Here is a 61,290-nt window from a genome sequence, read left to right on the forward strand (position 1 = left end):
TTCCATTTTTTCTAGAATAACCTGTTGTTTTATCCACCGTATTTTACTTTAAGCAATGAGGGGGGCCCATCCTTGTTTACTTTTTGTGTTAGAAACTTGTGTGATAATGTAGTAGTAAGTAGTAGATATAAGTAGTACAATATGCTCGGTTAGAGAAGGTAGCTTGAACAACAGCGTTACGAACACAACACAAAAAGATGGTGTGTTGTTTTATATCCACCGGTTTCCAAAGAAGCAGAACTGCTTCTGTGGTTAAAGGTGCTAAATTTAAAACATCCGCCCAAACGTCCACACATCTGCTTTTACCATTTCGTGGAGGGGAAACAAACACCAGAACATCCTTACCCCGAGAAACGGCTCGGTCATGAAGCTCTGGTCAAGCAGGATGCTTGTGAGGCTCTTAGGCTAACGTGTTACCAGATAGCTTCACAAGCACTCGATGCATCCGCTTCACTGGAGCTTCATAACCAAGTTTACCCTCCATAAACGGTAAGAGCAGACCTATGGATGTTTGGGTGGATGTTTTAAATTTAGCGCCTTCAACCACAGGCGTAGGTCCTCTTCTTCTTTGGATATGGTGCCCCACAACACTCCGACCTTTTTGTGCTGTGTTGGAAAGCTAGTTAGCTAAGCTCTAAATAACCTGCTAGAATGTTGGGGAAGCATAGCTAGCTAGTTTATGATCAGTGTCCCCAGCAGCAGCCTACTTCAGACTGCATCCACTTTGAATATGATGCCACCATAAACCATTTGATACTAAATGATCGGAAATTCTAACACAAAGGTGGATGGTGAAACTCTTGACAGTGGGCATGGTGAAATAGGGAGCATAATCCCAGTTAATCCCAGACAAAACGGATGCGTTATGATGAAGGTGAACAATTCAGCAAGTTACTGTAACTGACAAAACTATATAAACTATATCAACTCCAGGTCCAGATACTGACTTCTAATAGTAGCATAATGTAAAGTTCGTCCTTCTTTTACTCTAGTGGAAGCTAACCAGGCTTTCTTCTTTGTTACAAAGATATTGGAACAAATCCCAGTAGATACCATAGACACTGCTGCTCTTTGTGGGTCAGGTACAGTATGAGGCAGCGAAGGATTTTATAGGAGCATGATATTGATAGAAGTAGCTTATTTTTTAATAACACCAGCTGATGCTTGGGCCTGATAAGACACCACTGTGTATTTTCATACTAACACAACGAACAAAATGTCACTTAGGCCTATCTGTACAGGAAAAAGGCTGCTGGGATCAGTGACTATCATCACTGAAACACCATGTGTGGAAAAGGCACTGTTCTAGTTACTGATAGAAGCAACTTACATGACAACTGAATGCACTTGAAGAGTTGGAGAATCATTCTCTTGGGCCTGTAATGGCGTATGTGAACAGTTCTGCTGCTAGACCAGCTAACGGAGCGAGACACACACACATGGCAAACAAACATCCTACCAAACCAAACTGGGGCAGCAGGAGTTCCAGTCCCTGCTGTGATGGGGAATTTGAGGAATGAGTAAACTCCAGGAGAGGAACTGATGAAGAATTGTGAAAGTAAGTAGCCTGCTGTGTTTGATTTGCTAGCATGTCTATTCATTGTTCTGTGTGCTGATGGGCTGAGGGTAGTGCAGGAGCGTCAGCTCATCTAGCCAAAGTCGATACGGGGCCGATATTCAAGTACCATTGGGTAGGCCTGGGGAAAGATCAGAAGACACATAGAACAGTTCATTAGAAATGAATGCAGGTGAAATATTGCTCACTTTGAGGTGCGAAAAGGAATATTCCAGGATTTCAGTTTTGTACTTTAACATCTACCTGCTGCATCTGTAGCATTCAGTAGCTTACCATACACAGGAAAAGCAATGCTGCAACTACATTTATTTGTAATATTGAAAAATAAAAAGCACATCCTGCTTATGTGGGAGTAAATGTCTCTACTGTCCAGGGAAGGCTCCCCTCCCCACCACATCGCAATTTCTCCAACTCATCCCAGACGTATTCGATTAAGTACCATAATTCCAAAGAAAACCCGTTCCACTGCTCCACAGCTCAATGCTTGGGGGGGTGGGGGGGCTTTACACTCACGTCTGGCGTTACACATGGTGCCAATAGGCTCATGTTTATCTGCTCCAGGGGGTCCTATTCTATTGGCAAGGTGTTCTTTAAAACAAGCCAGTCGCCTACTCAGAACTTTACGGTCAGATAGGTTCACATTGTGTTTTTTACGGGACAGTGTGGTGGTTATACATCACTTATGACACATGTAAATGATGGCGATAAGTATACATAAGACAAATATGGATGGCAGTATTTTAAGGTGCTCCCATGTCTGTGTTACCTTCTGGCTCTCTTTTTTCAATTTGCCTGTTACAGTCAAGAGTCATTAGCCACACTCCAATTAGAAATAATTCTCTTTTTATTACCTTCTCAGATTTAATGACTGCCCACTTGTTCAGCCTGACACAGATGGAGGACTGACTACTGGGCTGCCCTACAGCCCGTGTCAGACCAGCTGCCCACTTACTTGCTACTGCTATCTGCCTACAGACAAGCTTGAGGTTTACATGGACTCGAACTATTTGCTACTATTATTATTACTATTGCCACCATTAACCATTGTTAATTAGCTTATTCTGATCCTCTCTATTATGATTCCATATCCTCTAACTGCGTCAGACCAGCTGCCACCTATCAGTTCAATGACCAGGCCCCCCCACCCATGCCAGACCAGCTGCACACCCTCCTACCACTGCTACCAGCCTAATGACCATGTTAAAACCTAAATGGACTCTTAACTATCTGCCACTATTAATATCACCACTTTTAACCATCATTACTCTGAGCATCACTGCCATGACTATATTAAGTTATACCACACCATGATTATTATATTATGATTATGATCAGAGCAGTACAACAGTATAGATGGTTTGGTAATTTTTATCAATAATGTTTCAATAGTTCTGACCAGAGGAGGATGGGCCGGGTCCCCCTTGTGAGTCTTGGTTCCTCCCAAGGTTTCTTCCTCCAGCTGAGGGTTTTTTTTCTTTGCCACTGTTGCTGTTGGCTGCTCACTGAGGCTCTTTGATCCTTCATGTCTTTTGACATTTGACATATATAAATTATGACTATAGCAGCAGAAGTAAGCAGAAGAAATAGTTCTGATTAGAGGAGGATGTGAGTCTTGGTTCCTCCCAAGGTTTTTTCTTCTCCAGCTCTGAGGGTTTTTTTTTTCCTTAAGGAATCGCCTTTGGCTTGCTCACCAGGGGGGTTATGCTTTGTTGATCTTCTGTCCTATCACTGATTCCTGTAAATCGTCAGTTAGAAAAAGCGCTAGACAAATACATTTTATCAACAATTAAAAAAAAACAAAACAAAAACAACAATACTTTCAACTACAACTTGGTCATAAAGCTTTGTTAGACACTTTATGTAACACAGCCTTGAAGTGATTAGGGGTGTTTAACCAGGGGGAGGGAGGAACATGTGGGAGAAAATGTGTGTACACTGCACTGATGAAATTGAGAGGGTTTGTTGGCTCCTCGGTAGAGTAAGAGCATCTGGACAGCAGTTAGTGCAGGTGAGTCATTCACTCACACACACACACACACACACGCTCATACATATGCACACACTAATACATTATGCTCAGCCCTGGCAGAGTACTATTTTTAGAGAGAGAGCAGGAGAAGGGGTGTGTGTGGGGTGGGCAATGAAGTGTGGGTCTACACTGACCCACTTCTGAGTCTTTAGGCCCCAATGGGAATTTCCACAGAGCTTCAGGTAGCTGTCACACCTTCTTACATGTACATGAAAAATGAGACTTTCCTGATCACACTGGTTTGTCCGTGATCCCAGTGCTTATTATGTGGAACCATCTGGCCATTCCAATATTGATTTTTCTACATCATGTGATGAGTATGCGCTGCAGATATGAGTGTAACTTCTATAGGATATATGATACAGTATTTGTTTTTATCACACAGGCTGAACATCATGGTGCTTTCTATCAGCTCCACTTACCATATAGGAGCACTTTGTAGGTCTAATTACAGACTGTAGTTCATTTGTTTCTCTGCATACTTTGTTAGCCTCCTTTCACCCTGTTCCTCAATGGTCAGGATCCCACAGGACCACCACAGAGCAGGTATTATTTGGGTGGTGGGTCATTCTCAGCACTGCAGTGACACTGACATGGTGGTGGTGTGTTAGTGTGTGTTGCGCTGGTACGAGTGGATCAGACACAGCAGTGCTGTGGGCTCCTAACCACTGAAGAACAAGATGCAAACAGGGTTACAAAGTATGCAGAGAAACAGATGGACTACAGTCTGAAAATATAGAACTATAGAGAGCCCCTGTATGGTGAGGGAAGAAGATAAAGTGGACAATAAGAGTAGAAATAAGGAAGGGGTGTTAAAGTAATGGCGAATCAGTGTAGCATTTTCAAGGAGGCTCAAATCTGATCTACAATAGGGGTGCACAATACATTGACAGTCAATATATAGTGATGATAAATGGAAAAATGTAAATATGGTCCAATATTGGAATTAAGGCTCTGCAATATGAGGATATTTCACTGTTACTGAGATAAATTACATTTACAGTACAGTACAATATACTTTGTATATTGACATTACGTCTAGAACGCTCTGCAGTCACTGCATATTTAATAAATAGCATAATTCATCCTGTTTATTTGGATTTACTGTAAAAAACAACAACAAAACTGTTAAAACATTGCTCTTATTTCATCACACCTGTTCAGTGGTCTCTTCACTTAGGCTCCTCAACTGCGGCTCCCAGAAAGCCAATCCCTACCATTTGTTTTGGGTCTGTTCTGCTTTTGGAGCAGGAATGTTATACAGAATTAGTGACTACATTTAGGACAGAATCTCCTTTTCATTGACAAACGGGCCCCATCATTACAGCCCACCTTAATCTCACATGGGTCCCATCTAGGCCCCATATGCAGTGTACAACCCACACATGGTCCAGGCTTAACCTCTCTTGGTGCCATCACTGACTCTGAAAGTATCCATATGTGGGGCCAACATGCATCCTGAGGGGGTACCCATACAGGCCCCACATGGGCATATTATCTAGGAAATTACACTTCTTGCACCTGGCAGTAGGGGCAGCTCAGGAGCAAGAAATATCAATTCTCATATAATTTTACATCCGCAAGCACCTGGCTTGTTACTCCAGCGATGCTCTGGCTGTACTTTACATGTGTCTGAACTTATCAAACTAAACACTATGTATGTATCGGTAATTGCAGAAATCTCTTCAAGTATCACAATGTAATATTCTTTCTATATTGCCCACCCCTAACTAAAATGATTATTAGGCATGCACATGTATTAGCTCTTGTATGCCCTGGTGGTGGGTATTTCTGCTATTTTTCAAATCACATTTTCTTTAGTGAGTGTGAGATCTGATATGTGCATACAGTGTATACACTGGGCAAATCCTATGCATGTGAGTTGTGTCAGTATTGGCAACGATAATCTCAATAATCTCTATTGGCCCAGAAATACAATATCAGTGCATCCTAAAGGCGGAGTTTTACAAAAGAAAAACACACGTCAAGTTTTGTAAACAAACAAACGCGAATATGAATGATGTCTTTCCCACCGAGTCCGAAACTCACGGACTGAGACGCCGCGTAACTTTGTTTATATACATCGCTCTATTTTTTGTGTTGTACGTATGATGTGTTAAAATCAGGCTGACCAATCAGAGCTTGTTATGCTTTCAGACCAAACAAATGAGCATCCAGACAAAAGCTTATATGATGAGCAGCAACACACAATGTGAAGCGTAAAGAAAATATATGGCAGAGCAGAGCTGAAAGGCTGGGGAATGAAGGTGAAAACTTTACAGAGACTTTATGTAGCCCCTATAGTGTCCCTCGCTAATAAGCACTGGTGTAGAGGAGGAACACTGAAGCGAGCAGAGGCAGACAGGAAGCAGAGGAAAAGAAAGAGTGGATATTTCTGAGAGCTGTGGAGTTTCTAGCCCTGTTTCCACAATACAGAAGGCAAAAATGCATCTGACTTGGTTTGAAGGTTCGCATCTGCAACCCGTACTTGGTGTGAATGGGTGTTTTTACTCTCAGTTCAAGTTCCATCCTGGGCCATAGAGTGTGTTACCAAGCCCTGCTGATGCACTCGGCTATGTTAACTGAGCTTTGCTGATGTGACACAACTGAACTTTATTAAGACATATTCTCAGCAGAGCAAAATACCTTAACCTTAATTCAGTTCACTTCTAAAAATGTGTGTCACTTTTAAATGCCCTGAAATAGTTCCCAGCCAGGGAGCATGTGTCATGGTGGAAAAGTGGGACAAACACCAACAGAGTCCACCAGGACAGAGGCTTCAGGCCTCTAGCAGATGTGTAAATCTCTGAACTTACAATTATTTAGCTTGATTACCATGATCCAGTGCTTTAGGAAATCTCATATTTCACCAATTTCAATTTCAATTCAGTTCCATTCCATTTTTCATGCGACTGGAGAAACTATTCAAGTATACTATTCATAGTAATGGAATGTAGGAAATATCATCAATAACATTACACAAACACACCAAAATGCAACATTTCCAAATGATTACACCACAGTTAGTTCCCAATACCCAGTGTAATTGGCTGAGAAGTAGACCATGAGATAACTCCAGCCTATAACCCAGCCATGACCCCCAGCATGACTTTTACACCACCGCTATAAATACAAATCATGCTTTGAGCTCCCCCTTATAGACATCTGTTTATTTGTTGGCAAGCTGAGAGATACAGAACCGACATCTGCGGTGAAAGAACCATGTGGATCTACAGACTATCGGCCTATTTTATGATTGCAATGGCCAAGCCTGCCAAAAAGAGCCAGTAACAGCCTGAAATTTGTCTCTATAAATATTACTTTCTTCTATATAGACCAACATTTTAGGGTGTGGGTGAAATGCTCACTTCCTACCATGAATTTGTGCCAAGAACCACCATACAGTTCACAGTAATGTTAGCATGTTAGCATTCATCCCCATGTAGAACTAGAGCGGTTACTGTGCTACTGTGTTTTCTATGACTGTAAAAAAGATGCACAAGGCTACCTTTGTTGTTGGATGCGCTGTGATTTTTATAACAAGCACTTACATTCAGAACAAGAATAGTGTTACGCATATCAAATAAACGTGATAATTAGAGTATGTCTCAGGATAAGGTGGACTTGGAAACTGTCCCCCTTTTGACCAGCAAAGTCCAATGCGTCTGTAATTAGAAACTGAACTTTTTTCTATTGTTACTGAGTAATATTCACATTTAAGGGTGAACAAACCTACAAATGTGCTCAACCCTCTACTTTCTCTACTGTACAGCAGGTAGTTGATGCATTGAACAATGCCGGTTAGCATCATGTAGCGTAGCAGAGTAGGTATAGAACAAAGTGGGCCTATACAACACATTTACATTTTACATTTATCTGACGCTTTTCTCCAGAGCGACTTACAAGGTTACTCATATTACAGAGGTGGGCCAATGGAGTGTTAGGAGTCTTGCCCAAGGACTCTTATTGGTGTAGTGCAGCATAGTCACCTAGACCAGGAATTGAACCCCGGTCTCCCACATGGTGTGGTAGCTCAGTGGCAGGTAGTGGTGTTATCTGTTGCGCCACACCAACCACTCCAAACACAATGGAATGAGAATGTGACGAGAGTGCCAATAAACGCCAGATTCAAGCGGACACTGTTTGGTAAATTTCAAGTCCTCCACTATGGCTTTTAATTGGTCTCAATGACTTTACTTTACCGTAGTAATGCAGAATGCTGACAGACACACTGTAATGCACTGAGAAATTAAGCAGTGATTGAAGTTGTTTGAGTTCTGGCACACAACATTTTCAAGATGGCTTGACTGGATAGGTCTGGATAGACACTCACGGTCTCAGTCTTGGCTACTAAAAGTCTTCCCAGCCAGTATACTCATGTGGGACTCACATGGGGTTCCAGGTGGGCACTTGTTACTGGGACCCAGTTGGGCTTCCCAAATAGGCCTTATTGTTACAGCCCACCTTAATCTCACATGGGTCCCATCTAGACCCTGTGTGCAGTGTCCAACCCAGATGGGGTCCAGTTTTAACCCCTCCTTGTCCCATGACTGACCCTGGTGGGCACTCATATGTGGTGTCAACATGGAACCCATGGACAAAACCTTTTGGTTCCAAGCTGGGTTACCCTTTGCGCCCCACATGGACTCGTCTCTGGCGATCTTGACTACAACACTACATTCCTCCGGACCCTGATTTATTTGCACCCCTGAAAGTTTGGGTGGTTGGGATGAGCGTAAAAGCTGTTTTCAAGGTGGTCTGTAGTTTGCACCAAAGGAGCCCTGGTGCGTTGCTCTGCTACCTGCTGCCAGGCAACGTGATTGGTTCAGTTAGTCACATTATTCTCTGTTTCAGTTTTCAATGGCGAGGAAAGAAAGAGAAAATGAGCCTGCACTGAGGATATGGTGAAAAACGTACATCTTGTGCTGACTCAACTACTCTACTAGGAAAAGAGGGAAAACACCCTTAGAGACGGCACACATCAGCATGGACGGGTATGAGTATCCGGATGATATCAGCAGAAAATGCTGGATCAGCTACCATAGGGGGAAAAGAATGAATCCGATCTGATCCTGCAAAAGTTCTAGCCTCAGTGTGATGTTGAGAGCTGACGTTGAGAGCTTAAATTACAAATAGCTTGTTTCAAAACTTAGCAGTGTCTAATGCGGAACATTGGGAAGGTATTGGCTGATACCAACAGAACAACAGTCAAGTCAAGTCAAATTTATTTGTATAGCTTCTTACAACTGTTGTTGTCACAAAGCAGCTTTACACAATCAGTTATTAGTAAAAGAAAAAAAGAAAAATTAATAACATAAAAAGACATGACAGTGACAAGGAAAAACTCCCTTAGAGCTGGAGGAAGAAACCTTAGGAGGAACCAAGACTCACAAGGCCCTCACAAGGACTCACCTGACCCGTCCTCCTCTGGTCAGAACTATTTAAACATTATTGATAAAAGTTACCAAACCATCAAGACTGTTGAACTGCTTTGGTGTGCAACATATTCATAATCATAATATAATAATCATGGTGTGGTATGACTTCATATAGCCATGGTAGTGATGGTCAGACTAATTAGAGTAATGATAGCTGTGCTATTCATTGTCATTGTGCTATTCGTGTTTTTTTGTTGTTTGGCAATGCTAGTTTACTATAAATATAACTTAAATATTAAGTTATTAATATACAGTATTAAATATTACTGTAAAGAACCACTGATAAGGCACAGATACAATGAATCTGCGTCTCCTAGGTAACGCGAGGCAGGCATGTTTTGGGGTGTGTTTGGTTGGGTTCAGTAGCAGGTTGAAGTCATGTAGTGTATGAACCCTAGTTACCCTAGTAGTGTGCGACAGGCATGTTTTCATTTACTAGAAAACTCAGCAAAACTCAGTCAGGAAGTCATGTAGTGTACCCAAATTGTGCAGCATTTTGGAGCATTTCTATTGACAAAATATTAAAAAATGGTCAAATTTACATTTGAGAAAAAGTGAAAGAAAGGTTCTGGAGGTGAAGTGCAGTTGTCATGAAAATATTTATGTAGGTGTCGTGCAGCCTCACAAATTATTCAGTACAGTAAATTCAATTCAGTTATTTATTATTTATTTATAATTTTGTAACATTTTTTAAGCATCAATAATTTGTGGTGCAAGTGTTTTTTTCTCTTTGTTCCAAAATAAATCTAATAAACAGGGCTAGTAATTAATTATAATAAATAAGAAGAATAATAATAAAAAAATAAATAATATTAAAAACATACAAATACAAATATTTTGATTATAAATATTTTTAAAATGATACAAATAAAGTTAGCACAAAACTATTTCAGTAGCTGTTTATAAAATCAACTTGTGCATATCTACACAAATTAGCATTAAAATGTAAATATTTTTATATTTAAAATTTAAAAATATATATATATAAAAAAATATATGTTTGTAATATAAAAATATATATAAAAATATGTTTTAAAAATGTACTGTTTACTTCACACCATGAATGGAAATTAGGCTGCAAAAACAGCCCATTTTAAAATCACTGTTGCTCTGATGTCACAAGAATCACCTATTTTAATCATCATTTCGCTCCACCCATTCCCACTGCACTGCTCAGAGGTGTTTCAGCTCTGAGAGCTTTTAAAATGAGGCCCAGTCAATCAGAACAGAGCTCATTTCTCTTATATCAGTAACTGAAACAGCCTGTTTAATACTGAGGGATAAAAAGAGATCATTTTGGACTGTAAACCCACACACACTGTATGTAGCACTCATGACAACATATAGGATCCAAGAAAATATGGATATGGGCCTTTTAAAGTAAGTGTGTCTTTGTGCTGGAATGCTTTCAGGTGTAACGTGCGAGCTAAATCACATGATGTGACACCATTACGAGTGCTCAGGCTTCTGCTACAGAACAGCCACCACATGAAGTCACCGTCAAAGCTCTAAAGGAAACACTGACACAAACACAAAATGACATCTCCATTCTATTCCTGTCAGTGGAACAGGTGAGAGGTCACGGATTTAGCATGTGAGGTGTGAAAAGGAGACGCTAGCATAGCTTACGTTTTCGCCTCGAAGCCTCCACCTCGTCATGTAGATGAATTCCATGGTATGATCTTTCCCCATGATCTCTCCATTGCATAGAACGTCTAGCTGCAGAGAGGGACACGCAGGCTGTAAGGATCTGCTCTAAGCTCAGCTGACTAAATACATTCACTCCACAAATATGATGCATTACTTCTACAGACGAAGAACACTTGCCAGTTTATTAGGTACATTCATTGGCCAATTTATGAGGTAGATCTATAATATACAGTGCTATGGAAAACCTTTTGCCCCCTTTCAAATGACCTCTTTTTACCATATCCATAAAACCAGATATAGAGAACATTGGGACCATTGTTCTTTGTAGAATTGCTTTAATCCGGCTATACTACAAGGACAAAAATATTGGGACACCTGTACATTAATTTCTTTCCTCTGAAATCAAGGATATTACAAAAGAGTTCATCCTGCTTCTTTTGGAGTAACTGTCTCTACTGTCCAGGGAAGGCTGTCTACTAAATTTCTGGAGCATTGCTGTGAGGATTTTGTTGCATTCATCAACAAGAGTGTTAGTGAGGGCGATGATCACCGACCCACATCATCCTCAAATTCCCAACTCATCCCAAAGGTATTGGATGGAGCACCATTCATTATCATTCCAGAGAACACAGTTCCACTGCTCCACAGCTCAATGCAGGGGGCTTTCAACTCCAGCGAGTCCTACTGGCAATACTTCTCTACAGGGACTAGACAAGCAAGTATGTGCATTTGCACATCTGTTCCAGTAATTGGGTGCAACTAGCTGAAGTAGCTGAACACATTCATTAGAAGGGGTGTCCACAAACATTTGGGTTCATAGTGTATATTGGAAAGCTTTTGATTTCTTAAGCTAGCATGAGGTGCTAGTTTAAGGTCCTGCCACAGCATCTCAACTGGTGTAAAGTCAGGACTTTGACAAGGTCACTCTAAAACCTTTGCTTTGTTTCTTTTGAGCCATTGGGGGGACCACTGTCTTGCTGAACAACCCAACTGAGCTTGAGCTTCAAACTCTCACAGAATTATGACTAGGCATTCTCTTGTAGGATGCTAGGACACATTTCATGGATCTATCAATTATTGTGCTGGTCCTAAAGCAACAAAGCATCCTAACGCCAAAATTCTACCACCACCATGTTTGACAGCTTATATAGTCTAACATACACTAACATCAGGTTTATAACAATTGCATGATTCAGAGATTCATTGTAATATGACAGGCTAGTGTTTTGATACACTACACACTTTGTATTTAGCTAATTAAGGAGTGCCTAAAATATAATTATTAATATAAAAATATATATTTTTATAATAATATGCTAGTCACATGCTAATATTAAAGTCCAAGCTAAAATATGTTTATGCAAGACTTTTGCTTTTCCAATATTTATTTTGATATAGTGATATGTTGGAGGAGGAATGGTCTCTCCTCATTGTGGACTTGTGAGCTTGTTGGTGTAGCCAACATATTCCACCACCCAAAATAATATCTGTCCAAAATCCCCAGATAGCCCAACCTATTTACCATTTATATTTATTTAACCATTTATAGTTCCCTAAAGAACTATACTGTGTGTTTATAATAGAGATGTTTGCGTGTGAAGAACGAACCTCTGAATTGGTACAGAAGCTTGATATCAAGTGATTCTTCTATGGCATTCCTAAAAGAACCCTTACTGTACCTGTAAAAGTGTAATGGGTAATAAAAACCTCCCAGTACTGAGCCGTGGAGCAGTGAAACTGTATTCTCTGGCGTGATGGAGCTTCAGCCAACATCTTGTGTGGCTTAAGTGCAATCAAATCTTCACAGCAATGTTCTACCATGTAGTGTACAGTCTTCCCAGAAGAGTACAGGCCGTTGTTGCAGCAAATGGGGAACAAACTTTCCATTCACAACCTTGGTTTCAGAAGACGTCTATGAACATTTACCCAATAAACTGGCAACTTTCTGATGAAATGCACTGACAGCAAACACCCATACAGTACAAGTGTTACCTCATAAGAACTGGGAAGCTTTAACTTTAGACTTAAGAACTTCTTGATTGTTCCGACTGTGACTCGGGTCGAGCAGCGAATAAATTTCTTCATTAAGCCCTGAAGAAGACAAACAGCACACGGTCATAGCTGCCCCAGTTTCTACACATTGCCTCAAAACCGCCACCATGTTTGACAGGAACAGAGCATTAACAGCGAGCTTCTTCTGCTTTTAACCGATCCTGCTAAACATAAGCTCAGGTTCTCCATTAGAAACATCTCTTCTTCTCACCTTGCAGCAGAACCTACTCTCGGCTCCCCAATTAACAGCTGTGATGAAGATGCAGGGTTACACCAAACAACCTCCTCATTACAGACAGAGTGTACTAACATACTCAAAACAAGTCTACTGCCAGCCGGAATAATTTGCCTCACACAGCAAACCTAATAAAAGAAAGCCTCATACTTTAATTAGTGAGCCACCGAGGTGCTAAATGCAGGAGCACAGCCGTGATGTGATCCTATATGACAAAAAGAAAAGGGTCATTAAAAGGTAAGCAGGCTTTGAAGTGGGAGGCAAAAGAGACGAGACGAGACGAGCCGAGCCACCTCATCAGCCGATCATGTCACGCGTTTGGAACTCAATTAGGGGAAATTAAGAAGGAGGAAGATGGAGAGAGATAGAGATAGAGTGCGGGGGTGGGGGGGGGGGGCACAGAGGTGAAGGGTATTGAGCAGTACATCAATAATGCACTAATTCTGTTGGGCTTTAGTAAAGACTACAGACCCGTGTCTTTTATCATCTCAGAGTGAATATAAAGGCTGTGTGTGAATCGAATCTAATGAAGGCCATGTCCTGCTGCTGGGATGGGACAATATGGAGGGAATGTTATATCACCATTATATTGTAATATGGCAAAAAAAACAACTATTGTATTGTGATTGTGTGATTGTGAAAAATGACATCATTATTAGGGGTGGGACATTTTTTTAGAGAGAAGATTCTTGGAGGCATCTTAATGCAGACATGGACAATTTTGAGCCAGTTCACGATTTTTTATTTATTTTTTTAAATATGAATTCATAACGTAATGCTGACGGAACAGAAAAAGTGGCGGTCAGAAGGGCTGGGCTGAACCTGCATTAAAAGCTAGCGTATGGCCCGTTTTTTAATCGCTGCCCACCAACTCTAGCTCAATCAACTTTTATTGGCATGCACCGAGAAGCAGTGCTTTCGCGCAATGTCGCGTCTCATCTCAGATCTTTCACTGAAACAGCCAATCTGTCCCCACGCACTACAGTGTAGAGAACATGTGTAACATGTGATGCATTGACATCCATTCCCGGAGAATCTTTTGTCACCGTAACTGAACATATTATCACCAATGAGGGGCAGATAGCGTCTCCTGCTTCATAACAAGAGCAGTGAATAAGAGGAAAGCCACACGGGTGCAGCTCTGGCTGAGCTGTTAAAGACTCGAGCAGAGCAGAGGCATGATTTCGGTCTAGTTACTGATAACTGATAACTGTGAAATGCTAGGCTCACACACTACACCTGGCCTCTCAGCGAGTGTCGAGTTTACTAGGGAGGGTAAGATGTTTTTCCACCGCAGCCCTGCTGCCAAACCTTCTAGTTGACTTGTCACATCACTTCCATTTGTTTTGCTAATAAAGATGCTGGAAGTATCCAGTAGTGTCTAGTGATTCCCACCCCTATTATATGCAAGCGTGCATATAATCATATTACCATTATTATATCATGTACAGCTCTGGAAAAAATTAAGAGACCAAATTTGCATGTCTACATGTATGGCAGCCTTTGTATTCCAGGCATTTCATCAAACAAAGCTGAGTTATTTGAATTTGCAGACTATGAATGACAAAGTCTCCCAACAGTAATGTGAAAGACTAGTGAAGAACCGGCCAAGACATGAAAGCTGTGATTGGCAGTCAAGGTTATTTCATTATAGTGATTTTTGAATGCTCTCGAAGTAAATTTGAGTAATCACTTCTTTGCATTATAATTATTAAAATCATTTCTTTGCATTATTTGAGCAGTTGTTTTTGAGCAGTTGTCATTTCTGAAAATAAATGCTATAAATAGCAATATTTTTATTTGGAATCTAGGGGAAATGTTGTCCATACTTTATGAAATACAACACAAATGTACATTGCCTATAAACAGTAAAACCAGAGAGACTGATAATGTAGGTCTCTTATTGTTTTTTATATATTATTTAATATTTTAAATCATATTGTGATTATGCAAATAGAGCTATTATATGGTGCAAGTGCAAGATTTATATTTCTATAATATTGTGAATAATTCTGTATTACCAGTTTCCTGCAATTTATGTATCATTTAATTCTGCAAATATGTTTTTTTTATATTTGTTATTATATTGGGATGCAAATATAATAAATGCAAAATAGCATATTATGGTTCACAAGCTCAGACCATGCCACCAGCCTATGAAGGAGAACTCTGAGAACTTGTTTTGGGGTTCTGGCAGATTCTTGTTAGAGCTAGAAGGTCAGACCCCCTCTGATGAGTCGATTTAGGACTTAAATGGAGGAGCCATTGGGGTGCAGGGAGGAGCTGTGGCTTCATGTATGTTCCTTCCCCCAAAATCAAGTCATTATCACTTACTAACTCCACTTCCACACAACATACCACACTGCGATTCAAGTGTATTGTGTGTAAAACACAGTATCACCATGTAGACTCCCGCTGAAGCTCCTGTGGCGAGACGTAACAGTCAGGAAGGCACACAGAATATCGTTCAGTAATCAGTTAGTGGGCTCATTTTCCATACCACAACCTTCTGTGACTGTAAAGTACACAACATACACCTTACCACCTCAACTTACAGTGAATTGCAGTAAACATGGACACATTCTCGGTCAGTATGTCCTTCTTGAGTGAACATGGAGATATGATTAAGACGCTACGCATTAAGATCTTACACACAGCTGACCTTAACAATATTCTCGCCCATCGGACCATTGTTGCGCAGACAGTCCAGGCAGATGGCTATCTGAGGATCACTTCTGTGGTAGTCTCCGTCTCCTCGGTCATCAAGGTCGTCATCTACCTTAGCCTTTTTACACCTGGGGCCGTCGTCTGAAACAACACAAAGCAATCACGGCCTGTGGATTATTAACATTATTAACATGTACCATGTAGCAACATATGAAAGAAAAGGCCAATGGAGACACACATCAGCAGGAACAGGAACAGGCATCATGTTTTATGGATGTAATTAGCAACGCATGGATGGAACACCTTACAACATGCATGAGGACCATTGTCCTTTACCCCCACTGCGTGAATATAGGCAACACCAAAGCAGCTCAAAAGTGCAAACAAGACCCACAATCATGCAGCTGAACTTGCTCAGAACGAGCGGCCGCGTCCTCCCCGTTCCGTCTTTCATACAACGATATGAAAGGGACGATATTCGGGAAGACGCACTTGGGGGAAATGAAGGAAAGTAATTACCCGATCATTAAGTACTGCTTACAGCTGCACACTCTTATGAGCGGTTGTGTAGATTCAACCCTTCAGGAAAATTGTCTGTGTGTGTGTGTGTGTGTGTGTGTGTGTTTATGTGTGTGTATGTGTGGCTGCTGGGATGTGATTGGAAAATTCAGGGAGCAAAAAGATGGCAGAAAAACTGTGTAATGCTCAATAAAGCCAATCCAATTTCTGTGCAGACAATATTTGAATTCCAAGCTCATGAGGTGGATGGTTGCAAAGCCACAAGGCAGGTCTGGATGCAGAACATGATGCAACGTTGATCGGATTTTTCTTTCTGTGAACGGAGCGGCGCAAATGCTTTATTTAAGCTCTACTGGCTCATGATAGTGACATACCCATAAAATCACAGCCTAGGGCTGAAAGATGAATCATTTTTTAATCGAAATCGCAATTTGAACGGACGCAATTTTCTTAACGTCAGAGCTGCAGCAACAAATAAACTTTCCTAAAGCGTCCCTAAAACAGCTTAAAACTGTACATCTGTGAACCCTGGGGATCTTTTCATATAGGAATATGTTTCTGATTATAATTTGATAGATATGTGAACCATTAATTCAGGCTCGGAATTTAAGCCATTAAAAAAATCGTAATATAAATTGCGATGGCAATATTGTGCGCAAAAAGTTTGCAATCGCTTCAACAAACATATCTACTCTCCTGAAAATAACTAGTTGTTAGCCCCTCAGTATCGCGCCCTCCCCCCGGGGCGATTATGAGCCGCCGACTACAGGCTCACAGAAGAACTGTCCATTCTGGTTATGATTAATGGACTTGGTTCTTGTTCATTTGTGTTTATGTATGTTCGGTTCAGTGTTTTGTTCATGTTCATGTGTTTTGATTCAGGGTCATCATGTCTTGTTTAGTTGATGTGTTTCACCTGAGGCTGGGGGTACCTAAGGGGCTTTGACGCTCAGTTTGAGGCCGAGAATTAAATAGTTTGGAACCTTGAGGTAGCCCGAGAGGTTCCCGTCTCTGACCATGGTGTGTTTAGGCCAGCTTCGGCTCGACTTCCTCGTTTGCAAGTAAGCCACCCGGAGGTTCAAGTACTCAAGTATCTGCTGAGTTATACCCATGACTCTCGCTCCAGCCAGGCGACCCTCTGCCACGCAGCAGTTACAGTTTGTGTCGGCCTAGCCGCCCTTGCCAAGTAGCTGGTTCCCCAGCTAAACCCCCGGTCTCAGGTCTGTGTGTTTCACCCTCTTGTTTGCCATGTTCTGGTTGTGTTGATCACTGTGTTCACGTTCATGCCCTTTATCTGCTGCATCTTTTGTCTCACTTGCCCCCTTTTGTGTGTCTCGTTTTGTTTAATAAATGACTTGCATTGGACCCATCTCTGCGAGTGTTCATCCCTCTGTGTCTGGCCTAACCCGCCATGACACTAGTAATCGATCATCATTCTGAATTTGGTTGCGCCAATATATTATTTTCTAATTAAACATTTTTACATTTTTTATTTTGCTTTTCTTTATACAAAGCATAAAGTACTGTATATGAAATATGCTTTATAAAAAAATGTGCCTTATCTTGCCTTGTCCCACCTTGCTTAGCTGATCCCTAGCTCACCTAATCTATCACCAACCCTTCAATTTAGTGGTAGACTTATATTATTTATCATTTATTGTTATTATTATTATAATCCCCCTGGAGTAGATGGGACGCAGACATGTCTACATGCTTGCGTGTTTTATACAGTATATAACTATAGAAAAGAAGCAGGGTGCTACCTTTATTGTTGGATACACTGTGATTTATGAGCGAGCATCCTCACATATAGTGAGAACCGAATTCAGATCAGATGGGAACTTCTGTGGGAATGTTAACTCATTACACCAACCACTGTTCTCTCTGGCATAGCAACAACCAAGATGCTGCATCAGTTGTGCTTTGGTAACCTGGACCTTTTAACAAATGGTCAAAAGGATTAGCATCTCCTCTTGCTATCCTCTCCAAAAGCATCTCAGATTGAGGTAATGATCATTGGAGAGCATGTCCAAAGTCCTATTCACATACAAATCATATATTTTACATATCAATATCAATGGACATATATGGACTACATAGACAAAAGTATTGGGACACCTACTCATTTATTGTTTGTAAAAGCTTATTCTGCTTTTGTTTAAGTAACTGTCTCTGCTCTCCATTGAAGGCATTTTACTGGATTTCTAGTAGATGGAACACTACTGTGAGGATTTGATTGTATTCAGTGACAAAAGCATTACTGAGGTTAAGATGTTGGATGCTCACCACCACCCCTCCTCACCCTCTCAATTCCCCAACTCATCCCAAAGATATTGGATGGATCACAAACCATCATTAAAGGGAACACAGTTCTACTGCTCCACAGCTCAAAGCTGGGGGTCTGTATACATTAGGCATGGTGCCAGTAGGTTCATCTTTATCTGCTCCAGACAGTCCTATTCTATTGGCAATACTTCTCTACAGGGACTAGGCAAGCTGCGTGTGTGCATTTGCACTCCTCTGTCAGCAACGGCTGCAACTTAGTAAAGTAGCTGAAAGCATTCTTTGGAAGGGGTGTCCACAAACATTTGAACACACAGTGTATTTTAAGAAGAAAAGACTGAAGACTGAAAGGCAGAAATCACTGCTGTGTGCCTCAGTGTTAAAAGATTCATGGGTCACCAGAGGACATGAGCCCTAGTTTAGTTATCTGGAACTGACTGATTGTTTCCTCTGTGCACCTTTGGTGCACTGAGATGAAGAGCGATATAATCAAAGCTCCTTAGAGAGGGCTGTCAAAGAGCAGCTGCCTGCTGTCACCTTAAAAAAATCCAAATTTAACACCTCCGCACAAACATCTACACAGCTGTGGGCCTCAACAATAGGTCCTCAGTCACAGCTTTATCCCCCTATCTGTTTACATATGTGATATTCAACAGGCGTTCAGCTTACACACCACATATGGCTCCATCTGGATGCTTTCAATGGCATCTTATGAAGTGATGCTATTGAAAGCACCCGAGACAAACTCTATACCGCTGTACAAATGAGCCAGGGGACCACAATGTGTTTGTGGCTGTCTGGTTATCCTGAATGAATTTCAAATGAGAGGTCTTAAGTGAAGAGGCATGCTCACCATCACCGTTTTCTTTTGACTTGTTCCGTTTCCAGAATTCAATCTCCTGTTGCTGTTCCTCTGAACGTAAAACGGAGAGGGAGAGAGAGAGAGGGAGAGAGAAAGACAGGGAGAGCAAGAGAGCTGTTTGAGTGCATAACCCAGGAAAACACCTCATCACACTGCCTCAACAGTTGCACAGAGAATTGCTTTGTCTTTTACTTCCAAAACACAATTTGGCGGAGAAGAACTGAGGTAAAACTGATACCCTTACTTTCTCTAAGGCCAGGCACCAGCTTGAATATGATTTCCTCTAAAGTGTTGTCCAACCTTTGTAAACAAGACAGAAAAGGACAAGAGAGTCACAAAAATGCTAGAAGAGTGCGATATATACGGCATCGACGGCCAGTATATTAATCACTGAACAATGTAACCAATAAAAATTGACCAATATAAGTGTTCGGACATCTGTGCAATGTATGTTTTTTAAACTACGGCAGTCAAAGTTACTAAAATATTAAAGTGGCCCTAGAATAAAAAAAGATGTATTCTAGCTCTAGTGAAAACTACAATGCAGTAAAACTTAACTTGGGGAGAATATGGTGCTTACTGAGATGCACATCTCTGCTTGTTATGGGAAAAGGGGTTCCTACACGAACCACTGCCTTTTCTGTGCCAGAGGAGCTCAAAAGCGGTGCACCATGAGGCAAAAGGCAGTCATCTAGTGCAAGGTTAAAAGCTAACTAAGCTAACTTCCTTAAAAAACTAACTTTACCACCTCAGACTGCACTAACCGCTGCAACTATACACAATTTAAATAATCGAATTTTAAAAAATGTGTGTGTGTTGGGGGGGGGTGGGGGGGGGGTGGTAATGCACATCGCACTTTGTATTGTTACAAAGTACTGCAGCACTATAGTTTATATTGTAATCAGAAGTTAGCAGCAGATTTGGACAATGAACAAGTTTTATGATACAATTGCCACAATAAGCCCTTCAATCTCAAGAATACTGTACGAACTGTTAAACATGGTGGAGGTAGCATTTGGCATTGTACTGGTACATTGCACAAACTTGATGGAATAACTAGGATGGAGGACTTCCTCAGAAATCTTTAGCATAAACCCAAACCATTGTAAAGACTGCTGAAACCTGGGCACAACTGAGTGTTCCAATTGAATATTAAGATTTTAAATGTGAAGTGTAGTGTTGAGTGTTTTGGTCTCCATACTGACTTTTGTATTCAGTGGTATCTAAGCTTAGAGGTATCTTTTGGATCCTTGCCTCTTATCTTTTGTATAAGATAAGACCATATCTAAATTTCTTTATTTAAAAAGTCAGGTCCACATTCATCTGAACGTCCATTTCTTCCAAGGTTAAAAGCTTACTCTAAAACGTTCTCTTCCTTAAAAAAAACAAACTTTACCACCTCAGACTGCGCTAACTGGACATCAGAAGAGAACCTTGTTCAAGAAAGACACATCCAGGGTGCTATGTGGACGCTACGCTAAAAGATAACTTGGCTACAATGTCTGGCACAGCTTAACACACTGTGCTGAGAGGACACTGAGAGGACAACAGCAACACTAAGACTCAGGGATGTAACACAGTGCTAAAAGCAAAGCTATGCTATGGTATGCTATGCTGTGCTATGCTATTACTGCGGTTTATGGTATAACTTGAGGAGAGGGACGGAGAGGGAGGGAGGGGGCGGCTATGCAAAGATGTGAAGACCCCCTCCCCAGCTCTAATCTAGACAAACTGTTATCAGGACAGAAATTTCATATTAAGGCTTCCTGTGAAGCTCAACGATCTCCACACAGACGTCGATGCAGACGCTGTGTCTTGTGTGGGTACTGCTCCTTCACTCTGGCCAGTGGAAGGGCAGGCAGGCAGCACCTGAGTGTGTGTATGTGTGTGTGTGTGTGTGTGTGTGTGTGTGTGTGTGTCTATGTGTGTGAGAACAGGGGGCCAGGATTGGTGGAGGCTCACAGCTGAGGCCAGAGCTACAATCAGCAGTCCAGCTGCTGGCTGGAACACTTCCCTGCCAAGATCAAATTTACTGCATCCCCCACACTCTGCCCAGCTCTGTACCATCCGACTGCAGCCAGACATCTCAACCTCAGCACTGACAGTAGACAATGGAGTAAAGTACAGGGGTAAACAGTGCTCCTGGAATGGCATGGATCTGGCTGGATGTGCACAGATCGTGACTGATTGACTGATGGGATAGTGCTGTAGACTGGAACACATCATGTTGCTGGTCTCAGACCCTGTTTAAACCTGGTCACTTTATGTGACTAGTAGCCGGATGGTATCCTGGTAAGATTTTAGCCACGTGTGTTTACACTCAGTAGTCAAATGCGTCTCTGATTGGTCAGACTGCAATCCAATTGCTAGGTGGGACGGACTATGCAAGTTGTACTGGGAGGGGTTTTGTGTTTATACTGCTATAACATGGGGCTCAAATGTGTGGTTTAAATCTTGGTGGCTTGGGTGCATTTTTTAATGTGTTTTGGCCTTATCCAGATATAATCCTGGTACTCAATACACATGAAGTGACCAGGTGTATAAGGGGTCTTAGTTTGCTCTGGTTTGCCCTTGCCTGAATTTACATGATTAAAATGTGGCAAGTGAAAAACTTGATCCAGCAAAGATAAAATAAGATAATCCGTTATTAGTGCCACAGTGGGGAAATTCACACAGTAACATTGGAATTGGGTGTTTGCGAATATTAAGATTTTGAATGTGAAGTGTAGTGTCATGTGTTGTGGTCTCCATACTCACTTTTGTATTTAGTAGTATCTAAGCTTAGAGGTATCTTCTGGACACCAGACCATATCTAAATTTTCTTATTTAAAAAGTCAGGTCCACATTTATCTGAACGACCATTTCTTCCAACACCAGTGGTCAAACATCCGACCGGAGTTCTTCCAGAAGCTTGCTGATGGCTACTAAAAGCATTTAATCAAGTATTAGGTGTGCATGTATGATTCTGACCCTGTGATTTTTTCTTTTTGAAAGACGCATGTTCACCAGAAAAGAAAACAATATTGCCATAACATTCATATCAACGATGAGTGTATGTAAACGTCCCACCACAACTATATTTATTACCCACTCAAAAAACAAGTGCCTTATTGTGAGACCTTTGCCAATGGACCATTGGAAGCTACAGAGAAGGAGATAACACGACCAGTCACAGTTATCAGTCAATGTGGACCAAATCCAACTTTTCTGCTATACGTGACACAGATGTGTTATCTGTGTGGCAGTGTGAACACACTGAACACACACTGAATCTGACATTTTCAATTCCGATTTGGGCAACTTTTATTCCTCATAAATGTGCTGAGAAGGGAAACCGGATGACAGTGAGGGAGGGAGATTTTCAGTGGCAGGATAGCGAGGTAACAGACCTCAATGTTTCAGTTCAACTAAATTAGAAAAGGCACATTTTGCAACAACCGCTCCGTGAAATTTCTACAGGTATTGCCGAGCGCAGCCGCAGGAGAAGCTGCCTTTAAATACAGGAACTAATGATCAAATCTGGAATATCGTCCATGTACAAATGATGTGATCACAAAACCTTTCAGCAAAAAAACAATAAAATATGAAGGATAAGGCCCCTAAAACTTTGAATATTTCTTTTTTATATATAGCTTAATATTCCGGTCATTTTCTAAGCACGGCAAAAAAGAACATTCCTCTTCTTACCTTAACATTTCCAGTGGGTTTGTTTCGTGCACTTGGATGCCACATTTGGGACAGTCGTTGCTGTCTTCAAAATGCTGGACGATGCAGCTTTTACAAACTATGAAGGACACAGAAAGGAGAGATATTATTTTTCATGAACGCAGCAAAGCCACCAGGCTGTTAAACACTCAGGAACAAACACGTTTAACAAGCAAGTTTGACTCCCTTTACAAACCGTCTCACAACAGACAGACACAACAGAATTACACACAGTTCTATGATGGAGCATTCAACTTCTGCCTTTTGTGAGAAACCTGAGCACCATATCCTCAGGGCAAATCTCAGTTTCATTGACATCTGAATGTCTGCCAAAACTGCATTTGCCCTTCCTATATCTCCTGTTCAAGCTTTTTTTATAGTTGTGTGAAATTGCAGTGTGTCTGCAGCTGTAGGGCTGAAATCTGCATATCTGCTGTGAGCAGGGTGGGAGTGAAAGTGAAGGAAAAGTGAAACGAAGCCTGTGGCCTGGCACTCAGATAAAGGCTTCAGCGGGCCCGGCTTGGCCAAAGCTGCACCTATCATATTCCCCCAGCTAACCGCAGCAGAGCACAACTACCTCAGTCTATACACACACACACATTCACACAAACACACACAGGCCTACACTTACCCTTCGTTTGATACAATATCAGGATGTGAGATTATACAAATATAATAATAACCGTAATGATAATCATAAGAAGAAAAGCAGATATTAAAATAACACATGGAAAAGCTGAGGAAAAAAACTCAAATCTGAAATCATTCCACATCGACCTCCAGAAATGGACTGGACAAAATTATCGCTGCCTTTTCCAAACTGTAAGCAATAACTGGATTTCAATCCTGCTTCTTTAATTTGTATTTGCGGCAACAGTAACAGATGCTGGCGATATAGAAATCACATGTTCAGCCAGTTTCAATGGAGGAACCACACTGAGCATGGAGGAAAGACAGAAGGGCAAGGATGGAAGAATGATAATTGTGGAAAAGTATGGACAACATGAAGGCTACAAGTCCAGAGATATTAATGTTCCTGTGTTTACTGTGATTCACGTCATTGAGAAGTTCAGGGCACTGCAGCTAACCCCCCTGGACGTGGACGGTAGAGAAAAATTTATGGAATGAAGAATTGCCTGAATGGTGGCTAAAGAACCTCAATCAACTTCCAGCTGACCTGCAGATGCAAGGTACAACAGTGTCTGCTCACCCTATCCGACACCATCTGAATGAAATGGGGCGCTAGAACTTACCTGTGGAAGCCACAATCATTCTGAGAGAATGAGGCCAGGCTGCCTACGATCAAATATGGTGGAGATTGTATTGCTGCTTTGAGAGCTGGATGCCTTGACTGTGTGCATGGCATTATTAAATCTGAAGACTACCAGAGAACATTGGAGCACATTGTAGGACCCAGCTGGATCTCTGTCAGGGGTCATGGCTCTTCCAACAGGCCAATGACCCAAAGCATACCTCAAAACGCACCCTGGAAAGGTTTACATGTCACAGCCTACTTAGGTACTGTTGCTGACCACAAGCATCCCTTCATAGCCACAATTTACTCATCTTACTCACCCAGCTATTTGATGCACCATGTATGAAAGCAAAGGTCATCTCAAACTCATACTTTTACGAATAGGACAAATTCAATGTTCTTCAGTGACCTTCCCAGTCACTGGATCTGATTCAATGAAGGTGCATTAAGGTACACCCACCTGATGGTACACCTGAGAGCAAAGGAAGGCCCTACCCAGATTTAGTATAGTGTTCCTAATAAAGTGCTTGATCAGTGACAAATACATTCAGTTTTGTTCCAGTTAATTCTGGGTCATTTTATTGTGGACTGTTAACGCAATTTAAAAGACATCTAGAGTTATCCAACGGAGTTACAAGGTATGTGACAAGATGAGGTTTGTGACAAGACAATAAATATGTAAAATAAAAATCTGAGCATCGTACTCATCTTATATCTTATTTATATCTCATTAAAACCTGTGGTAGTGGTTCACTGTTTAAAATAAAGCTGAATTTTCATCACAGTGAGCCAGATCGCTTCCCTCGCCAACTGTTGGCCGTTTCAAGGGCATGTCTCTAAAGCCCAGGCAAGTTTGGAGTGCAGTATGAATGTCTATGAGTCTGGTTTGGGGCAAAGAACCTGCCTGCAGCTTTTCATAATGTTTTAACCGTGTTCAAGCCTTAAATCTTCAGTGTGCTGATGAGACTACGGGTAGGATGCAAGCAATTGACACACCATGTATGTATACCAGGTATATGATTTCTGGCAGCTCAGTTTATTTGCATAAAGTACTTCCAGGAATAACTAGGGCAGAGTGTTAAGTGTCCTATCTGATCACATTATTGCAGACCTAGAATACACCTAGAGCTGGGTGATAAGGATATAAATATATCACAATATTTAAAGACATTTTTTACGATACACAATATTTATTACAATATTTTGTCATGTAGACAAAATGCACTAATAGTGTACATTTTTAAAAACTGCTTCCCAAATATTCTACCATACTGAGCACTATTCACCCCATTAAATTAAATAAGATTGAGTACACTCTCTGTAATGAAATGTGCAATAAATTAGTGCTGTTTAAGCACTGACGATATCCTTGATTCACTAATAAAAGCATATTGTGTACCACGATGTTCCTGTGTTTACTGTGTTTCACGTCATTGAGAAGTTCAGGGCACTGTAGCTAACCCCTCTGGACGTGGACGTCCAGCATATTGTGTAACACGATAACAAAATTCATCATGATACGATAAAATATTGTCATATTGCCCAGCTATATGCACACCTATGATACAGTTAAAAAAATTCTAAAAAAACAAAAAACAAAATGCATATCACTGTGCAACATTTCTAAGGGTGCTTTCACATCTACCTTGTTTGGTGGAGACTAATCACTCTTGTCGAAATCAAAAGAAAAATTATTCAGTTTGGTCCACAAATCATAGTAAATACCATTATCTCCAAATGAAGTGCAAACAAAAAGACAATGGGGGATCTTCATAGATGTGTCCTCCAAGACTGATCCAGGAACTTAAAGAAGAGCCCAGATGAACATCTAAGGTACTGCATGCCTCTATCTACTCAGCTAAGGTATCATTCATGATTCCACCATTAGTGGTGGTTCCGTGCGTCTGTCTATGGGTTTGTGTGGTACTGACCAATGGACACTTCTTTGACCAATGGCCTTCTTTTTTTTCCCCACATTCCACTATTTTTGTGAAGCAAAGACTCTGGTAAACCCATTTCAAACACCAAGACAGTTCGTCCACATAATTTAAGGTATGTTTCCATGAAAAATAAAGAATTTCTAAAGTTTCTCTTCAGATTTTCAGGTTTAGGGCAGAGTATGTCTTCTATGAGTGCTCTAGGTCACATGGGGTCTCGTTATAGAGAAAGCCGAGACTGTTCTGAACATTTTGATATAAAATGTGGGTTTATCTAGGGGTGGGAAATATAATGATATTTTACCGTATTGTGATAAATTATGTTATAGTGATACACGATATGCCTTTCTAAGCATATCAAGAATATCATCAGTGCTTAAAGAACACTGATCAACTGCACATTTCATTACCAACCATAAAACCACTACTTTTTGCATTAAGCTTATTTATTTTTTATATATATATTTTTTTGACTATTTATTTTTTGTAATATTAAGTGAGTACTATTCACTCACTATTACTGAGTGAGTAAACACTTACCGCCCAGATACTCATTTTCACAGGTGCCTAAAATCTTAGCACATATATACTGTATATAAAACAAGGATTTTTAAAGCATAACCTTAAAACCTAACTCTAAGCTTTGCCTCCGTAACTTACGAAAGGCAGTTGCACTTTCAGTTGAAATACTGAGCATGTATTGAGCATGTAGCATGGCCCAGTACTCTGCTTTGGACTCTGATTGACCAGTAAAGTCACACACATAACCACACACACTCACACAATTGCAATTTCCCTGCATTCACTAACACTTGCAGTCTCGCGGACTGATGAGTCCACTGTTACAGAACTCAAATAGTTAAAGAAAAAGCTATAGACTTGTCTCTGAGAGCAATCTGGGATGTCAGATCGGCAACAGACACAATCAGGTCAGTAATATATAGAATGGTCTGGGATATGGGGGGGGATATAGGGCATATTAGCCCCTTGAGCAAATTGGAATGTGTGCGTAACTGCCTGGCTGTATGCTAGGGAACTGACCTATACATCATGCATGGCCATTCTGAGCCCTGCTGTCGGATCCATTCACCCATGAACAAGAAGCCAGTGCTGCAATGGCCAACAGTGTCTGTATGATTGCCCACATCAAACGTACTGGTTAATCAATACTGAGGTGCACTAAGCCAGCTCCGCTAAGTCACACCAGCACTCTTCATGTTAATGCCTCAGGCTGTGAAAGTAAAGACGAACCCTCCCATCAGAAGCAGGACACCTCAACCAGGCTCCGAATTACAACTGAAGCCATGTTTTTTTTTTGTTTGTTTTATTCAGCTCCTTCAAACAAATCATTTCGACACAAAAAGCTCATTCAAGGAGGAGGATGTTTGTTGTCATGGTGACTAAGGCTGCAGATGACTTGTGATGTGCTCACCCTGATGACTGGAGATGTGTGTCATTCCTGCCAGCGAGCCTTCACCTTTACCATTCCACTCCATCAAGCACACGCATACCTGCCACTTACCACCTACTAAATAGAGGGCTGCATACGCCAGTCTCGAAATCACGTTTACATATTTACTATCGCTGAACCTACGCTTCGTCATGAGGGATCAGATTACTGTTCTGTCCATTTCTATTCATCTGCCATTCATATTCATCTTTATTATCAGTAATCTGATACCTAGCATCGGTGTGATGACAATGGCAGCGGAAAATGCTGCGTCGGATATTGCAGGGAACAAAAGAATGAACCTGAATAATAAATCCAGCCTGAAATATTACAGAATTACTTGCAGTGTAATATATATATATATATATATATATATATACAGTGAGTCCAAGAAGTATTTGATCCCTTGCTGATTTTCTTCGTTGGCCCACTAATAAAGACATGATCATTCTATACTTTTAATGGTAGATGTATTCTTACATGGAGAGACAGAATATTAAAAAGAAAATCCAGAAAATAAATCTAAGGAATATATATTAATTGATTTGTATTTCATGGAGTGAAATAAGTATTTGATCCCTTAGTATTCATTAGCAGTTCTGGCTTTTACAGACCAGTTAGACACTCCCAATCAACTTGTTACCTGACCTGAAGCCACCTGTTCTCACTAATCACTTGTGTGAAAAACACCTGTCCACAGAATCAGACAGATCACACAGATTTCAAGTCTCCAACATGGGTAAAACCAAAGAGCTGTCACAGGACCTCAGAGTCAGAATTGTTGACCTTCACAAAGCTGGAATGGGCTACAAAAAGATTAGTAAGGTGTTGGATGTGAAAGTAACAACTATTGGTGCAATTATCAGAAAGTTTAAAGAGTATAACATGACAATCAACAGACCTCGGCCCGGTGCTCCAAAGAAGATTTCGCCTCGTGGGGTGGCAATGATGCTGAGAACAGTCAGAAATCGTCCTGCAACCACTCGGCACGAGTTAGCAAATGACCTGAAGGCAGCTGGGACCACAGTTTGCAAGGAAACAATTGGCAACACTTTGCGCAACAATGGATTCACATCCTGCAGTGCCCGAAAGGTACCCCTGCTGAAGAGAGCACATGTGGAGGCGCGCCTCAAGTATGCCAATGATCATTTGAAAGATGAACCAAGTTATTGGGAGAAGGTTTTGTGGTCAGACGAGACCAAAATTGAACTTTTTGGCCTCAACTCCACCCGCCATGTGTGGAGGAAGAAAAATGCTGCCTATGACCCCAAGAACACTGTGCCCACCGTCAAGCATGGAGGTGGAAGCATAATGTTTTGGGGGTGTTTCTCTGCCAAGGGTACAGGGCTACTTCACCGCATCACTGGGAAGATGGATGGAGCCATGTACCGCACAATCCTGAGGGACAACCTCCTCCCCTCTGCCAGGGATCTGAAAATGGGCCGTGGTTGGGTCTTCCAACATGATAACGACCCTAAACATACAGCAAAGGCAACAAAGGATTGGCTCAAGAAAAATCACATTAAGGTCATGGAGTGGCCCAGCCAGTCGCCAGACCTCAATCCGATCGAAAATCTATGGAGGGAGCTGAAGGTCAGAGTTGCCAAGCGACAGCCCACCAACCTTCATGATTTAGAGAGGATCTGCAAAGAAGAGTGGGCCAAAATTCCCCCTGGTGTGTGTGCTAAACTTGTGGTTAACTACAACAAACGTCTCACCGCTGTGCTTGCAAACAAAGGCTTTGCCACTAAGTATTGAGTGTGTTTGGCAAGAGGGATCAAATACTTATTTTCCTCATTGAAATACAAATTAATTAAAATATATTCTTTAAAATTATATTCTGGATTTTTGTCTTGATATTCTGTCTCTCCATGTTAGAATATATCTACCATTAAAAGTGCAGAAGGATAGTGTCTTTATTAGTGGGCAAACAAAGAAAATCAGCAAGGGATCAAATACTTCTTGGACTCACTGTATATATATATATATATATATATATAGTGTAATGTAAAGCGAGGCAGGGCCAGTGATAACATCAGCAGCCACATGTAGCATTACTGCTAACATAAGATCCATAGAAGACGAGCATCCAGGCTTTTTTTTTGTTCTGGCACCGAAGTGGTGGGACGAACTTCCCCTAGGTGTCTTGAAACCCATCTCTTCCAAGAGTACTGACTGACTTTTGTAGTTAGTAGTATCTAAGCTTAGAAGGATTTAACTAAGGATATTTTCAGAGTAAACAGTGAAGCACTTCTGTAAGTCGCTCTGGATAAATGCTTTGAATGTAAATGTAAATGTAAACATAAGAAAAATGACTAATCTAGTAGTAGTAGTAGTAGTATGTTATACACTCATATTGTTATAAGCAAAGTCACCTATTAAGCACATGCTTAAAATGCAGTCTCTTGCTTTTAAAAAGGAGAAGCTATTAAGAAATGGCTGTTCAGGGAAACCGTGGAAGTCAAAATCAAATCTGGAAGACCCAAAAAAATCTCTGAGCACTGCTTGTATGTTGATAAGACAAACCAAAACTATGGCTGCCAGTGACCTGCATGAAGGCTTAGCTGGGTCAAGAGGGCGGTGCGCCGTTCCACTGTGCAGCATTGCTTGCACAAACCTTCTCTTCACTGAGGAGTCACTGAAGAAAGAAACTTTAACTGTAACATTGCCACACCACTTTCCAAGTAGGCTAATGGACATCAGAAAGTAGTGCTGTGGACTGATAAAGTTCACATTTTGATCAATCATGCTTGGCAATACTGCACGGGTGCAGGGAAGAATGGATTCCGTTAAAAGGTTAAAACTACAGGACGGTGTCTTCTTCTCCTGATTTAAAATATATGATTAGTGATTGTATGATTAGTGATTACTAATTATTAAAAATAAAAAAAAACACAACAAAGTGTGTCATGTGGCCATGGGTACTCAAACTTTTGCATAACACGTGTAAATGTTACATTTACGTATTTATGTGTAATGCTAATCCAGACCAATGTTTTCCCAATTACTACATTTTATATACCGTCGCAAAACTGAAGCTTTTGGAATGACCCTCACACTGGCCCCTCGTCTAAAAATCATGGAAGGTTTATGACTCGATCTCAAAACAAGCTGTGCATGCAAGACAACCCAGGAATATCTCAGAGTTAGAGAGTACAAAAATGTCCAACTACAGGGACTGAAGGACCTTTAGCTGCTAACAGCTGCTACGTGTGTTTACAAGCTGCAACGTCTGCCAAAGGATGTGCTTCAGAGTCCTGACTCTGTAAGGTGCCTAAACATTTGCACAGACACATTAATGATTATTTTCATGTAATAAAAGACAGAGTAATGGCCCTTTCATACCAAGTACGATGTTTTTCTTACAAAAAAAAACGGATGTGACTTTCAGCATAGTGGACCCTTGACACCCACCAAGTCTGACACGTTTTGCATCAGTGCTCATTAGTGAGGGAAGTCATAGTTCCTCACGATTCTTCGTCAACATGAACAGACTAGGATGCATCTAGATAAACTTTACAACTTGCTACATACAGTTCTCACCGTCATTCCCCAGCCTTTCAGCTCTGCTCCACCATAAAATTCCCTTAACCTCCAGCGTGTTGCTGCTCATCATATAATCACTCGTTAAGATGAGCTGCTCTGCCGCCGTCTGGATGCTCATTTGTTTGGTCTGAAACCAGGGCAGCGGAGCTCTGATTGGTCAGCCTGATTTTAAAGCATCAGAAAATAGAGCGGGCTCCGATTACCCAGCGTCTGAAAGACATCATTAATATACGTGTTTAGTCAAAACTAATAATCAGACACGGTGTGAAAGGGTCTTTACTGTGCTTTAGGATTCCTTGAAAATGTTCTTCTATATTGGAATAGCTACGCAGGCTGATAAGCGATTATTCTCAATAAAAAAAAAAAAAACTAAGTGTGTCATGTGGCCATGGGTACTCAAACTTTTGCATAACACGTGTAAATGTTACATTTATGTATACATTATGTGTAATGCTAATCCAGACCAATGTTTTCCCAATTACTACACTGTATATATCGTCCCTGTCATGCAAAAACCTCCAAAATCTCCAAAACAATTTGAATGGAAGTCAATGTCAAAAGATTGTATTCCAAGTCAATTTCTATGACATTTCATATTCTGGCAATAAAAATGGAGATATAAAGGTTTTGTGTGACAGCAATGATATATGTTTATATATCAACATCAGCACCAGACAGGGCTGCACAATACACTGTTTCAGCATCGTCATTGCAACAGTCACATTGCAGGATATATATATATATATATATTATTTGCTGTTTGATACAATAGGAAAATCACCACTGTTCTCATTTTCCAAGACATGTCTACAATATCGTTTATTCTACTCAAATCTTGGACACACAGAGTGCATTATTAATATCAATGCCATGTTGGAGCATTGACTTCTGGGGAAATCCGGTGACATTTTCTGTATTGTTTAATATCACTGAAAATAATCGTAATGTCCATTTATATCGTATATCGTGCAGCCCCAGCATCAACAGATATGTACATGAAAATGATCGGATATCGTGCACCCCTACTAGTTCTAATAGTAATAATGAAAGTCATATGAAGTCAGCTCCCGCAGTGTGAACACAGATAAAAGGTGATTACTCTGGTAATAACCACATTAACCCCCCCCCCCCCCCCCCCCCCACCCCTAAACTGTTAGCAGCCCAGTCTTTCTGGAGCTTTTAGAAACCGTATTTGTGGAGGCAAAGCACTCACAGGTATGCAGGCACTCTGTCACGGTGGTGGGCTTGATCAGGTATCCTTTACACACATAACAGGTGATGAAGTGGTTGAAATCCTTGACTAAGTGCTTCCTCGGTGTGGTCATTTTCACCTGTTGCTACCAGGCTGGTGGGGGATATCGGAGAGACACGCGGTACAGGGCGGGTGAAGATATATGGAGTGAACAGCTGGAGGTAGGGCTCAGAGCCTGGCTCTGCCGGATGGCGCCTTGCCTTTACTTCCAGCCATGCTCAATGTTTGGCGATATCACGATATCATGTGTGCTGCATTTTCACCACTGAGCTCCCGCGCTGAAGCCCTCCGTATCTGTGGGGGGGAAGAGACAACAGTGTTTATAAAAGGACTCCTAGCTTCCATTTTCCCACAAAATCCCTAGAGAGGAACAGAATCGTACAGTGCTCATTTGTGTGCAGCTTGATTTAAATGAACACTGTCACTGTTCGTTCAACACTGTAGGTGTCCATTAACCTCTGAAATGCCCAGACGCCACCAGTGGGTCAAAGCTCCCATTCTTCTCTCCATTCACTTAAGAATAACTTGCCTGGTTTTCCATGTAATAACCGAGGTATAATAAGCCTGGGAACTGTAGAGGTTACAACACTTCAGACGTTCATTCAAGCCTTGCAAAAAAAAAAAGTATTCAGCCACCTTTGAAAGTTATGAGATTTGATTGGATTACAAACATCACTTACATCAATGGTTCCAGTCAGCAAAGCCATATGTTCTTAAAGTTAAGTTTAAATTTGAGTCAAATTTTTACATCATATTTGATCAGCAGATCTTTTAATAACACAGAAACTGAAGAAGCTGCTTGCAGAAGTTCTCAACCCCTTTCAATAAGAACTTTAGGTCTGTTGGGGTTGGTTGGTTGGTTGGTTTTCACCAGCTTTGCTCACTGTTTAGAAGCGATGTTCAACCGTTCTGCCTGGTAGATTTACTCAGAGGGCTCGTTTTCACTATGAGTTTTGTATCCGGATAGTATCTGGTATCTACTTTGGCCCGATTCTGTTTACATTTGTCATTAAAACGTGCCCCCAATGTGACCAGATGAGATCCGATTTAACTTGTATCCCACAGGTTTGTTGCCCAGGCTGGTTGGATGACACTTGTGGACCACATTTTTCAAATATTCGCCATTGGACTGAGAACAACCAGTGCTGTTTGGCTTAGGATCACTGTGCCTGGGATCGCTTAAGTTTCTCCCAACTAGGGCTGGGCGATATGGCAAAAATATGCTTTGGTAGCGGCAGGTTCTTAAAAACTGCTGTATAAATACTGTCCTATACTGAGTACAGTGAGTTATATTCAGGATCGGATGCACTTCATCTAACTAAACAGTGCTAATTACACTCTCAGTAATGTCCCACGATCCGCTCAGAGAAGCCTATTGTGTATCACAATACAATTTATCATGATTTTAACAGAATCTCATCATATTGCCCACCCCTACTCCCTATTGCTTCCCTCCCTATCCCAGGAGGGAAATTATATACATAATATCTATCCTTTGAGTAAACTTAGAGCTTCCATAGAAGAAGCTTTTACATAAAGCTGATCTATTTAACCCTTTAACACTCTTGTTACACACAAACGCATATTATTCATGAACTACAGGGACTCCAGGCACAGGACCTACGCACACTGGTGGGGCTATATTCCTTGAAAATAGAAGTGAGTAATAAAACTTCCAGCCTGCCGGCAGACCATTGGTCACTTAGGTGGTTTAATTAGGTCACTTTGAGGGACTTGAAAAATAAGATATGACACAGTACAAAATATTAAAGTGGCTAATTTGATGACTTTCATGCCTCTGAATACTTTTGCAAGGCACTGTACTAATTCAGCCCTAAAAATATGAACAGTGGTACTTCAGAGGGGTTGTAGATGTTCATTCAACACTTACTGTTAACTCAGAACTTCAATACCATACCTGCTCATTCATCACTGGGTGCTTTGCTGTGTCCTGACATGGGTCATTCATAGCCTATGCTGCTATTTAAATACACCATGTCCAAAAGACACCTGTAGACACCTGTAGATTTTACCTATTACCTGGGAGTTTGTCCCCCGGTTTGCTGCAGAAACAGCCTCTACTCTTCTAGGAAAGGTTCACACTAAATGCAGCGAGGGTCTTTATATTTTGCCCTGCTTCAACGTGTACAGAAAGCTTGACAGTGAAACATTACTGTGAGGATCTGATTGCATTTGGCCATAAGAGCATTAGTAGGGTCAAGCACTGAAAAGTTCTGGGTTAGTTCTCCATCTCAAACTAAACGTATTAAGATGGAGCTCTTTTACTCCAGAGAACAAAGCTGGGAGGGGGCTTATTACCCCTCTAGCTCAGTGGTACCCACTGTCCTACATTTCAGTAGTTTGCTCCTCTAACACAACACCTGCAACTCCGGAATAGCCTGTTAATGAGCTGATTAGCTGGATCAGGTGTGTTGGGAACCGAGTAAACAGTAAAGTGTGCAGGGCAGGAGGTAAATGTCACTCAGAGAAACATCGCTTTGAGAGAGAAAGAGGGGGCGGAGCTTCCACCCAGTATGACACACAAGTCTTTCCATGAGATTGATGGATTAAGCTTCCATAAGGTCCATACAAGATCTCCATACAAAATTTTACCATTACCATTAGCTGGATCAGGTGTGTTGGGAACCCAGTAAACACTAAAATGTGCAGGACAAAGGGTCCCCCAGGACCAGGGTTGGGACCCACTGCTCTCGCTGATGCTTGGCATTGGGATCCCATTCTATTTTTTACCTAATGTAGCTTTGAATCCATCCAATAAAACCAGGTGTGTGGATACTTTTGGACGTGCAGTGTGTTGTGGTCAGTCCTGTAGAAAAGCTCATGGAAAAACTTACAGGCGTACAGGTGCGTGCTGCGTCACACGGCGCGGAAGCCCCGCCCCCTTCACTCTCTCACTCGCTTTCTCACTAGCTCTCTCTCTCTCTCTCTCTCTCTCTCTCAAAGCGAAACTGATGTTCCTCAGAGTGACATTTACAGGATAACCACTAACGGACTGCCAGATCTCTCCGACTGCAGCTAAAAGCCCGAATTCTGGGTCAGTTTCTGTGAAATTCGGGTGTTTTAGGCTACAGAAAGGGAAATAACGTTAACCCTCCACTTTCAGCCGCTGGGGAAATGGCTTATCGGCACGTCAGCTTAGCACGGTGCCTCAAAGTTAGGCAACCGACCAGAGGGTGGCTAAAGTTTACCCAGCCCCCCCACACAACACCTTCCCTCCAATTCGGGCTGGAGGTGTTTCACACACAGAAGTGCAGCTGTCATACTGTGAAAAGCACCAGCAAGGACCAGCAGGTCCTCCTCACACCGTCCCCCAAGCTAAACCGCGCGCATCTGCTAGCCTAATGCTCCATAAGCGTCAACACGCCGCACGCCTGCGGGTCTGTGTGCTCCACCCAAAGCTGCTGTCATCAGCCTCGGCTCGCTACGGTGAGAGGAACAACGTGCCGGAGCGTAAACATACGGCGTGCTAAAAGAGAAGGGGGAAAGGCTCAGGAATCCGCTAACTATCACTGAGCTGTCATGCAGCCCCGAGGACCAAACACATGCTCTGGGCAACTTGATCTACGACACACGATACGGTCTCCCTCTCAGCCCACTCCAAACTTTAGCACCGAAAAACGAGACGCCACAGCATCGCCTCGCCTCCCCTCGCCTCCCCTCGCCTCGCCTCTTACCTCCACCAGATCACCAGCCCTCCTTCATGGTGGCGCGCTGCTCTCTCCGCCTGGGCTGTTCAGGGGTCGACTTGGTTTGTCACATGAGAAAGTAGAAGAGCAGAAATACGGAACTGGTTTCAGAGGAGATGATGATGTGTGTGTGAGTGTGTGTGTGTTGGGGGGGGGGGGGGGGTGAAAGGGGCGGAGGAGTTTGCAGCGCTTGTTTACGCATTGCTGCTTTCTTCACTCCTCCAGCAGATCATATACACTCTCTGATTGGACACAAACTAGGGCGCAGCCTTCACTCTCCTGCTGCTCGCCTGCTGTACGACTGCGGCCCGGAGCTCTTAACTTCCTCAAACCTGTTTATCAATCGAGAGCAGGACTACAGTAAAGAGATAGCAGACAGGCTCTGGGACAGCTGGAGGTGTAGTCAGGGGCGTTTCTGAGTGAGTGGGGGGGCTTAAACGACATCCTATTAAGGGGACACTCCCCCCACACACTTACACACACGCACCCAGCCACTCATCTCAGTCATTTTATCCAGTAGACATAATTATGTATAAATATATACATGATTCATATTGTTCTGAAAATATGAGTGCCACAAATAATATATAAATAATAATAATAATAATAACTTAACCACAGCACTGTACATTTTATGTGGCGCAGGGGCCCTAAACAACTGCTTACACCCCACCTTTCTGCAAAAAGTGACCCTTTATCTAATAGCACAGTAATTGCTATTAGATCTGTTTTACAGCCTTATTTAGTTACTCTATGAACTATACTGTATATGGCTGCTGTCCAATGAAAAACATGTATCTCCAAAAATAGCAACCAAATTTCTAACAGTAGCATCAACTGCCTAATACTGAGTACCTCAGATCTGACCATTCAGGGCATGAACTACACAAAACCTCTGAAGGCGTCCTGTGGTATCTGGCACCAAGACATTAGCAGCAGATCCTTTAAATCCTATAAGTTATGAGGTGGGACCTCCATGGACCACGAGCTAATGAGAGTTAGCTGCCCAAGCCCCTGACACTGGTCCTATGCTCGCCCATTTTACCTGCACATCACCTTCAAGACTTGACCGTTCACCTGTTGCCTCATATATGCCACCGCTTGATAGATGCCGCTATAGAAAAACATAATCAATGTCAGTGGTACTAATGTTTTGGCTGATCGCTGAATAATTCCCTTTCAAAATATCTGTCCACCTTTCTGCAAAAAGTGACCCTTTATCTAATAGCACAGTAATTGCTATTAGATCTGTTTTACAGCCTTATTTAGTTACTCTATGAACTATACTGTATATGGCTGCTGTCCAATGAAAAACATGTATCTCCAACATAGCAACTTTACAGGAGAATCCAAGAACCTCTATAACATTCAATGGAAGTCAATGTAAAATAATTGTATTCCAAGTCATCCAATCCAGAATTGTAGTACACAGTGTACAGAGCTGCTACAGGGTTCAAATGATGAGGTGGACTAAATATGGACAAAAATTGAGATACATGTTTTTCATTGGACAGCGATGAAATACAACAGTCCTAAATGGGCTGAAAAGAAGCCAGTTTTTGGGCTAGAAAGCACATGTGGCCAAATATGAAATGGTTCTCTGGTCACATGAGACCAAAAAAATGATCTTTTCGGCTAAACAAGCTAACATTTGAGAGAAAGTTCACTTTTCAGCTGGACAATGCCCCAAGCACAAGCCCAAAGAATCATAAGAGCGGCTCAGCAACACTTAATGGCTAGTAAGGCAATGTCCATCCATTTGAGAATAGTTGACTCTGTTTGAAAATTGTGGTCCACAAGCATCATCCAACCAACCTGAAGAACCTGGAGCAAATCTGTCAGGAAAAGTGGGTGAAAATATCCCCTTACTCCCAAATAGTGAGTGAGCAACACTGGTAGCCAAAGATGATTCTACTAAGTACTAGTCTGAAGGCCGTTGTAGGGCTTTAATACTGGGCTCCTCAGTTGCCTAGCAGCTCTGAAAATCTGACTTGACTAATACTAAGAAATGGTTTTAATGTTTTAAGTATTTGCTGACCAATGTTTGACTTTAAAATTAAATGAAAGGTATTACAGTGTTTTACATTGAATAAAATGCTAATATATACTGTATACACTATATTTATTTATATATTTGTTCTTTTACAGAAACATAATGTGTTCCTAATAATGTGTTCCTAATACATAATGTGACTCGCAAAGGCTTGGGCACATTCCTTTAAAACGATCTGCAAAATCTTTTTTTTTTTAAGCATTTCTAACGGATGTACATTTTGAATGAGTGAAAAAGCAAAGGAGAGCCATGCAAAAGTTCAGGCACCCCAAGAGATTTGCTCTGGTAACTATGACCAAAGTCTCAGACCTTAATTAGCTTGTTAGAATTATGGCTTGTTCACAATCACTGTTAGGAAAGGCCAGAAGATCCTTAAACTCCTCAAATCTTGTCCCACAGTCTGCAGCCATGGGCTCCTCTTGGGCTTCTCAGTTGCCTAGCAGCTCTGAAAATCTGAAAATAAAATTGATGCCCACAAAGCAGGAGAAGGCTTTAAGAATATAAGAATAAGAATCATGTTTTCAGGTAGCCGTTTCCTCAGTCCGTTACGTTATTAGGAAATTGCAGTTAACAGGAAAGTCCGGTGGAGGTCAGGTTGACCAAAAAAGAACTTTCCAAGAGAACTGCTCATGGGATTGCTAGAAAGGCAAATCAAAACCCCTATTTGACTGCAAATACCATCAGGAGGATTTAGCAGACTCTAGAGTGATGCTGCACTATTCTACTGTGCAGCAACTCCTGCACAAACTCTTGCCAGAACAATTACAGAAATTGTAACTGACATAAAACGTCATCTTCAACCCGCCAAGCTATTCACAGTTACAAACCAGGGGTGCTCATAATTTTTTGAATGCCATGGTATGTGTTACTGTAAATACTTCAGCAAGTAAAGGATGACATAATTACTAAAGTTGTGCCCAAATTTCCAACAGTAGCATCAACTGCCTAATATTGAGTACCTCATATCTGACCATTCAAGGCATGAACTACACAAAACCTCTGAAGGCGTCCTGTGGTATCTGGCACCAAGACATTAGCAGCAGATCCTTTAAATCCTATAAGTTATGAGGTGGGACCTCCATGGACCACGAGCTAATGAGAGTTAGCTGCCCAAGCCCCTGACACTGGTCCTATGCTCGCCCATTTTACCTGCACATCACCTTCAAGACTTGACCGTTCACCTGTTGCCTCATATATGCCACCGCTTGATAGATGCCGCTATAGAAAAACATAATCAATGTCAGTGGTACTAATGTTTTGGCTGATCGCTGAATAATTCCCTTTCAAAATATCTGTCCACTTCTTATCAATTAAACTTGTAAAACTCGGCTTCACGTCTAAGATCCCACTGTTTAATGAATGACCACAAGTGCTCTGACTAAAAGCCACAGTGCACAGGACATTGTCTTCATTCCTCTAATGTGTTCCCAGGGTGGGACCAGAACTTGGGGAACCAGCTGAAAGTGAGATATAATTACCCCTTAGCAGCTGGTGAGGAAGGCTCTCTTAAAAGAAATCAATATATAAATTCAGAGTCCTTGATAGAGGAAAAAAGCCTGCCGCCTACTGCATAATTAGCTGCCCTTATAGGCTTTCTATGAGAATGAGAGATACATTAACAGCCTGAAGATTGGAATAAGGCCCCCTATAATGATTCTGTAAAGTTAATTGGTTTCTTTATAAATTATGTGAGAATATAATTTTGGCTTCATTTTTGTATCACACACCTATAAAGCCTAACACTAGCCCTGAAAATAATGGCTTTTTGTCCACTGACTAAATATATATATATACACACACACACACACACACACACACACACAATATACAGGGTGATCTGTATATTATGCTGTCCCTCAGTGTAGCTTCATGTTTAGGACTATATTTTATTTTTCAACATTTTATTATTTCCCAGCAGCCCACTTAAGATTCAATGACCTCTTAAGTAAATGACCTCTTTTTTTCTGACCATCCTGTATTGTGCTTCGTTTAAAAAACAGCCTCAGCATTGGTAAAGTTAAGAGTTTCCTGGAACAAATCCAACCTTTAAGCACAGTCCACATATTTTAATATATTGGAGATCAGGACTTTGGGAAGGCCACTCCAAAAGCTTAATGTCAGCCTGATTTATCCATTCCGCAACCACTTCTAAAGCATGTTTGGGTTCAGTGTCTTGTTGGAACACCCAGTCCTGTGTACGTTTTATTGGTCTAGTGGCTGATGCTTTGAGGCTATGCTGAATAGTCCTCCTTCTTCATACTTCACAATGCTGCTACCACCACCATGCTTAACAGTTGGTCTTGGGGTTGAAGCCTCACCCCTTGCACTCCTCCCTTTGTCTCATCTGACAATGGAACTGTTCCTACAGAAGGCTTTGTCTTTGTTCATGTGACCATCTGCAAACAATTGCAAACTAGCTGAGCTCAAAGATGTTGATTCTAGGACAGGGGCTTCTTTCTTGGACAGCAGCCTCTCAGTCCGAGGATATGTAGGACTTGCTTGGCCGTGGACAGGGACACTGGTGATCCAACAGCTTCTGGTTAATGGCAAGCCTGTGTCTCAGTGGTTCTTGGGTTGTTCTTGACCATCCAGATCTATTTTTTCCTGGCTGAGGATGACAGTTTTTTGGGCTTCTTCCACGCCTTGGCAAAATGGCTACACCTTCTAATAACTTGAACTTGATGAGCTTGGAATCTGCAGTTTTTCAGTAATGGCCCCATTCCTGACTACGATCATCCTTCTCAGATCTGCACTGAGCTCACTGAGCTTTCCCATTGTACTTTATGTTGGTCAATCCAATTAATGCTGTCATATGAATTTTTTAAATGTGAGCCAATCTGTAGCCAATCATGATCACTAACAGGGAGTTGAGTTGAGGCCTTGGCAGGATATAAGACATTGTGGAACTCTAATTCAGCTCCCCTGAATTAATAATGAGAGTGGCCGTATGTATATTTATGACCCTGTATATATAATTTTGACCCTGTGTAGACTTCAGAAGCCCATCTCACTTAATCAGTAGTTGTCAGACATGTATATTTCATGGAAGTTTACTTACTGAGTCCTGTCAGTCATGACATGATGCTACTGCCTGACGAGAAGCTGTTTAACTGAGGCAGAGTGGAGAAAACGGACGTTACTAATCACTGCAGTACTGCGCTCTGTACACTTGCCTTTGACAGCAATTATGACAAATGAGGACCAGCAAGTTCGAGCTCCAGGATGGGAAAAAAAGAAAACGGCCTCAAAGAGAATTTGAGACACAAAAGCAAGGACATCGCCATAAGAGGCTTTGGTGTTTCCACCACAGCCCAGACCTTGGGTAATTTTTCAAAGCAAAGAGCATCACTGCTTGCAGCTTATCATGAAAGTAGCATATTGCTGCTAAGGTGAGAAACTGCTCAGAAGGTAATGTCATCTCTAACCTTTAATTTAGCTTAGCCTTGTGCATGGTGCACTGTTTTGGCACAATGTGCATACTGTGTAAGAAACTGGACAGTGACTTTTGCTCATGTATTGCAGCACACTGGACTGGATCAGGTGAGGTATAGTGCAGAATGTCAGCTTTAATAGGAAGCTAGGTGTATCTGCATTGGGTGAACTATCTAAGAATCACAGAGCTTTTTACACACACTACTGTCTCTTAACGGTAGAACCAAAGAAGTGTCCATGGCAGTAGAACAGGGCTTGCTGTGCAGCATGAGGACACTTAGCAATAGCAAACAGGCCGGCAAGCCACAGAAATCCCATCTGGAAGAGAACTATTAGAAGGGTCAATAACACACTCCAGCATGCAGCCTGCATGGGGCGTCCATCATGTCCATAAAGAGAAAAAACACCAGCATGACCTCAGACATGGGCATAAGCTTCCAAACACTGGACACACTGGAAGAGGAAAGGCCGGTTTGCAGTTGTGGAACATCAATCTGAGAGGAGGAATGAGGAAACTGTAACGACACAAAAGGAACTACTTCATGATCTGAAAGCCACCACCTCCTTTCTGAAGTTCCATGCGCATGTATGGCTGACTGTTGAACTGTATCTCGTCTTTATTGGTGATGCGAGTGTGGAGAATAGCAGAAGAAGGAGGAATTCTTAAGTGTCTTAACTGTTCAGATCCATTAAATACCCCAAAACCACAGTAGATGGAAACAAACTGGCCAATTCAATCAACTGATCTGAAGATAAAAGCCATGGAAACCAGCAGAAACTGAAGCTGGCTGCATTGCAGGCCTGACAGAAAATCATTAGAGAAGGTCCTAATTCTAATTATACTAAATACAGTGTACAAGTAGACCTGGCTTGTATCTCACTCATTCACTATATTCACTGACTCACTCACTCACTCACTCATTCACCACCTCACTCATTTACCAGGCCCCTCACTCATTCACCAGGGCCACTCACTCATTTACCAGGCCACTCACTCATTCACCACCTCTCTCATTTACCAGGTCCCTCACTCATTCACCATATCAGGCCACTCACTTATTCACCACCTCTCTCATTTACCAGGTCCCTCACTCATTCACCACCTCACTCTTTTACCAGGTCCCTCACTCATTCACCACCTCATTCTTTTACCAGGTCCCTCACTCATTCACCACCTCACTCTTTTACCAGGTCCCTCACTCATTCACCACCTCACTCTTTTACCAGGCCCCTCACTCATTCACCACCGCACTCATTTACCAGGTCCCTCACTCATTTACCACCTCACTCTTTTACCAGGTCCCTCACTCATTCACCACCTCACTCATTTACCAGGTCCCTCACTCATTCACCACCTCAGGCCACTCACTCATTCACCACCTCTCTCATTTACCAGGTCCCTCACTCATTCACCACCTTACTCATTTACCAGGTCCCTCACTCATTCACCATCTCTCTCATTTACCAGGTCCCTCACTCATTCACCATCTCTCTCATTTACCAGGTCCCTCACTCATTCACCATCTCTCTCAATTACCAGGTCCCTCACTCATTCACCACCTCAGGCCACTCACTTATTCACCACCTCTCTCATTTACCAGGTCCCTCACTCATTCACCACCTCACTCTTTTACCAGGTCCCTCACTCATTCACCACCTCACTCTTTTACCAGGCCCCTCACTCATTCACCACCGCACTCATTTACCAGGTCCCTCACTCATTTACCACCTCACTCTTTTACCAGGTCCCTCACTCATTCACCACCTCACTCATTCACCAGGTCCCTCACTCATTCACCACCGCACTCATTTACCAGGTCCCTCACTCATTTACCACCTCACTCTTTTACCAGGTCCCTCACTCATTCACCACCTTACTCATTTACCAGGTCCCTCACTCATTCACCATCTCTCTCATTTACCAGGTCCCTCACTCATTCACCATCTCACTCATTTACCAGGTCCCTCACTCATACACACCTTACTCATTCACCAGGTCCCTCACTCATACACCACCGCAATCATTCACCAGGTCCCTCACTCATTCACCATCTCACTCATTTACCAGGTCCCTCACTGATTCACCATCTCACTCATTTACCAGGTCCCTCACTCATTTACCACCTTACTTATTTGCAAGGTCCCTCACTCATTCACCACCTCTCTCATTTACCAGGTCCCTCACTCATTTACCACCTTACTCATTTACCAGGTCCCTCACTCATTCACCACCTTACTCATTTACCAGGCCACTCACTCATTCACCACCTCTCTCATTTACCAGGTCCCTCACTCATTCACCACCTCTCTCATTTACCAGGTCCCTCACTCATTCACCACCTTACTCATTTACCAGGTCCCTCACTCATTCACCACCTCTCTCATTTACCAGGTCCCTCACTCATTCACCACCTTACTCATTTACCAGGTCCCTCACTCATTCACCATCTCACTCATTTACCAGGTCCCTCACTCTTTCACCATGTCAGGCCACTCACTTATTCACCACCGCACTCATTTACCAGGCCACTCACTCATTCACCCCCTCACTCATTCACCCCCTCACTCATTTACCAGGTCCCTCACTCTTTCACCATGTCAGGCCACTCACTTATTCACCACCGCACTCATTTACCAGGCCACTCACTCATTCACCACCTCACTCATTTACCAGGTCTCTCACTCATTTACCACCTCACTCATTTATCAGGTCCCTCACTCATTTACCACCGCACTCAATTACCAGGCCACTCACTCATTCATCACCTCTCTCATTTACTAGGTCCCTCACTCATTCACCAGGCCACTCACTCATTCACCACCTCTCATTTACCAGGCCACTCACTCATTCACCACCTTTCTCATTTACCAGGTCCCTCACTCATTTACCAGGTCCCTCACTCATTCACCAGGCCACTCACTCATTCACCACCTCTCTCATTTACCAGGCCACTCACTCATTCACCAGGTCCCTCACTCATTCACCAGGCCACCCACTCATTCACCACCTCTCTCATTTACCAGGCCACTCACTCATTCACCACCTCTCTCATTTACCAGGTCCCTCACTCATTCACCACCTTACTCATTTACCAGGTCCCTCACTCATTCACCACCTCACTAATTCACCAGACCACTCACTCATTTACCACCTCACTCATTTACCAGGTCACTCACTCATTCATCCCCTTACTCATTCACCAGGCCACTCACTCATTCACCACCTCTCTCATTTACCAGGTCCCTCACTCATTCACCAGGTCCCTCACTCATTCATTACCTCACTCATTTACCAGGTCCCTCACTCATTCACCACCGCAATCATTCACCAGGTCCCTCACTCATTCACCACCTCTCTCATTTACCAGGTCCCTCACTCATTCACCACCTTACTCATTTACCAAGTCCCTCACTCATTCACCAGGCCACTCACTCATTCACCACCTCTCTCATTAATCAGGTCCCTCACTCATTTACCACCTCACTCATCTATCAGGTCCCTCACTCATTCATCACCGCAATCAGTCACCAGGTCCCTCACTCATTCACCACCTCACTCATTTACCAGGTCCCTCACTCATTCACCACCTCACTCATTCACCAGACCACTCACTCATTTAACACCTCACTCATTTACCAGGCCACTCACTCATTCACCACCTCTCTCATTTACCAGGTCCCTCACTCATTCACCAGGTCCCTCACTCATTCATTAACTCACTCATTTACCAGGTCCCTCACTCATTCACCACCGCAATCATTCACCAGGTCCCTCACTCATTCACCACCTCTCTCATTTACCAGGTCCCTCACTCATTCACCACCTTAATCATTTACCAAGTCCCTCACTCATTCACCAGGCCACTCACTCATTCACCACCTCTCTCATTAATCAGGTCCCTCACTCATTTACCACCTCACTCATCTATCAGGTCCCTCACTCATTCACCACTGCAATCAGTCACCAGGTCCCTCACTCATTCATCACCTCTCTCATTTACCAGGTCCCTCACTCCTTTACCACCTCACTCATTTATCAGGTCCCTCACTCATTCACCACCGCACTCAATTACCAGGCCACTCACTCATTCATCACCTCTCTCATTTACTAGGTCCCTCACTCATTCACCAGGCCACTCACTCATTCACCACCTCTCATTTACCAGGCCACTCACTCATTCACCACCTTTCTCATTTACTAGGTCCCTCACTCATTTACCAGGTCCCTCACTCATTCACCAGGCCACTCACTCATTCACCACCTCTCTCATTTACCAGGCCACTCACTCATTCACCAGGTCCCTCACTCATTCACCAGGCCACCCACTCATTCACCACCGCAATCATTTACCAGGTCCCTCACTCATTCACCACCTTACTCATTTACCAAGTCCCTCACTCATTCACCAGGCCACTCACTCATTCACCACCTCTCTCATTAATCAGGTCCCTCACTCATTTACCACCTCACTCATCTATCAGGTCCCTCACTCATTCACCACCGCAATCAGTCACCAGGTCCCTCACTCATTCACCACCTCTCTCATTTACCAGGTCCCTCACTCATTCACCACCTCACTCATTTACCAAGTCCCTCACTCATTCACCACCGCAATCATTCACCAGGTCCCTTATTAATCAGGTCCCTCACTCATTCACCACCGCACTCATTTACCAGGCCACTCACTCATTCACCACCTCACTCATTCACCACCTCTCTCATTAATCAGGTCCCTCACTCATTTACCACCTCACTCATCTATCAGGTCCCTCACTCATTCACCACCGCAATCAGTCACCAGGTCCCTCACTCATTCACCACCTCTCTCATTTACCAGGTCCCTCACTCATTCACCACCTCACTCATTTACCAAGTCCCTCACTCATTCACCACCGCAATCATTCACCAGGTCCCTTATTAATCAGGTCCCTCACTCATTCACCACCGCACTCATTTACCAGGCCACTCACTCATTCACCACCTCACTCATTTACCACCTCACTCATTTATCAGGTCCTTTACTCATTCACCACTGCACTCATTTGCCAGGTCCCTCACTCATTCACCACCGCACTCATTTACCAGGCCACTCACTCATTCATCACCTCACTCATTTACCAGGTTCCTCACTCTTTCACCACCTCACTCATTTACCTGGTCCCTCACTCATTTACCACCTCACTCAATAACCAGGCCACTCACTCATTCACCACCTCTCTCATTTACTAGGTCCCTCACTCATTTACCACCTTACTCATTTACCATGTCCCTCACTCATTCACCAGGCCACTCACTCATTCACCACCTCTCTCATTTACCAGGTCCCTCAATTATTCACCACCTCACTTATTTACCAGGTCCCTCACTCATTTACCACCTCACTTATTTACCAGGCCCCTCACTCATTCACCACCTCACTCATTTACCAGGCCCCTCACTCATTCACCACCTCACTCATTTACCATCTTACTCACTCATTCACCATCTTACTCACTCAGTCACCACCTCACTCATTTACCAGGCCCCTCACTCATTCACCACCTCTCTCATTCACCAGGTCCCTCACTCATTCACCACCTCACTCATTCACCAGGTCCCTCACTCATTCATCACCTCACTCATTTATCAAGTCCCCCACACATTCATCACCTCACTCATTTACCAGGCCCCTCACTCATTCACCACCTCACTCATTCACCAGGTCCCTCACTCATTCATCACCTCACTCATTTATCAAGTCCCCCACACATTCATCACCTCACTCACTTACCAGGCCACTCACTCATTCACCACCATACTCATTTACCATGTCCCTCATACATTCATCACCTCACTCATTTACCATCTTACTCACTCATTCACCATCTTACTCACTCAGTCACCACCTCACTCATTTACCAGGCCCCTCACTCATTCACCACCTCTCTCATTCACCAGGTCCCTCACTCATTCACCACCTCACTCATTCACCAGGTCCCTCACTCATTTACCACCTCACTTATTTACCAGGCCCCTCACTCATTCACCACCTCACTCATTTACCAGGCCCCTCACTCATTCACCACCTCACTCATTTACCATCTTACTCACTCATTCACCATCTTACTCACTCAGTCACCACCTCACTCATTTACCAGGCCCCTCACTCATTTACCACCTCTCTCATTCACCAGGTCCCTCACTCATTCACCACCTCACTCATTCACCAGGTCCCTCACTCATTCATCACCTCACTCATTTATCAAGTCCCCCACACATTCATCACCTCACTCACTTACCAGGCCACTCACTCATTCACCACCATACTCATTTACCATGTCCCTCATACATTCATCACCTCACTCATTCACCATCTTACTCACTCATTCACCATCTTACTCATTCAGTCACTCACCCACTCACTCACTCATTTACATGCTTGCTCACCCACTTATTCATTCACTCATACACCCACATACTCATTTACTCACCTGGCAGAGCTGTTATTGGAATGTGAGAACCCTCTATTTTTCACTGCATTGTAGAACCTCAAGCAGGAAATTGTACTTGTTGGTTGAAAAGTAAAATCAGATCTCATCTGGTCACACTGGGGACGCATTTCAATGACAAGTGGAAACAGAATCCGATCAAAGCAGATCCAGATACTATTTGGATACAAAACACAAGTTAATGCCAGGTGTGAACAAGCCCAGCTCACTCAGTCAAGCATTTAGAAACTGAAGATTTTCCACAGGGGGCGCTATTATCACTCAAGTAACTAAAGTGGTGCTTCACAGCAGTGACACTGAGTATCCTTGTTTGAATGTTACCCACCTTTTCCCAATGACTTCTGTTTCACTGAAATGGACAGATTATGGGTACCAAAGGCTAAGATTAGTGTGTTTCAGTCTTTATGTAAACACCCTCAAATTAAAGCCCTTCAACCTCATAGTCACTACTTTACTTCTAATCCAGAGTGCTGGAGTTCACCGACAAAGCAACAGAAGAGTCAAATGTTTCGAGTCCGGCAAGGATATTTTATAATCTGGAATTCCTACCTATAAACAGGAATACTGACCTCTGCCAGTGTCCATAAGGGGACCCAAGTTAGGTGAACCAAAAAAATAAAGCCGGTGAAGGGCTCTAGGCTAAAAGCTAACCTCAGCTTAAGGAGGCACCCCTTGCCCCTCGGGAAAAGCATCACTTAGGGACAGCATTGTTTGGAGAACATGCCATTCGGAAAAATTGACATTTAGGATAAGCAGCCCCTCAAGGAAACAAAGCCAACAGCTAAGATGCTAAAGTTTGCAAATTAGCAAGAAGTATGTGTTGGCATAATCAGATAGTGTTTACTAGACTTCATGTCATGGTATAAAGTTTTCTACATGTTAAAGGAAAGCTGCTGATGTAAGCATGTATTGAAAAGCGAGTGCCCTCTGTCGCATGTATCAGTGGACAGCCCTGTGCTGTAATATAGAGAAGGGTCAGCTTAGAGCACTTCTCAGCAGTTCCCTCATTAATAAACATACCACACATACCAGCGCCTGTGCTGTGTGCCCTCTCTTCACCAGTCACACTCACTCTGTATGCAAGTGTGACTGTGTGAATCAGTATATTTACCGCCAAGCAGAATTAATGTGTGAACATTTCCATTAGGAACAAAAGGCATCTGGAAATGGAAATCTGCTCATGCCATTTACACCACTGACAAAAAAAATCCCCCAAAACAAACAAGGTCAAATACGCACAGGAGCAAACGAAGGAAACGCTTCTCTATATGAAAAGCCCTTTCACACACTGAGACCTTATGATACTTCCTCATGTGAATACTTGTAAACGCAGAGCTGATGTGCTGTCATTGTTTTGGGTGGGACAGGCCTAAAACACTGAAGACAATGAGCTGCATTTCATTAAGGTGAGTCATGGCATCTATGCAGCGTGCGGATAGTAAACAGACAGACGAAAAGTGCAGACAGAGGAGACAAATGTCTCTTTTTAATTATGTAAAGTGTTTACACGCTTTAACATTGAGACTTGATGATGACCAAGACTGATATATATATATATATATATATATATATATATATATATATATAATTAAAATATTGAAAATATAAGTGGTGAAGTGCAGAAATCTAGCTTGTTCCATTGGGTATACTTACTTTTTCTGATGTTATACGACCATATTGACTGAAAAACTTCAAATTTCATTTCTAAACTGTTAGAAATATATTGTTGGTGATGCAGAAATCCTGCCATTACCATCACCAGCTGTCATTACCATCAAAATCAGTTGTGTTGATAATAATGTGTTGCGGTAATGCCACTTTTCACTGGAAAAAAGCCCCCGGGTTACAGGTTTCTTAACACCTCTCAATAACTAGGATATATTGTACTCTAAATACATATAAATAATGTAAAAATGTAATATTGCCAATATAGAATATTGCTGGTGTAAGTGGTAATGACGCTGAATAAATCCACAATCAGGAGGAAAACATGCTTCAATTTCTCACATTTCCAGACATCAAAATGTGCAGTGACGGCACTGATAATTAAAAAATGGTAATTTTTTGGAGCTGAAAACTTTCAAAGTCTGGGTTGGGGACAAAGCCAAAGTAGCAAAGACTTGAAAAACTGGGAATCATACTGAAATAGGTGCATTTTTGGTGGTGCAATAAATATTATATTATATTTTAAAGAGCTTTTTATTTCGTAATAAAGAATTTACTAGCATGATTTTATAACCTAAGGCCCCTAAAAATTCTGATTGACTCTTGTGAAGCAGTGCAGTTCACCTTGACCTCAATTTATAATTCTTACAGAGTAACGAAACGCCCCAAGATTTTTTTTAAAATCTTGGTATAGTTTAATAATGGAAGTTTAGTACATGGAACTGACATATCATGAACCTCAAACACGGTTGTCTCTTTATTGTAAAAAGAAAATTCGGTATTGCCAAAAACAGTGCTGTAAAATGGGCCAATTCCTAAACCCCAAAACTGTTATGTAACAGTCTTGACTTCTTATATTTATGCCCTCAAAATTCCTTCCTAGACCACTAAAAAAAATTATCAATGCCGCTAGCTCTCTTCAAAGCCGCTACATGGAGCAAATTAACGGCCACTTTGGGAGAATGTGATGTTTTCTGAGGCCTGCTAGCCGCCCCGACTGTGGCTTTGCCTGTGCCAGTGTCCGCAGAAGGGGACTTCCAATTAGGTGAGCCAAAAAGATAAAGCAGTGGAAGCTAGCTAGGGGGAGCTAGGCTAAAAGCTAACCTTAGCTTGAGAAGGCACCCCTTTCCTCTTGGAAAAAGCAGCACTCAGGGAAAGCATTGTTTGGGGAACATGCCATTCGGGAAAAGCACCACTTGGGAAAGCATCCTCTCTCAGGGATGCACAGCCAAGAGGCAAGGAAAGCATGCTGCAGGTATTAGCTAAATGCTAAACTCTAGCTGATCAGGTCATCTCTTCATCTTTCACCACACTGAGAGGACGACAACAACACTTGGAAATAATTACAGACAATGATTTGCCATGAACAGGGACTATTCCTGCTCTGTGCCTGTTGATTCTGGGAAGGCTCTGGATCCACCGTGACCCTGACCAGGTAGAAGCGAATAAGAAGATGAATCGTATGGAATGACAAGGTTCTCTAACAGCTTTAAAAACAATGCTATGCTATGCCATGCGGCTCCTGTGAGCTGTCAAGGTGCCATCGACCAGACAGTAAAAGCAGAGCTCATCATTCTTTTTCACAAGCCCACCATAAAAGGAAAAACGGTGTGTCTTATTCTGAGGCAAAATGAAAGGGTTGTTAATAGGCCCGTAAAACCGCACCTGAGCATCATTCCAACCAAACGTCGCGTGGTCACTATTTCTACATCAATGAAATGCTTAATAAATGCATTCCATGGCACCTTTAATATGTGCTGAAAGGTTTGATGAAAGCCTACTTCAGGCTGGACTCCACCGTGCCATATGTCAGCGCTAAGTTCCTATTTCATCATTCATATCAATATTGTGAATGGCATGCTGAAGCAGCTGTGTGTGGCGACAGGTTCATGCGCCTTTCAGAAGGTAAATCAGTAAGGAAACACTTCCCTGTATCCTCGCAGCAGGGGCCGTAAATGTGCAACATGCCAGCTGAGTGTGGCGTCATCTCTCTCTCTCTCTCTCTCTCTCTCTCTCTCTCTCTCTCTCACACACACACTCACACACAGGCGCAGCTGTTCGAGTCATGAGAATGGCCGGCAGAAGTGACCCACATTGGCAACACCTTGACTTCTTATCATGTGCATGTGCCGCCCTCGCACAGCAGCAGCAACAAACCCTCAGTATCGCCCACATACCACCAGTGCCTCACATGACCACCCAATATAGATGCATATATTCTCAGATCTACTCATTAATTCATTATTTAAAAAAAAATAATTATGCAAATATGGGACATTTCTTATTGGATATCCAATCATTTTCTTGCCTGCTGATGCCAAAACATAAACATCCATCCATCATCTTCGTCCTTCTCGTTGACTTCTGGTTTCCAGAACCTTCCTGGTATCACTGGGCACAAAGCAGGAGTATCCCTCTGGACAGGGCACCAGCACACCATACTTGCCCAGACAACATACCTATGTGGGGCCTGTATGGGTAGCCCTACTGGGAACCAGAACGTAATGTCCCTAGGTTTCAGATTGGCCCCATATATGGATATCCACCAGGGTCAGTGATGGGACAAGGAGGGGTTGAACAGTGGCCCCATCTAGGTTGTACCTAGATGGGAGCCATGTGAGATTAAGGGGAGGCCCAACTGGGCCCCAGTAACAACACATATACAAACGCACTCATAGCCCATGCCCACCTGGAACCCACCAATCCCACATTCCATCCATGTGTGCCCTACATTAGCATGATTGGACAATTTAGGGGCAACCTGCCATGGGAGGAAAACGGGGTACTCTGAGAAAACACAACAAACCCCTCACAGACAGAAACTAGAGTGAGGCTGGAACCTAGCTTTTAGCCTAGTATCCGCTCACTTCCCCAGTGTTGGCTGTTTTTGCCCAGCACTCTTCCTTCTGCTATGTGTTTAGTGCCCCGGTTGGTAGTCAGCTGAGGTTTTTTGAGGGTGCAGTGTTGAGTGTTGGCTTTTAGCCTAGCATGCTTGATTTCTGGCCTGTTTCACAGCTCTTTTGGTGATTTGGTTATGCAGGATTTTCTTTTCAGTGTTTGAGGTTCACGCTATGCCACCTCCATGTACCAAACTCTAATTATTCAGCTATGCCTTGAGAAGTTCTCCATTCTAGCACGTCTTTAGTGAACGGTTCTTTAAGGAACCATGTTTAAGAAGGACAGTGGGCCTGGAGAACGCTTTTTTTGACTATTTAAGGTGGTTGAATATACATCCAAAATGGGGGTTGAATACCAAATGAAACATACATAACACACATACACAGGGGTGCTGTATGGCAGAGGGGTGTTAGGATGATTCTAGGGGCCTGTGAATTAGAGGGGCCTAGTTTAAGTTGTGGGGCCCAGTGTAATATCAAGAATTAATAAAGTATCTGGTCCAATCGTCTTCGGTACTGAGTACCTTAAAGAACTGCAGTGGAGATCAGTAATTTATTAGCAAATACAGAATCTTAGTTTATTAGGCTCTGTCTTTCACTTTTTTGGATCCTTTCGGCCCTTTTCTTACAGCAAAAGAGTCCAGAAGCAGAATCAACAGGATGTAATGCAATTAAGCCCCTCCCTCCTTCAAGATAAATCAATAAAATCAGTGTGAATGGCTACAATTAGACTGCAAAATTAATTTTATATTAAAACAAACAAATAGAATGTTTGGTGATATTCCTAAACAGCTAATATCATTGACTGGTTAAAATATGTAATTTTATTACCTACCACAGCCTATGTGCTAATACACATAAACGACCATTAAACCAGCTAACATGCCTTAGATAAGTACCATGCAATGGCAGACATGGATATTTCTGCACACGTGTTGAGTTACAGATTGAGTTTTACAAGACTATGATATTCTGGGACTGAAGGTAATTAAAAGCTCTAAGCTGACATTAGCTGCATCAGCTCAGCCATGACCCCTACAAACTGACCTTTGCCCTAAGTGGCGCTTAGGGCCTCCCACGGATGCACTTAGTCAAAGTCGCTGTTGAGCAGTGCAGAGATTCAGCCCACAGCTCACACTCAGGTTAGTGCCCAGTATGGTCATATTCTCTCTGGGACAATGGCAGTGTATCTGTCTGTTCGGTTGCTATGCAACACACAGAGCCGTTGTGTGTCGGGGGTGGTGTTGCAGGAAAATGCACCTCTGAGCGCACTGCATGTATTAACAACCAGGCAGGAGCAAAGTAGGCGAAACTCATATTCAAGTAAAAGTGCTGTTACCTCTGTAAAATAATAATGACTGAAGTGCAAGTAAAAGTACTGTTACCTCTGTAAAATAATAATGACTGAAGTGCAAGTAAAAGTACTGTTACCTCTGTAAAATAATAATGACTGAAGTGCAAGTAAAAGTGCTGTTACGCCTGTAAAATAATAATGACTGAAGTGCAAGTAAAATGCTGTTACGCCTCTAAAATAATAATGACTGAAATGCAAGTAAAAGTACTGTTACACCTGTAAAATAATAATGACTGAAATGCAAGTAAAAGTGCTGTTACACCTGTAAAATAATAATGACTGAAGTGCAAGTAAAAGTACTGTTACGCCTGTAAAATAATAATGACTGAAGTGCAAGTAAAAGTACTGTTACGCCTGTAAAATAATAATGACTGAAGTGCAAGTAAAAGTACTGTTACGCCTGTAAAATAATAATGACTGAAGTGCAAGTAAAAGTGCTGTTACACCTGTAAAATAATAATGACTGAAGTGCAAGTAAAAGTGCTGTTACACCTGTAAAATAATAATGACTGAAGTGCAAGTAAAAGTACTGTTTTGTCTCTAAAATAATAATGACTGAAGTGCAAGCAAAAGTACTGTTACACCTGTAAAATAATAATGACTGAAGTGCAAGTAAAAGTACTGTTACACCTGTAAAATAATAATGACTGAAGTGCGAATAAAAGTGCTGTTAGACCTGACTATTATGTCTGTAAATAATGACTGAACTGTAAGTAAAAGTGCTGTTATGTCTGTAAAAGAATAATAAAGAGTCGAGTACGGTTAAAAGGGCTGTTACGTCTAAGGAAATAAAGAATGATTTACCAATAAAGGTACTTTATGTGACATAATGACTCAAGTATAAATACATTAGTACTTTTACATCTGTTAAAATATAGTACAAGTAAAAGTACATTTTATGCATCTTTGGTCTAAAATAAAATATTAATGCCCAAGTTAGAGGTGTTGACTGTTACCAGTGTAACATTTAAATTAAAGATAATAAAGGAATTAGTAGCTAAACGGTTGCGACTAAAAACAAATCTAAGTAAAATCTAAGTAATATGCACAGTCAAGCCACAGGCAATACTTCACAAATCAGACCTTTATGGAGTGGCCAGATGGAAGCAACTCCTTACTGAAAGGCACATTACATCCCACTTGGGGTTTGCCAACATCATTAGAATTGTACTTCAGTACCTGTAACTGAGTAAATAATACTAGTAGCATTATAATTTAACTTTTTTCTTGATATGCCCCTCTGCTAAAGTGGATCTTGCATTGTAGCGTCTGTATTTCTGTTCATGAGAGGAGCAGAGGAGCATATCAAGGGACAATAAATAACTGATGAATTGAAGTTTATAATTCATACACCGATCAGCAATAGCATTAATACCACTGACAGGTGAAGTAAATGATATTATCTCATTGGCACCTATAAGGATCTGCTGCTGCTTTCGAGGTCTTGTGAAGTTCGTGCCTTGACGGGTTGCAGCTATTTTGGCAGCACAAGTGTGACCTACACAAAATTAGGGTTGGTGGTATAAATGTTATGGCTGATCAGTGTATGGTTTCAAATATTCAAACATTAAATCATCAGTGCTTTATGTTCTCTAGGTCAGTATACCTAAAGAACAAGGCAAAGGAAATGCTTAAGATTCCTGCAGTGTCTTTTACAGCACCATAAAGCTTTACAGTGCCACCACATGACAATATGGCATCGTGTTGCTTTCTGACATCATACACCTTGTGTTTACAGTGGAAAGAGGACTGACCCTCGTCAATGTTTACGTGCAGAGTTTCTGGGTCAAAAGGCGTGTGAGAAAAGGGGGGGGGGGATTTGTTTCTTTATTTTCTTGTAAAACACTGATTGGATAACGCTGCATCTTAAACATTAAGAGCATCAGTGTCCAGCCATAACAAGAGCAATGCATCTTTTTAATGGTAGAATAAAAAAACATGGTACAGTTAGCATCTCCCCAGAGGTAATTACTATTCTATTATTAAATAATAATTTTACATTATAGCTGCTCACACAGCTACCCTGTATATAATCATTCATCAGCGCCATAGAATCAAACATTTCTTACTTGAAGAAAAAAATGAATTTTCAGCAATACACACTATTATTAAGAAAGTTTGGAAATATTGCATAAAACTGCAATAAATACTGTCATTATCTATATAAGAACAGCATATACAGTGTGTACTTTCAGTAAATTACAATGAAAAAATGCTACCTAGTACTGAACATGGGGACAAGTAACAATAGTGTAACCTTTATGGTTCTTAAAATGTGTTTTTTCTACCAATATGCAGGATTTTAACTACTGGGTTTAAAGCATAGAACCATATAAGCTTTCAAAGTTCTTATATACAGCTGTTGCCCTTACTAAATCAGAACCATTGCAGAACCCCTTTTTAAGTGTAAAAGTGTAAAAGTAGTCTACACTTCTAAAAATAAGTGGCAGAAAGTTGTTTTTTTAAGGTAATGATGCCAGAAAATAACTTTTTTTGTTTTCTGAAAGAACCTTTCAGCAAAAAGAACCATTTTTGATGTGTAAGTGTAAAAAAAACAAAAACAAACAAAAAAAAACATCCATGTAAAGGCTCTTTTAGGACCTTTAAGATACCAGTGACCTTTAAGTACCAGTGAATAAACACAGTAATTTCATCTACTGGGTTCATAAATCCGCAGTGGAATACATTTATTTTGGATTAAAAATAAAATCACATTCAATTGAATGAAATAATAAAACTTGATTGGAAACTGAGTTAAATGGAGATTGTTTCATTAGGAGAAATGACAAATAAAAACAAGTCAAGTGGATATTAATAATGCTATGTTAGTCTGTTAGTGAGTATGGTAAGCCAGGTGAATGATTATTAAACACAGTTACCATGATTAATATTAGCACATGTTGAGTTACAAATGAGGTTTTACTGTGGAAAACTGTGATATTCAGGGATTAAAAACAATCTCAGCTGACATTAGATGCTTCAGTTTAACAGTTCAGATATATTAAACAAGGTGTACTCTAGGTATCCATAGTTTAGAACAGGAGCTGCCAGTATGGTATTAAAAACCTTATATTTAGAGATGGCAGAGGTGCAGATTTGGTCTGAAAAGTGTGGGGGAGGACTAACATTGGTAGCAACATCCTACATACAGCAATTTAAAAATAAAACTGGGTAGAAAAAATCATATACTCTGTCAACTGTAAAACAAACATTAAAAACAAGTCATATTATTATTATTATTATTATTATTATTAATCATAACATTAGTTAAGTGTTGTTGATTGATATTGATACTTTCAGATACGTTCAGTGATAAAAAGCAAACTATCATGCAACCCTCCAAAAGAGGGTTTCACATAAAATGAGAAAGCCAAGGGTCAAGTTTACCCCCCTCCCCCCTCCAACCTTAAAATTGCATCATCGCACATGGCAATCGGTGTTGGATATCAGCAGAAAATGCTGGATCGGATAACAGAAGGCAAAACCGCTTTAAACCTGAAACAACTCCAACCAAAAACAGCGTACACTTGCACTGTGTAATGTTACAATGTTAGCTGTGTGTTTCTCCTTGTGGAATAGTAGTTTAATAGTTAGTAGTTTTAGCAGGACAGTCTACTTTTAACTCTGACCTAAAAGATTCCATAAAAAAATGGTTTATTAGGCTACTAAGCTTCAGTAGTTTTTGGAGAAGAACATTTGGATCAGTATCTGTATCTCCAGTCATGGCCTAAAATACTGGCATCCCTGCAGGTCTTTCAGAAAATGCACCACTTCTCCCAAAAATGTGTTGCAGTTACAAACACTTTGGTATTGACTGTATATATTTCACACGACCTCCAGAAATGGACTAAGCAATATCATTAGCACCTATAAAAATGATAAGCAATAATGTGATGCTTCCTTAATTTGTTTTTGTGGTAAGTAACAGTGGTGCGTGCTGGCAATAAAGAAATCACAGGTTCAACCAGTTTAAATGGAGGAAAGTTGACTCCGTCTTGGTGTCACTGAGCATGAAGGACAGACAGAATAACAAAGAATTGGACCTACACTAAGCATGAAGGACAGACAGAATAACAAAGAATTGGACATGTGAAGATGTAAGAGCCAAAATGTGAAAAAGCATGAATGGTCTCAAGGCTACAAGTCCATGTCCAGAGATCTTAATGTGTCCACTGTGTGCAGCGCCATTAAGAGGCAATAACCCCCCTGGACGTGGACGGAAGAGAAAAACTGACAGAAGATTGAACCTCAATCAACTTCCAGACAAATTCATGCTGACCTGCAAATACAAGGTACAACAGTGTCAGCTCACATGCCCCCTCTGACACATGCGCAGCAGGCCACACCTCTTTTTCGATCTGCTGCTGATGCGACATCACCAGGCAACCAACGCACCTGGAGGGAAGCGCCATATACCCGGCTCTGACTCTGGCGCACCGGCTAGCAGACGCCAGTGACAGCCAGCACCGCACTGGAGTGATGGTGGGGGGAGATTGCCATCTACCCACCCTAGAGAGAGAAAGGGCCCGATCATCGATCATGCTGCTAGCCATTGACAGCGTGATCGGGACCTTGTTCTCTCTAGGGTGGGTAGATTGCGCTGTCCTCCACATCGACCAGCGATCCTCTGATCACAGTGACAGAGCCTTAGTCCGCTGGACCACCCCTATCAAACGTTAAGCTGAGGGTGCCAATAATTTTGCCTGGTTCTTGGCTTTTTTTTCTCAGCTTTTTTGTGAAACAAAGGAATAAACATGTGAACACACTGAATTGACAATACAGAGCTGGACAGAAGAGCTACTGAGCTTGTGAGAAATATGTTCTCCCAGGTGCAAATCCGCTGAGCTCAAATCCAAAGTTCTGATGCGCGACGGCTACAAACAAATGTCAAATGTGTCGAATTATAAACAGGAAAAAGCCCTTCTGATAGAGCAGCGTATTTACAAGGGTCGAAAGCACCCTGCGCAGATGGTGAGACCAAATCATTGACTGTTTTCCTTGTTCGGCTGTTATATGCATTAGGCCCAACACGCTCTACAAACGCGCAATCAGTATCACTGTTTATACAGGGAGACTCCAGGGGGAGAATGCGATTGCTGTGTTGTTTGTAAGGGCTAAATTAAAAGGCGGATGTTGTGTGATGTAGCACCTGGGGCTTTCTGCTCATGACAGCAAATGGAACAGCAGTACATTTAAGAAGAGCAGGCTATTGCTCTCTCGGGGTCTGAGTGTGTGTGTGTGTGAGTGTGTGTGTGTACTGTTTCCGTGCTCACGCCCCATGGTGTTGCATTTCCAAAACATTTCCAGGGTGACAAACTGTTCTTTTAAAGTGCCGTTGCTGAGAACTAATATCAGGTATAATGGTTACATCTCAACATTTCGCCGCCGTCGCCGAGATCTCCTGCGCAGTTACCTGTGCTCCAGTCTACCACCCACACTGAAGATGAAGATGTCTTTCAGACAACAGGTGCCTCGTGTGATTTTTGTGATGCCTCAGCATTAGCCAGAGCCATTTGTCATCTCATTTGCTGACTTTAACGGCTGAAGTCTGAAGCATTTGATGATTTACAGGCTCCAGTGGAAGGCATGCTTGTAAAAATGGCAGCCGAGCACGCTTGTGACCCGCTAGGCCCACATAATTCACCGCTGACTCTATCCAGAATAGTCACAGGTAGTAATGTTTTTATTAGTGCCAGGGGTCACAGTGGGAGGTGGAAAATTTTAGATGAAGAGAACAAGCATGTTAAATGTTAAATAAGAATATCACTGAGACATCAGTGAGATGCTGCGGAGAGAACCCAAGCTGAGAGAACAGCTCATAAACAATGACTGCATAAATGCTACTGGGTTGCTAACTATGAGGGGTGGGAAGTACTTATGTTAGTGCACTTTTGTTACTGTACTTCAATATTCCTGTCAGAGAGAAGCAAGTTAAGAACACTCTCATTCTTTTCCTCTAGGGTTCTTTTTTAGGGTTCATTGGTACTGTGAAGCACCATTCTATGCGACTGAATCTGAGCAGAAGGTTTAGCTCATCCTCCTTTTTCTATCAGCAGTCACATTATCAAGAAACACTAGTGAACTAGTGTTATAGTTCCTATAACAGTGCCTCCACCATGTTTGAAAGATGATGTGGAATTGCTTCAGATCATAAACCCCTTCTTTCCTTTTCTGTGCTCAAGGTAGTCTTGGTTTCATCTGTCCAAAGAATTGTGTTTTATCTAGAAGTAAAGGATCTCTTTTGATTGTAGACCTTTACAATACTATCACATCTTACCTTTCTTTACAAGAAAGCCATCCCAGAATGCTTCTGGATGAACCACCTGTGGACAAATGAGACCAAAATGGAGTTTTTTGTGAAGTAAAGTACAGTAAAATACATTTCTGCAGCATTTACAGAAAATAAATGAGGCCTTCAGAGAAAAGAACACTATGATTTAAACAGTCCAACATGGTGGAGGTTCAAATATCTTTGGGGTTGTTTTGAATGCCTTGACTGTGTGCATGACATTATGGAATCTGAAGACTACCCAAGGAATCTGAAGCGCAATGTAGGGCCCAGTGTTAGAAAGCTGGGTCTCTGTCAGGAGTCAAGGGTCTTCCAGCAAGACTATAACCCAAAGCATGCTTCAAAAAGCACCCAGGAATGGGTGGGTCTAAACTGGAGAGTTCTGGAGAGTTCTGAAGTGGCCAGCTGTAGGTCAAGATCTAAATCCTATAAAACACACATGAGGAAGTCTCAAACACCTCTTTTACACTTCACAAAAATATGCCTACCTCCTCAAAAGAGTGATCTTGAGATGTTGTGAAAGGGGTTTCTTTACCAAGGGCTTTCCAGGCCTTTTAGTGTTTAGTGTCACCTCACCTTCTTTTTAAAAAGGAAACAACTTGTTGATTAAGCCTAATTATGGCCTCCATCACTTGCATCGTTGTGGAACCTCACCTTCCTCTTTGGACCGCATAATAAACGTCCCCATGAATGGCTACCGAATGCAAATGTTTAAAATGAACTCCCGACCTTTTCTCTTTAATCTGTCATGCTCAAGGTGCAAATTCCACTTCCTGACTGTAGGGGGAGGAACAAAAATATAAATTCTTGCATAACGCTGCTTTAAGTACAGTTTCTCTGTAATTTTTCCAAGCCATTTCCTGCATGTCAGTTTATAAAAACATTTGAAATTTTTGGTTCCTACAGTCGAGAAGTGGAAATCACGCTTTGAGCCACCACTAATGCTCT

At 41.9% G+C, this 61,290-nt stretch overlaps 1 protein-coding gene across 1 annotated transcript; it reads right to left on the minus strand.

Annotated features, from left to right (window-relative positions):
• Positions 1-522: 522 nt before the first annotated feature.
• Positions 523-36,302, minus strand: pcgf5b (polycomb group ring finger 5b). Its single transcript, XM_072667317.1, has 9 exons — positions 36,152-36,302; positions 32,418-32,750; positions 22,999-23,095; positions 19,556-19,611; positions 19,303-19,362; positions 15,643-15,788; positions 12,686-12,784; positions 10,673-10,762; positions 523-1,697 (listed from the first exon to the last, which is right to left on the minus strand). The coding sequence occupies exons 2-9, from the start codon at positions 32,527-32,529 to the stop codon at positions 1,650-1,652; spliced, it is 708 nt and encodes a 235-aa protein (XP_072523418.1). The 5' UTR covers positions 32,530-32,750; positions 36,152-36,302; the 3' UTR covers positions 523-1,649.
• Between the last annotated feature and the right edge of the window lie 24,988 nt (positions 36,303-61,290).

Source organism: Salminus brasiliensis, chromosome 22 (genome assembly GCF_030463535.1).
Source record: "Salminus brasiliensis chromosome 22, fSalBra1.hap2, whole genome shotgun sequence".
NCBI classification, from domain to species: Eukaryota; Metazoa; Chordata; class Actinopteri; order Characiformes; family Bryconidae; genus Salminus; species Salminus brasiliensis.

What these genes read in the sequence shown, in the direction of transcription:
- pcgf5b (XM_072667317.1), bottom strand. Translation starts at nt 32,529, where the DNA reads ATGACCACACCGAGGAAGCACTTAGTCAAGGATTTCAACCACTTCATC. An exon ending in GTCAAAAGAAAACGGTGATG is followed by an intron (nt 15,789 to 19,302) that starts GTGAGCATGCCT and finishes GTGTTGTTTCAG; the next exon opens with ACGACGGCCCCAGGTGTAAA. An exon ending in TGGGCGAGAATATTGTTAAG is followed by an intron (nt 12,785 to 15,642) that starts GTCAGCTGTGTG and finishes TGTCTTCTTCAG; the next exon opens with GGCTTAATGAAGAAATTTAT.